We start from the raw sequence: 72,089 nt of genomic DNA, 5'->3' as shown, positions 1-72,089 counted from the left end.
CAACCCCAAGGCCATCGTCTCAGAGGCCATAAAATATTCAATCGGACAGGGTCCCTGACTTGAGCTGCACAGAGGTAGCGCCCCCGATGCACAGCGGCTGGCACAGGCACTCCGCCACAGGATGGTGACTTGCGGTCCACTGATGTTGGGCCACGCAGACTGAGTGGGTCCTCTACGATGTCCAAGGGGAATGTGGTGGAGGGTTGCGGGGGACAGTGGAAGCTGTCCTCCAGGGCATGATGCTGAGGGCAGTAGCTGCCCAGAAGCAGTAAATGGAGGAGTGGAATGCTACAGCCTTGTTTCCACCACCAATTCGGTATCAGCTACATGAGGATGATGACTGCCCCCTAGTTCATAGACTCAGATGCCACCAAAGTTCAACCAGAGAGTGTCCATAAATGCCGGGGAACAGACTTAGTGGCACCAGGCAGAGAGGGGATGCAGTCTGCGATGATGCCTGTACAACAATATCGACTACGCCATTGCTAAATCAAGACTCCGTCCCAAATGTGTGACCTACTCGACCGTAGTGTAGGCTGGAGGCAGAGGTCAGCAGTCGCCCACAACCATGTGTCGTTGGCTCGCTAAGCACAGAGTTAGTGACACTAGGGCAGTTGTCGGTAGTGTTTGATCACCTCCATAATGATGATAATTTTTTCCTCCTGACTGCAATGTGTCATCCTCCTACACCTCTCCTTGCCTGCAATGATATGTACTCTGCTATTGAAAAATCAATGCTCCCAATTGTGTGTCCTACCCGAGCGCTGTGTGGCCTGAGGGCAGTAGTCCGCCTGGGCCCACAGACATGTGTGGTTGTAATGCTATGCACAGACTTGGTGGCACCATATTGAAGTGAGTATAGTGACATAAAATCTGCCATAAATAATGTTCTCTGCCATAGTGTAATCAAGACTCAGTTCCAAATGAGTAACCTACTAGTCCGCTGTGTATGCCAGTAGAGTACGTCAATGAGAAAGGAGTACTGCAGGCCTTGCTCGAGGAGCGTGATGCTAGTAGCAGGTTGCCAGGGTCACGGGCCTCGGGCTTGGAGCTTGCACTGGCACGTGGTGGGCTCTCTTCCACACACGCCAGTGTCGGCAGGTGGGCATTGAGGCCTGGGTGCGCAGGGGCGGTCAAGACTGGTTCGGGGACCAGCGTCCCGGGATGCATGAGACGCACAGGGTTGCAGGCAACACTGCTCACAGAAATGGCATCGGCCTTGTGGCAGGGTGAGAGGCGCCGCCCTGGCAGACACGTTGGGCATTTCAGAAGAGGACCATGCCCAGGGTTGCGCGCCTTTTATTCACACCCCTACGCTGGCTTATCGTATGCCGGGCCAGCCCACTCCGCTCACGCTTACGGGGAGACGTAACAAGCTACATTTCTGTGATCTTCCCCACTGGCTGGGGTGACATGGTTGCATCCGCTGCCCACTACACTCCAAACACCAGCGGCGTATGTCGACATGGATATGTGTGTGGTCTGCATACTGTAGTCTGACCAGCACATCCACGCGACACTTGGCATTGTGTACATTCTTATTCATGGGTCACTTGCCTCCTTCGCACATGCCTGGTCCCCACCTCTTCCCAAATTCTGCTATTGTGTGGCGGAGGTACCACGCCGTTGATGGCTTCTGTGCATGGCTGGCCCAGGTTCCCACAGTGAGTTGTGCTGTTGTGTCCGGTGGGTGTTCATGTTGTTTCGCATGTTGTATGTGAGCTTGTGTTGTGTGCATTCCCAGTGTTGTGAGTTGCATGATAGTGGAGTTGGCGTGTGTAGTGTGTTCATTTGGTATTTGCCAACGAGCAGTGCATTTCCGTGGGTGCCATCCTGGTAGCGCTGGTTGATGATGGACTGTTGTAAGATGAAGGGATCTTGCACACTGCCTGGCTGGTTTGTGTCGACTTTTGTGGGGATTCCCCGGTGGTCCACTATTGCCTGGACATTGATGGAAGACGTTCGCTTTCTGTTGCGGTTATTGTGTGCAGTGTTGCCAGTGTTGCAAGTAGGACATGTATGCAGTCAATTGCCCCATAACACGTGCGGGTAGCCAGCTGTGGCGTAGATGCCGGCTGTTTCTGCGCAGTGTGGGAGAAGTATAGATAGTGTGGTACCAAGCTGATGGTTTCATTCATGACCGTTGTGAGGGATTTGGATTGGGCTGGCTGTGTGACTCCTCCGACTCGGGCGGTTATTGGTTGGAGGGTACCAGAGGCCAACACATGCAGCACGGCCAGCAGCTTTGTCTGAGGTGGGATGTTGGTTGTCCGCTGTGTTGGTACCGTCAGCCTGTGGACAATGGTGGTCAGGATGCAGAGGATGGTTGTCCCTTTGAGCTTGTGGTGGGCAATGACATTCTCTGGTGTTGGGTCTGTGAGGTTGGTGCATTTTCTGAAGGTCGCTGTCTTTGTCTGCCCTGCCTCGGTGTTGGTCCGGCGGGGTTCTGGGGGGTGGCGGTGGGTGTTGTGGCCCTGTTGGGGCTCCCAGCTGCATGGTCAGTGGCTCCATGGCATCTGTCACCCTTCATGTATGGCTCTGGCCTTGGCTCCCTTTTGTGGCGCAGGCTGTCGTCCGACTTTACACCAGGTCAGAGCAGGTGTTCATTTCCTGCTGCCAACGCGCCTTATCGCCTGTTTTGGATTCTGATCGCCGATCTGGCTGGTCATTGAGAATGTTGTGGAGTGGTGTTGTTGCGGATTTTTTCACGGGAACGCCTACTCTGCGTCTCGGTAGCGATAGTTGCCGGGGTCATCTATGGGGATGTTTTTTGCGGCTGCTATTGCCAGTAAACTGGTGATATGGGCTGTTAGCACCGTCTTGTGAATGGGGAGATAAAATTATCGCAACTTTGGCTGCGATAAAGCACTGATAACTCGGCGATAGCTCCTTGAGAATATGCCCCCAAGTCTCCTACTGCCGTTGCTAAAACCTTTCCACTATACCACATCTGGAGGTGCAGGCTTGGTGTTTGCCTCTGCCTATCTCAGTGAATAGGACACCTTATTGGAAGGTCTTTGTCAATAATTTATTTATAGCATTCGCTACCTTAACTCAGCCTGTTTCTAAGCACTTCAAATATTTACTGATAAGATACAAATGCATAAGGAGACTGTAAAGCCTTTGATTCCTTTTTATACTAATTAAATAATCAAGATACTTTCTTTGAACACTGAACTCTCCAAAGGTATTGTTAGCAAGCAGAGAAGGTTTATTCCAGAGTCTGGCAGAGGGAATATATTTCTCACACATATCATAACAGAGTATTGTCTAATCAGTGTCTTTTCTAGAGACTAGGGGCTTAATTTAAAGGAAGGCAGTATGAAATGAAATCTTCATGATATCTTCACTACACACAGTCCATACTATGTACATGCTTTGCTTCCCCTGTGCCCACATTACACCTCACCATCTCTAGCTCCCAACCTACTGGCAACAATGCGGCCCTCACCACAGACCATAATGTTTTACCCCTGGCAAACTGCTTGCAAGCACCAGTAGGAATCTTGCCCTTTCTGCAGGATCACCCTGGATGGTCACCTTTTACTGGATGCTATATTTTTACTGGAAGTAGAATCTGTGCTCTTAGCCCCAACTAACCACTGATAAAGAGACTGTGCTCCCCCTTTTGTCATGGTGAATTCGGCAAATCCCCTTAATTGGAATATGTAACTTACCTAGAAGTCCCTAGTATATGGTACAAAGTGTACCCAGGGCCTGTAAGTTAAATGTCACTAGTGGACTGCAGACACATTGAGCCACCTAGTACAGTGACAGTGCAAACATGACTGCAGGTCTATTATTTGTAGCTTGGCTGTTGCAGTTTTCAAATGCAAATTCGACCTGTCGAAATAACCCCTTTCAACAGCTCAAACCCTTTCTTTTAAATATTTATGAGTTTACATATAACACTTTAGGTCACTTCAAACCGTCCTTCCCTGTCACAGGCAAATTGTAGCTGACACATGGGTAGGGCCCTTTTTATGTACCGTCAGCTAATCAAGTCAAAGAGACCTCCACTATCACAGGCAAATATTAGCTGTCACCTGTGCAGGGCCCTTTCTTTGTCCCCCAGCCAATCGCATTGTTCCAAATCCTGCTTGACAAGACTACTGAGGTTTTACATATAACACTTGGGACACGCTTCAAGGGCTGAGAACAGATTGCCAAACAATTCTTGTATATCCTGTGTCTTTTTTCTGGAAAGCCCAGGTATTTCCACCAGACTTCCATCTCATGGTGTCATATGGTTATTACGTTTCTATATATTGTGTTAAGTTAGCATGTGCTTATTAAAAGTTTAAACGCCATATTTTCTTTCTGCTTCGGTTTGCACACGACACCTAGTTGTTATTACAGCTTTTAACCTAGACGAAAGATGTGATTTATTTGAGAATAATATGTTATTGCACTGGTATCAGTCGTGCCTGGAACACTTGGTACAACTGTCTGCACACTGAGAACTGCACACTCTCCGAATAACCTAACACAAGGTTGCTGCAGGCCTGATCCTCGCACCACGTTAGTCATAACACAAATAATGTTTGTGCCAACATTTGGCTTTAATTGAGTTCAAGATACAGTTACAGAGAATGAGACATTACACTTGATGCTGGACATGCTGAGAGCTGGTAGCTGTTGATGTGATCTCCTCCTACTGAGAATTCGAGGTATGGGTCCGCCCAGCTAAGAGCCCAGATGAGACCTTCTTAGATATAATATAATATGCTAATTAGGGTGCGCGAAATATAGGTGATACAGAATTCTATAGATTTTTGCATGATAATATGTTATCACCATTTGCTTACTATGGATTAGTGACTATGCTGCTGACTCTGCTTTTTATAATATGTATGTTGATATTATACAAGATACTGCGTTTGAGAATGCTGCATTGAAAAATAAACATTTCAAACTTGCACGTGTTTTCATTGCCTCCCAGTTTCGGTTTGGAATGATAATATAACGAAAGAGTGTTCATGTGTTCCACGATACCTGAGGTATTCTAAGTTCATGTTCTGGATTGTCTAAGACATTGGGAAGTATATACTACCGATGCGACACTGTAGCTAGCTAGGTAAGGGGATTTCTGAAACATAGGTGAGTTGTGGGTCACCCTGGCTCACCAAGGTTCTAGATCTCTGTGCACAGTTCTGTGAGAGGACGGAAACCCTGCGACATGGCGCCCATACGTTGGTTGGCCTTATAACATGACACTCGAGTAGTATATCATTCAAACCTTAACGCCTACATTCCCGTTTCCGGAAAACGGCAGTGTCGGAAAAACCTACCTATTTTTGAAATAGGTCCTTTTCAAGCTTGAATCTATCTAAAACGGTTTCTTTGAATTACTACCCAGTTGTGCTACAAAGTATAATTTGTTTTTTCTAGTTCCTGTGCTAACATGGCTCAAGCCGTGGACAATCCCGCAGCATAGTCGCATTGCGGTGCGTGACCATTTGCGGATGTATGATGTTCCTGTGGAAGGCTTGGCTGTGGTTCTGGTGGTGAGTGCGGAACATGCTTACCCGTACGAATTGTTTTATTCGTGGGTGACATTTCCGCCGGTGGACGCTAATTCTGGTGTGTTCCACTCATACACTGCTTCAGATGTACCGGCTGCATACGCTCCGTACAGAGCACTGGAATTTCCTATTGACGCTTGGCAGCATGGAGTTTGGTTTGGTGGCGCCCTACCGCACGCTTTAACCGCTCCGAGGTTAGGTCCTTTGTCCATTCCGGGCACTTCTTGGCCTGCTTTGGCTAGATTTACTCCTCACCCTCAACGTGCCACTTGTAACGTGGCTGATCTGCGGCGGCTTCATGAAGTCGCGGTGGGAGTGATTAGAGCGCTTGTTCATTACATTAGCCGTAATGTTCAGGACGCGGCCCCTAGAGGCGCACAGCTTCGAGCAGAACATGCTGGTCTGAAAATCAACCCGGTCATGGTTAATTCCGTGATGGGTAAGAAGCCCCAAGAAAAGGACGATTTTCCGTTCTGGCTTGCTGAGAAATTCGGCCAGCTGGAAGCTGTGTTTCCCAATACGAGTCCGGGTGATAAACACCGGATTCTTACACTAAGTTTGCCGAAAGATCTGGCTCCTGACCTTGCTGACTGTGAGACCTGGGGAAAAACTTTTGCAGCGGTCTATTCGAGGTGCTATGGCTCCCCGTCTGTGACCAATCTAGGTGGGGTCCTTAAACGTGTTCAGGATGAACACGGACCAGAGGCGGCTGTTGAATTGGGCATGCGCCTGTGTGGCTCCTTTGATGTGGTTTGCGATCTGATCCTTGCGAATGTCAAGGGGGATGCAGTGAACTTTCAAGTTGCTAACGCATTAGCGTTGGTTCCCGAGGCCGACCGACCCCGACAGTTGGCAAAGATTATTGTGACTGCTTACAAAATGGTGGGCCGCAATGCAAAGGGGGTTCAATCTTTTCCTGACAAGGAGAAGAAACAGCCCCAGGGTCAGACATCGGAAACTAGTGGTCAAAAAAAGTCCAAAAAACAAAATTGGCCTAAAAAGCAGAATCAGGGTAAGCAACAACAACAACAAACACGGGTTTCTGCTCCTGCGTCTCCATTGCCTGCGCAGTCGGATCGTGTTTATGATTTGCGCGACCGCGCGATGATTAAATCGCCTGAGAGGTTTCAGGCTTCTGACCAACGCTCTCCTCGTTCCTTTCAGGACTCATCGGCTCCGTCAACCGGTGGTGGAGGGGGCGGCAAGGGCCGGGGTGGCCAGCAAGGACGTGGTCAGCCCCGCCCGCATGCCAGTGGAGATCAGCAGGAAGGCTCTACGCCCAAGAGACCACAGTTTACCACGAAGAAAGTCGCTGCCCTGACCGCGCATCGTTATGCCGAAGATAGTGAGAACGCGGCTTCGGAATCTGACGTGGGCTCTGACCTTGCTAGACAGCGCAGCAGAGATTACCATAGTGTAAGAGGCCCTCCGTCCACTGTTGAAGGTGACAGCGACTGATTCTTATGTTGTGATTGAAACAGCAGATACGCATGTTGCTCCCCCTGAACGACTTTTTGAAATTGTCCTGTTAATTGAAGGTGACATGCAGCGAACTGTAAAAGGGGTATTTTGGGAAAATCTCTCGTCTACGTATGACATTTTGCTTTCGGAGGCTGACTGGCCCCCACCTTTTGTTCTCGCAGCTCCGCGAGGGGAGGAGGTAATCCTACCCAGCTTCGCGCACACTGTGCCGAGGGTGGAGGCGCTGCATTTTGCAGAAGAGTGGGCTCTGGCGCTTGCGCCGGCTGTGTACCGCAATCAATGTGGCTGGGATAAATTATCACCAAGCCATGAGATAACTTTACGGTCACAGCCACAGCCTCAACCTCAATATCCCATACGGCGTGAAGCGAAAGCTTCAGTCGCAGCTATCCTTGAACAATTGGCATATCAAGGTGTAATTGAAACGTGTGTGTCACCGATGAATAACCCCCTTTTTACTGTGAACAAGCCGGACGGCTCATATCGTTTGGTTTTGGATTATAGGCATTTGAACTCGCATTGCCGTAACTGTGCAGTACAGAATACGCACGGCTCTGCGTTAGTGAATAGTCTTGAGCGTAAACGGTTCAAAACCACGCTTGACATTTCCAATGGTTTTTATGCACATAGATTAGACGGTCTAAGTTCCCAATGGACCAGTTTTACATGCGCCGGTGTGCAAAAAATGTTTAAACGACTCCCAATGGGCTACAAGAACAGTCCTGGAGTTTTTTCCGCACGCATTGTCTCTCTTTTGGAGAGCTTCGACCCAGTTGCTTGTTCGTATGTGGATGACATTTATCTCACAGACGACGATCTTTGGGAGCATCTGTGTCGAGTAAATAGCATAATTTGTAACTTTGCTGACATGGGTTACAAGTTTAACTTTGCAAAGTCGCACATTGCAGAGTATACGGTGTTGTTTCTAGGTTACGAGCTTAACCATGAAGGGAAGGGTTTAGCACCCCATTTCCTGGAGAAATGCGCACATTTGTGCTCTCCGACAACACTGAAAAAATTACAATCTCTTCTGGGCTTTCTGAATTTCGGGAGGACATACATTCCGGAATATGCCCAGCGTATCAAGCCTTTGTATGCTTTGATACAACCATCTTTTTCCAAATCATGCTGGCTGCCTGAGCATTCGGCCATTCTGCAGTCATTGCAGGCTGATTTGCTCGCTTCTGAATACTTACAGACTCGTGATAACCAGACCAACCTGGTGATAAGAATTATCCCTGGGGCGGTGGGTTTCACGTACCTGACTTTTAATGAAGGAGACACAGTACCTATTGCTTACAAGTCACACTTGTACACTTCGGCTGAATTGCGTTTTTCCACTGTGGAGAAAGTTTTAACGGCTGTGCAGATGGCAATTCTTAAGGAACGTGCCCTGTCACAAGGAAAGCGCATGTTGGTTGTTACCCCGTGTCCAGCCTTAGAGGCGGTTACGAAAGCCAGTGTACCTAATTCCAAAGCTTTACACCCTCGGTGGATTCAATGGGCTGCGTCCTTGACGTCCCAGGATGTCACGTTTATTTTTTACGCCACTTTACGGTCACAGGAGTATTTACAGTATGAATTTGTTCATCCTGCTCCATTAGCAATGCGGCCGTTGGAGGATTTCCATTGCATCATTTACACTGATGGTTCGGGGCAGGTTGCGCATGGCTCTAAACATGCCTACGTTTCCGCTTGCGCCATTGTGGTCGGTGCCATGGTGAACGATGAGTTCGAGTCCAGTGTCGTGCACACGCAGACGCTTGGTGACTGCACCGCACAATTAGCAGAGCTTCGTGCTCTGATGCTTGCATTGGAGTACGCAGATCCTAGTGTGACGACTTTGATCGTAAGTGATTCTTACTACTGTGTACAGTCTTACAATGAAAACTTGTTCTTTTGGATTCAGAATGATTTTCGTGACTCCAAAGGTAGCACAATAAAACATAAAACGATCTGGGTCCGAGTGGCGGAACTTAAAGAGAAGCTGCCACTCGTGTTTGTAATTCATACTCTCGGTCATCAGCGCGTGGGGGTCCACGCTGTTGGCAACTCGCTTGCTGATGAAGCAGCGAAGTCAGCGGTATCAAAATACTTAGTTGCAGCAGTCACGAGGTCCAAAAGCAAAATAGATGATGACATCTTGGCAGCTATTGCTGCAACGGAAAAGGGAAGTAAATATCCTGCGGGATTCCCTTCTAAATACACATACCACTTAAGTCCCGATAAGGTTCCTTATGTGAAAATCCCTGACGTTGGCGAACGTCTAATTCCCAACTCGGATCGCAGAGCTGCTTTGATTACAGCGGCGCATGAAGGTGTGGCGTCTGCGCATGCGGGCGTCTCGCCCACTGTAACTCAGCTACAACAAAGATTCTGGTGGCGGGGACTGTACAAACAGACGCGTGAATATGTTCTTCAATGTGACATTTGCCAGCAGATTAAGCCTTCGACTGCTGAGCGTCCGCCTCAGACACAGTTGTACATCTCGAATAAACCACTTGGATGTGTTTATTTGGATCACTGCGGTCCATTTTCTTCTGATACTGCGTATAAGTACATCTTAGTAGCAGTTGATTCATGCACACGCTTTGTGTGGGTATGGCCGCATCGGAGCGCTGATTCACGTACTGTCATTAAGGATTTGCGAGTCTTTGTGGGAATTTTTGCCTGTGGTACCTTCCATTCGGATCAGGGTCCGGCGTTTGCCTCTAAGGCGTATAAGGATGCTATGGTTTCGATGGGGGTCCAAGTCAAATTTTCGAGTCCCTACAGACCTGAGGGTAATAGTGTAGTAGAACGAATGAACCGCGACTTAAAGCAATCTTTGACAGCTCGAGTTATAGGCACTGGCAGTAACTGGTTAGCCCACCTCATAGGCGTGCAGCGTGCGCTTAATAATCTCCCTAGAAGGTCTCTGGGTGGGCGGACCCCATACGAAATGCTCTTTGGTATCAAGATGTATGTACCTGACCTTGATGGGCTGGACTACAAGGCCCAGGCCAGGGCCTTTGACGTAGATGAACATTGCAATGTTTTACAGAATCGACAAAAGACCAGAGACAGTCTTGCAAAGGAACATTTGCCCTCCACATCGGATGATGCGCTGCAGATCCCGGTAGTTGGCTGGCTACCCCAAGTTGGAGAACTGGTTCGAGAGAAGATCGATAACAAGAAAGAGTTTGGTCCCTCATATCGAGCACCAGTTCGAGTCCTTGGAGTGAAGGGCACAAGAACAGTCATTTTACCACCACTTCCAGGTCGTAAGGAAAACAGATTTATTTCTATTGACAATGTCAAGACACACAGGGTGGCCGATTCTTCATAGCATGACACCGGCTGTATCCTGTCCTTCCATGGTGAGGCACTCTGTGCTGGCTATTACATCTGGTGCAGAACAGGAGGTGTCCCTCGAGATGCCTGCCATATCCAGTCCTTTATTAAATACTATTCCTGATACTAACATTGATGAGCTAAACTACACTTATCCTGCTGATTTATCGATGCCTGATTTACAGACCCGTTTGGCAGGCCAGTCCAGATTCTCTTTTGACTCTGTTTCGGAAACTTCAAAGAAACCCACAAACATTGCAAGATATGCCACGTTGTTTAAAAAACATTTTTTAATTCCGCCTTGGACATACATTTGGTTGATCCTATTTTCATTCTATCTTTTTATGTCAATTGGTTTTGTGTTCTATTTTTTCCGCCTGATTGATGGTCACTACGTTAAAGAAAGAACAGGAATTCGGTACCTTAATGGAACATTGGCCCCTCTTTCCTCTTCACATTCTGCGCACAGACTGAAACGAAACTTAAATACAGTTAATATTACTGCTTGGCCTGTCCTTGATGGGATTGTGTGGGATGCGGTTAGGTTTCAGATACATGGGCCTACTGAAGTTATTAATGTTCCAAATGTGCTTAGAGTAAACATGGGAGATGTGATTAAACAAAATATACGTTCTGATGATTGGGATATTCAGGCCGTAGAAGCATTATTCTCGGATTTGAAGTATTATGCTGCCTTCGATGCTGAGGATCTGTATACAGATTCTATTAATTATGGTGATTTGTTTTGTTTTCAACACTATGGTAATCATTTTTTACATAAGACAAATTCCAGGAGGGTTGCTGTAAATTATACACAATGGGAACATTGCCCTGCTCCATTCAGTGGCAGTTCCAATGCATTTCTGAAAAAATATACCTATTTTACAGACTTTGATCAGTCTAATCCCGAGTCATTTTATTTTAAAATGACACAAAAGCCCATTTCCAAAGTTAGACTTACCGATACAAAATTGCTGTATTCGAAGTCCTTTTTAGACAGGTTGGCTATAGATGGCTACGAGTTCTGGAAAGGAACAATTGACCTTAAATCGGTTTGGGGTACCAAAGATTGGCAGGTACAAGGCACTGAGGCTTTGCACCGTGCATGTCTCATCCCGAATCACATGTTGTTTTTAAATTCGACCATTTTCCAGACAACATGCTTTGGATTGGCTACTTCTAAAAAATTAAATACACCGACCATCCCAGATTTAAATGAATATACAGGTTGGGGTAATTTCACTGATTCCTCCATTCAAGAGTTGCAAACTCTTTTACACAATTCGTCCTTTAACATTTCCAGTTTGGATTCCAAGGGTTGGCTGGTATGGCAAAAGAGTGCTGATTCTTGCCAGCTCCGTTTTATGGGTTTGGCTGAGGGGTTCACAAAACTCAGGCCCGATCCACGTTTTGAAGAAGACTATACTGTCACGACTTATTCTGTGGGGAAGCTGTGTCAAAATTGGTTACAACATTCCACTTTAGCTGCAGTTAAACTACATCTGTCTCGATTACATGATAATGTGGATTTGAACGATTTTATAAAAGGCCCGGCTAAAGGTAGATCTAAACGATGGCTGTATGCGATTTACAATGAGATTTGGAAAGTTACCCAGGTTGAGGCTGCTAAACGCCTGAGAGCTATTGATCAAGCTAATTTAGAGAAAGTGCTTGCAGTTGTTGATAACAGCATTAACACGCAAATGCAGTTCGGGGGGTTCACTTGGCTGAGTTATGATGAGGAATTCAGGGTCAGGGTTAGCGCTAATCCGGACAATAATTGGGGTGAGGTGCATCAGGAATTGTGGATGCAGTGGATGGCATCCACACACTCGTCGGCATCTACCCACACTGCCAGCGGTTTGCCGGTGGCGTATTGGTCCTTTCCGCCACGTCCCGCCCACAGCGGGGTTGGGGGGAACACTGCTGGTGCCAGTAGCACAGGCCAGACCACCAACCCAGGCAGTTATAACACTGGAGCCTGTTGGAGCTACAACCGGGGCTATTTCTCGCGCTACCAGTGTAAGTTCAAACACGAATGCCCAAAGTGTGGGGGGAAGCACGCCCTTACCCAATGCCTTACACTGGTCACCCCCTCGGAACAGTGGCAAAACACGAAAGGAAGGGGACAGGCTGGACAGAAGGGCGCCTACACCGGTTAAGGTGGAGGCGATGGCCCGTGATCAGGAGGCGGCTTTGAGAATTCAGTGGGGTTTCTCGGAGGGCTTTCGGTTGGCTATCAGGGTTCCAGGGTGAGGAGATGGGCGGATAATTTAAAATCAGCTAAGGAGTTGCTGAGAGTGGTAGCTGCCAAGTTGCAGAAGGAGGTTGAGGAGGGGAGAATAGCTGGCCCATTCAGCGGCTGGCCGGCAGATGACTTAATCATCTCTCCGCTTGGGGTGGTGCCCAAGAAGGAGGAGAGTGAGTTTTGGATGATACATCATCTCTCGTGGCCCGAAGGTCAGTCTGTGAACGATTTCATCGCTGAGGAGGACTCGCTGGTGCTTTACGTGTCAGTGGATGATGCGCTCCGCTTAGTGAGGGTGTGTGGGCCGGGGGTGGAACTGGCGAAATGTGATATCAAGTCAGTTTTCTGACTTCTGCCTATACCCCAGTGGATTTCTCGCTGATTGGGATGCAATCCGGCGGGGGCCATCTACGTGGACAAGGTTTTGAACATGGGATGTGCTATTTCCTGCGCACTGTTCGAACTGGTTAGCACCTTTTTGCAGTGGGCCTTCACACAGACCAGCAGGCATCTGGACGTTACTCACTATCTGGACAACTTCCTCTTTCTGGGGAAGGCACACTCTGGGGATTGTGGCAGGGCCCTGTTGCATTTCCAGGAGATGTTACAGTGCTTTGGAGTTCCCTTGGCCCCCGAAAAGACAGCTGGGTCCAGCTGCAGCCTGACGTTCCTGGGCATTGAGCTGGATTCTATACATTGGATTGCTCGGTTCCCTGCCGCGAAAGTGACTGAGATACAGGCGTGTCTGTTCTGGGCGATCGGGGAGAAGAGGATTGCGTTGAGGGCTGTTTAACAACTGCTGAGTTTCTTGAATTTCGCAGGGTGGTCAGGGCGTGACGGACGTTCTGCAGGCGGCTCGGCATGGTCATGTCGGGGGCAGTTCTTCTGCACCACAGGGTCCGGATGTCCATGGGTGTTCGGGTGGACTGGAGGACATGGCTGATGTTCTTGATGGATTTCAACGGGGTGTCCCTGGATTTTGAGGACGACAGGACGGTTTGGCAATGTCAAATGTACTCCGAAGCAGCCGGGGCAGCCGTTTTTGGGATTTTTTGGGTTGGCAGGTGGTGCGCAGAGAGCTGGCCGGCTCACTGTGTGAAGCAGGGGAGGAGCATTGCATTTCTGGAAATGTTTCCCTTGGTGGTAGCACTGAAAGTGTGGGATCCTGAGTTTCATAACAGATCTGTGTTGTTCCTTGTGGACAACATGACTGTGGTTGAGCTGGTTAACCGTCAGAGGGCAAGGGACCTGAGAACTTTGAGGTTGCGGAGAAGTTTCATGTTGAAATACTTGAGATTGAATGTGGTTTTTAGAGCCAAGCATGTCCCTGGAGCGAATAATGACATTGCGGATGCTTTGTCTCGTTCGCAGTGGCAGCGTTACCGGCGATTGGCTCCATGAGCGGATTAGTGCAAGACCGAGCTGCCGGATGGCATCTGGGCCTTGGGGGAGTGAGGGTGATAGGCCTGGTTGAAAAATCTATTGCTTATACCACAAGGCGGACATACCGGCTAGCTTGGGCAGAATTTGGATCCTTTATGGGATGGCGTGGGGATTTTGCTTTGGGAGATCGCTCAGCGGTGGCACAAGGAGTGTTGCAGTTTGTATTGCATTGCATTGACAGGGGGCAGACAGCTGCTACTATATCAGGAAAATTGGCAGGAGTGTCCTTTTATTGTGGCTTGTTCCTTGGTTTTGATCCTAGGAAGGATGTGATTATCAGTAGGGTACTCAGAGGTTGGGGAGGAGGGGTGTTGTGGGAGGCAATCACGTTTGATTTGTTGGTTCGGCTCGTTGGGGTTTTGCTGTTTTGTTGATATGATTCCTTTGAGGTGCGTGTTTTTCATGTGTGCATGATTTGGATGTTTTTTGGGGCCTTCCGGGTATCTGAGTTGTTGGGCACATGGTCGGTGTGTGGCAGACGGTATGAGGAAATTAGGTTGGATGGCGGGCGTCTGGGGATCTGGTTGGGTCACTCTAATATGGATCAGTTGGGGCGAGGCAAGTGGCTTTGGCTGTGTGAGACCTGTGGGGAGCGTGTGTCCGGTGACTGAATGGAGGATGTTTTTAGTGGCCATGCATGGGGCGAGTGACGACATTTTATGTCACTGTTCTGGGTCGAATGTGACGTCTGGGCAGTAGTTGGCGGTGTTGCGAATGGCTTTGCGACGCTTGGGGATGGAGCCGGCTGGTTTCGGGACTCACTCTTTCCTCATTGGGGCTACGACCGCGGTGGCCCGGTTGGGGTGGTTTTGGGATAGGATTTGGCAGATTGGGCGGTGGAGGTCTAGGTGCTGTGAGCCCTATGTGCGGAAGTGAGGAGTGTGGGGGCATGGGTTAGGAGAGTTGGGATTTTGTGTTGGTTTCTAGGCTTTGTTCTAACATATTTCTCTTTCGTAGGTTGCGTGGGTAGACCGGGGGCCAAGACGGTCACTTGGATCGTGGGGCATTCCTTCGTTCACTGGGCATCAAAGTATGCAGACCAACAGGTGTACAGCTGTAACCTGGGACTCAAAGGACAACAGCATGAGGTGCATTGATGGGGAAAGGGGGGATGCGATGGGGGGCACTATTGCCCTGGCTTGCAAATATGGTCCCCCAGAATGGATGCCTGAATTTATTGATCATACACTTGAGGGAAAATGATTTGGTTTGGCTGTCGGATTTGGCACTCTTACAGCTGATGCTTAGGGACTTGGAAGTGCTAAAACACAGGCTAGCAGGGCCTTGCATTGCCTGGACTGAGTTTGTCCCCAGGAAAGTATGGAGGGGTGTGATTAAACATGGGGCTGTGGAGAAGGCCCGACGGAAGCTCAACAGAGCGACAAGACTTTTCTGTGGGGACAAGGACATTAAGGTTATCACTCATGCTGGACTGCGACTTGAGGAACCGTTACTGTTCAGGAATGATGGAGTGCATCTTTCAAGATTGGGGAATGCCTATTATATGATAGAGATGAGAGATGCGGTCAGTAAGCTGTGGAATGAGTCGATTTGTTGTCGCAGTGATGTGTGAGTGGGTGGCTGAAATATGCACTGTACGGGCCCGGGGGGCAGGTAACCGCCCTACAGGGGTTCCCTGGTTGGCGATACTTTGGATGGGTGGGGGAGTCAATAGCGGGCAATCCCATCCCTCGGGGGGGGGGAGATTGAATGATGTGGGGAGCTGGAGGTATGACTGGAATGCCAGGTGATACCGGGGAGGATGCTATGAGATTTGTGGATTGTTGAGGAACGGAATAGGCATGGAGTGGTTGGAGATGTGAGTTCAGAGTGGGTGAAGAGAGTGAAGGGATGAAGGGATGAAGAAGTGATGTGGGGTTTTGTTATTGATGTTAATGTTATTGGTTTATTGTTTACTGTTGTGCAGCCTGGTCCTAATAAATGGCCTTTTACTCTTAAAACATCAGCGTGGTCTGTTTAGTGCGCGATGCTGGGCCCTGGGGAAAGCAGAGTTGCAGACTAGTCTTCCCCCGGGGTCGTTCGCACAGGGGAAGACCAGGCAGAGTCAAAGGGTGGAGTTAGAGGTGGGTATAAGAGCGCAGCGGAGGAAGGCAACTTCTTCTTCCTGCGCTCGGCACCAATCGGGAGAGTTCGTTTGAAAGGCCACCCACCAACCCTGCAGTTACTAGGGTTCGGAGATAGGGTTGGCATATCGTGCCAGTTTAGGATGGGCTGTGGGGTAGGCAGTACTTTGAAGGGGTGGGGGAGTCAATAGCGGGCGATCCCATCCCTCGGGGGGGGGGGGAGATTGAATGATGTGGGGAGCTGGAGGTATGACTGGAATGCCAGGTGATACCGGGGAGAATGCTATGAAATTTGTGGAAATGGTTGGGGAACGGAATGGGCATGGAGTGGTTGGACTTGTGAGTTCAGAGTAGGTGAAGAGAGTGAAGGGATGAAGAAGTGATGTGAGGTTTTGTTATTGATGTTGATGTTATTGGTTTCTTGTTTACTGTTGTGCAGCCTGGTCCTAATAAATGGTCTTTTACGCTTAAAACATCAGCGTGGTCTGTTTAATGCACGATGAGGGGTCGCTGGTATGATGGCGGCGGGGGTAAGTAGTCACTCACCACCATTCTCACTGTAGGTCACAGCTTTTCTTTACTTCATAGGCTTCTTCGTATTCTGCTGTAATGGGTTATAGGGAGGGCTTTCTTCAACTCCGGAGCACTAGTATCCGAGACTGGGGTGTTCTGCTGCTCGGAGGTTCTATTCCTTACTCCCCGGTGAGTCCAGCATGCCGCTGTCACCGTCCGGGGTCTGTCCCGTCACGGAGCTCCGGGATTAGGCGGCCATCACTGTACATGGCCAGACCACGGCCCTCTTCATGCTAGTTCATATTTTCTTATTCAAATGCATTCTATTTCCCTGCTTCTCAATTTTTCCTCCTTCTTGTTTGCCACTCTTTCTTACTCTATGCTCTTTCATTCTTCTCTGTCTTTCTTTGTTTATTTCTTAATTTTCAATTCTTTTATGTATCTTTTCTTTATTTCTGTCTTTATCTCTTTCTATTTTACTTCTCCCTGTTATGTGTGACAGCGCTTTCAAATGATAAGATTGCCTGTAACATGTAAGACTCCGCTGATTACATGAATGTATTTAAATTGGGTTGTCTGCTGTTCATGTAGTTTGCTTAGACAAACTGGCATTTGGAGCTATATTTTAGTGTAAAATGCAAATGAGTGCTAGGATCCATTTCGAGCTCAAAAGTTGTGTAGAAAAACAAAAGCATCATGAACAGCCTCATGTGCTCTGCTGTTACTATTGTTCCAGTGCATTTGTGGTCAATTTTTTTAATTGTGGCAAAAGCATGCATGGTAAGTTTTGCACCCCAAACACATAATTACACAATGTGGCTTAACGGCATAATTTGGAGAATTTTGTGTAAGAAGAGTAACACAAAATTACCAAAACTATGCTAATTATGCTGGAGTAATACAAATATGTCCTGGGGTACATAATCATTCAAAATGAGAGAATATGTTATAGGCACAGGTCCCAGAAAATGCGGATTAATTCTCTGAATAGTAGAGCTAAGAAATGTGTGCTTGATCGCCATGTTTTCAGTTTAAAAATTCCATGCTTCCTGACACCATTCAAATTAATAAAATAGAAAAAGAAAAATTCCTCTACTAAGGTGCGCACAATTTTGTCTGCCATGGAAGATGAACTTTTAAAGATCCGTCTTGGAAGGAAGAAGGAAAGTAGCATTAGCTTGTATAGCTTCCATGCGCCTCTGTAACTGCCTCTGCAAAGGGGGCATTGTTCGCACGTTTGTAGCGAAGCAGGATCCATGTAAGAGAGACCATCAGACACCTTTAGTAATAAAGGTATAGAATCTTCTGGTGGGGAAGATGGAATTATTCACATGAGTTACTGAAGGGACATGATGAATTGCGACCGCAAGGAAACTATACATGGCTTGGATTAATAGTCTCTAAGGTTGGATTGCTAAACACATTACAGACACACTGGGTAGGGAATAGATTAAAAGGTTATGAAAGTGTGATCAAGTATGACTGGGACCTTTTTGTCCTTCACTGTAATTTGCATATTATGTGCTGAGTTGTTTATTATGATCTTGATCATTCTGATACGTTTGTTATGTAGACAGGTCCTAACTAAATTATATGGAAGGAGGGGCACTCCTACTTCTCTACGTAGAATAAGTAATCACATTTTATATTTCTAGAACAAGGCCTGCTGCCTAGGCGTACACAATGTCCCTATTGTGTATAACTAACATTAAAAACTGGTCTTAAACAAACAAGTAAAAATAACTTGCTTATGATTGATTACAGTTACTTCTGTTGTCAATGTTAATTTAATGATTTTGTTTACATTCGTGTAAGATTAAGAAATTTCGCCATCTGAGGGTGGATTAGCAATAGTGCGCATAGGCCAAGTGGTTTCACTTGTGAGTTTTCAATGTAGACAGGTCCTGCCTAATAACCATATAATTGTAAAATACCAATCATTGTGCGTGGGTATTGATTTGGGGAGCGAGGGTGGGGCACTATTTGATCGTTACCTGCAAGTAAGAGATTATCTGACAGGATTGTCGAATTACTAACATTCTCCACCCTACCAAACTTAATTCTATAGGAGAGGAGTGAAAGACACTACCAGGGCACCCTTCCTTTTAGGAATGAGGGGATTGGCTGGCTGTGATTCTAATCATATTGGATGAACACGGCATCCCCTTCATTTTTTTCTTTTCCCCTTCTTTTACCTTTCAGTACCTGCTTTCTTTTGTCTATGTGTCCTTGTTTCATTTCTTTAATGTCGTTTTAGTTTTTGGGAATTTTATTTCACTCTGTTTCTATTTGTTATGTCTTCTTCTCTCTTCCCCCTTTTCCTTACATTCTTCCTTTCTTGCTGCCTTAAATCCTACTACATGAAATCCAGGCAGTCTATGCCCTTCTTGGAGTCACCTGCAGAGACAGCAGAGGACAGTGATGGGGTAGGGGACAGGGCAGAGCACTAGCAATTACATCCTTAATAGCTGAAGACTATGACGAGGAAGACAGAAGAGGTGATCAAGGCCCTATTACTAACCTACTTTAGTAATCTAAATCAAAAAGACCCTTTTACTGTCATTAGATTTCATATGTGAGGTCCTTGTTGGCCTCACCATTTAATGTACTGCTTAGTAGCAATTCACAGTTGTTGAGCGATTCTGACGTTTTTTAAAGGAACTCAAAGGGGGAGCTCAGTAAAAACATGCTGAAAGTTGAGATCGGAGTCTGTGCTGTCTGTCTCTGGTTGATCACTCACTTGAATGAGGAAGGACTGTTACAAGGAAGTCTTGGACTCAGAGTAATGAAGATAGTCAGTAAATATTCAGGTCATCACTAGGGAGTAGGACGATTTTTTTAGATTTTGGGAATCCCTTGGCTGCACAGTAGAGGCCGCAAAATGTAAAAATAACACTCAACATGTGAGGCAGAATAGGGATGACTGGCAGGTCTTCTGAGAGACAGCTGCTCAAGAAGGCATGCAGTCATCTGCAGTCATTGTGGCATCTGTCTGACAAATAACAGGCACCACTCCCTTTCCTATGGAAGAACTGAGGCATATTGGGGAATTGAAGACCGTGATGTAGAATAGCAGTTAATAAATGCAATTGTCGGCCTTATAGCGCTTTCTGATTGTCAGGCTATAGGCCTTGCTAGAATTTTGGTTTTTGGTTGGCAGAGGTTTGCACTCAGTCCGAGCAGAAACCACAATCTTAGTCAGGGTAACTGTAGTACCCACTAAAAGTCTACCTGTGCTCACCCTCTGGTAGCTTGGCACAGAGCAGTCAGGCTGAACTAAAGAAACAACTTGTTAAGTATTTGTGCACACATACAGTAACACAATTAAAGAACAACAAAAGTACTTAACTCCACACCAGACAAATAGCCAATATTTTTCTGAGAAAAACAAGACCAAAATGATAAAAATCCAACATACACAAGTCATGCTACGGTTTTTTGCAAGATGAAATCAAAATGCAGTGCTTAGAAATCAATAGCACCAACCGGGGCTATCTGGTCTTGCTTGACCGGGGCAAATCTAAAAGATCAGTCCAAGCTTGATGGAGTACGGGCCAGATATAGGAGTTACACAGACTGACTGACAGATTCTTGGATGCGTCAAAGCTCGAGAACAATGCATTGAACAAAGGAGGGGATGCGTTACAGTCAAAGGCGATGCATCATTTCCGGAGTTGGGGCAATGTCTTGGATGCGTGGATGTCAATAAGCGATGTGCATCGCCCGATGGGTCGATGTCGAACCACTGAGTTGCATCGAGGTCTGTGGACAATGCATTGCAGACGTTGTTGATGCAGTGCCCGAGGTCTGGGCAGCAGCGGTGATGGGGAAGTGCTACACCGGCAAAGATGGGGCTGCATTGAAAGTCACGGTCGTTGCGTCACAGTCGGCGAGTGTTGTCCGCACCTCCTGTGCAGGCAGCGGCAATTCATCAAGATCGCAGGGCAATGCACCTGTTTCAATTGATGCTTTGGGTCGATGCATTGGGTTATTAGTTTTGCAGCACCAAACACTCACTTCTTACCTGCACGGGCCGCGGATGCTGAGACAAGTATGAAGGGCTACTCATGTGGGTGGCACAGTCAGTGATGCAGGCATACTTGTAGTTCAAAAGGCAACAAAAACGAAGTTCAGCACACAGTCAAAACAGGTCAGAAAGGATAAATGTCAGGTGAAACCACACCAAAAGATGTCATGTCTAACAGGCCTTGTAGCGCTTTCTGATTGCCCGGCTTTAGGCCTTGTAGCTCTTTCCAATTGACAAGCTTTAGGCCTTCTAGCGCTTTCTGATTATCAAGCTATAGGCTTTGTAGAGCTTTCTGATTGTCAGGCTATAGTCCTTTGAGCTCTTTCTCCTCGTTGTCAGGCTAAAGGCCTTGTGGTGCTTTCTGAAGTCCAGGCTATAGGCCTGGTAGCGCTTTCTGATTTCAAGCTACATGTTGTAATAATCTCACACAAACATAATCAATTCTGCTGATTCCCAACTGGACAGCTTTCCTCTATGGGAAACAGTCTCAACAGGACTGTGAAGACTTGTAGCCTGGGGCTCCTCAAACTTTTTTCATTACACAAGCCTAATTTGATATAAAATCCGAATTAATGGAATTTGTGGTTTTCTTGCACTTTCGCTGCTCGCATAATTTTTGTTTTCTGGACTATTTGCAGAACAGGCTTCACGGAAACGGTGAAAAGTAATGCGAGTGTAACGCCTATCAGGACAAAACCTTGAATTTGTTGATATTGAGTCTTAGAATGAATAGGGGGCTATGACAGTCTTTTCCAACGATAATGAATCACAACAAAGCTGGCAGGGATGTGGAAGGGAGAAGGGAACATCTACCTCATGGCTAATGAATCCTAAAGGGTCTTGGATGATGCTGGTAGACAAGCCTTTGCGGCTAAAGAGACCCATCAGTAATGGCAGGGCTATGGCAGTCTTTTCGTTCAGGATAGGACCCAACACGACTGTCATGGGCTGGGGTGATGGCGATGGGGAAGGGCAAGCAAAGAACCTTTCACCTGGGGTTAGGGAGTCCCGCCGCAGTTGGGCCATTCGTGGTGCCTTTGCTGATTCCCAACATGAGAAGGCCCTCTTTCCCTTGGAGGTAATGAGTCCAAGTGGAACTACCAGGATAGCAGGGAGTGAAGAGGGTGTCTCCAGGATAATAAGTAGCAATTGGCCTCAGAGTAAGGCGGACGTTTTATCTTAAAAATGTCTAAATAATTATTTAGTGGTGGGTGGGAGGCAAGCCTTTCTTGCTTGGCCAATCAACCCCATTGGCAGCGAAGCTTGTGTCAGGCTTGTCGTTGTTTCTAGTGAGTTCGAACAGGGACGGAACACAAGTCCCAGTAGCGCAGGAGGCGGGGGTCTCCCATCCCTTCAGAGTCCCTCTAAACCATTCAGGGGGCTCCCATATAGGCCAAGGTCAAAGAACACCTATGAGTTATGGGAGGCTCAGGGCCACTCCTTACATTCTTCAGGGGTCCCATCATTTTCTGTTATGCCACTGAGTCCCAGTAGGACATGAAAGATGCTACTAGCATTTTCTTAGAGGATAATCAGTCTGAACGGCATAAGGAGACTTGTTTCAGGCTTTCTTTTGTGGCTAATCCCACAAGGATTGACCAGCGACTACTTGAGCAAGAGGCAGAGCCTTCGCCCCTGGACCAATGGGTCCATACTGCCCTTGAGGGGTGGCCCAGTCTTTACCTCTGAGCTGATGAACTGCAGCAGGAACAGGAGAGTAGGAATTAGTCTTTCATCCATTGCTGATGAATCCGAATCGTTTGCTGCCTCCCAACCCTCTCTACCTTCCACATATCACAATGTCTCCATCTCTGGCTTCTGTTAAAGAAACACAGATATTTGCTAACCAAACATGTTCCTCCCATTTCTTCGCTTTGAGATAATTTCATCATGCACATGTCGACATATTCAGCCTTTCATCCCGTCGCCATCCACTGCCCTTCGACTGAAATTTTAATATTTAATGCAAGACAGGCCCGATTTGGGATCATTAAAGCAATCCGTGGGGCTTTTTTTCATCTATTAAATGTAAAAAACATGCCATGCAATGTTACTTATGGGCCCGAAAAATACAGTATAATCTAAAGTAAATATTAGTCTTTCACTTAAATAAATATGAACTGCTGCCTCGGCCTATAAAGCAGGGAGACTTAAAGCTCGGGGCTGAGCTGAGATCCCTTGAAAGGTCAGCAGGGTTCATGGGCTGGGATGTGAGGGATTTGTGTGCCTCTGGGTAACTGGTCTGGCAGGGCCCCAAACAAGCAGGGAGGAGAGGGAGGAAAGGTAAAAGTAAGAGAAAAACCCGAACGAGGCATCAAGGCAGACCAAGGAGCAGTAAAATAGAGAGGAAGGTAGGTGAGAGAAGGCCATGGGAAGTAAATGTACTAGAGATGCAAGGGAGAAGAAAGAATAAGGAAGGAAAGAAGATAAAGAGAGACAACCAGAAAATGAAAAGCGGTAGAAAAATTGAGAAAAAAAGTATTAGAGAAGAAAGAAAAATACAATAAATAAGGAAACACAGAAGGAAACAAAGCGATGAATATAATTCAATAGAACAAATAGAAAGTGGTCGGGGAGAAAATATATGAAGATGAAATTAAGAATTGGAGAAAAGAAAGATAAAGCTGAAACCACGGGAGAGAGGAAGAAGTAATTTAGAAAACAAAAAAAAGATACATTATAAATCAGATGGAAAACTAGGAAAAAAACTGAAACGGTTTCACTGAAAGGGAGCATGAGTTGAGAGGAAGAACAAAGAGAGCAAAAACGGAGAAAGCGGAAATTAAGAAAAGTCAGTGTAGGGCTGAAGAGAGAAACAGAAGTATATAGAAAGAGACAGAAACAACGAAGAAAAAAAAGAACATATGGTGCAAGAAATACATTCAAAAACAGTAAACCAACAGGAATGATAGAAAGACAACTGAAAAGAAGCAAATAAGCCAGAAAGAGGGAAACCTGAGTGGGATTCAAAGAAACAGAAATTGCCTGAGGCACCAAAGACTATGTCAACAACATACAAAAATCATAACACCTTGTTCGAAAGGTTCATTCGAAGGCATTTTGGTTCATTTACAATTACAGACTGAAAACGATACATAAATACGGAAAGAACAGAGTGCTGGGAAATTGTTAGCAAAGAGTGCGTTTTAATGTACAACAGACCAGTGACATCGGTCAAAACTGGACAGGATTTACGGACAGTAAAACGTGGAGAGTGTGCAGGCTCCTCACCAGGCAGATTTTAGGGTAAGTTATGTTAAATCATGCTTTTGTTAAAGCACACTACAGCAATAACACAAGCACAAATCCTATAATGTAGCCGACCTCTGACCTGCGGAACCGGGTTCCAGTCTCGGCAACGCCGCTCAACATCCTGTGATTTTGGGCAAACCACTTAATCTCCCTGTGCCTAACATAAATGAATGTGTCCATCTGCAATGAAACTGGTGTTCATGTAAAGTGCTCTGATAACCTGTGTCTCGGGTCTAGTTCGCGCTATATAAAACTCTAAAAAAATAAAATATATAAAATATTTTTTTATTTCACAGGGTGTTTGTGGGTGTTTGCGGAAGGGGGTTAAAGGTTTGTCCCTAATTTTGTTTAAAGCAATAAGAAGTGGTGTATTTTAAGGCCCATCGTTTCATTGGGTTGGCCGTGAGATAGTTTTAGAGAACCAAATAAATACTTCTGAGAAGGGTTTTGGTGAAAGCTACTCTTCTGGTACGAATTTTCCAGATAAGAGGTCAAATTATAGGCAAATGCTCCACTGCGAAAACACGTGAAATAACATCATAAAAAGGTTACGACTTAAAGATCATTTAAAAGTAGAGTTTGGTGAATCTATAACGAGGAATTTCTAGGAACAATGGAGCCGATTTACAAAATGGCGTCACGCATGATAACCATAAGCTGCTCTTAAATATGTTCTCTAGTTACGCCTCATCCTGCAATTCACAAACTCATAAACGACATTGGGATGTAACTTAAGAATGTTTTAATCTTGAAACATAAGTGGATGTTATTCACAGCAGGTACTGAAGCCAATGACAAAAGATGAAAAGTTGTGTTGTTTATGCCATGCAGAAGAAACGTCAGTGACGCAACTTGTAATCATGAAATCGAAAAAGAAATAAACAAGTAAACCGTTTCTTTTATACCAGAATATTTTAACAAAGCCCGCTTTCTCTTCCTCAACATAGCCTGTGAAATTGGGGTGTTTACAATTACTTCACACAGACTTACTCCACTAATATAGACTCTTAACATCGGACTAGATAAGGTGACCTGATATTTGTGGCACAACTTTTGTAAATTCCTTTACAGTTAAGAGCTTGGGAGTATGTCCCAGTATTCATACAAAATCATCTATCACCTCTCATCACCATAAACAGCGGATTGTACATTTGAATAGCTTCACCATGACAGACAACTCCTCCCCACCTCGGCGGGTCTTGGGCTCAAAATTCCACGGACCTGATAATTCTCGCCTCGGTGCCTATTCTAATCATGGAGTCCCACTCTGCAACTCTGGAAAATAGCTTGCTTAATCTCCACAACAGCACCCACAACGCTAAGGATGCCTGGCCTCCACCTTGGGGGTGCCCAGGAGTGGACGCCTCACAGGGAAAGAAAGGACGGGTTACACAGCGGTATTCGTACAAGCTCCTTGAGACCCTTGCGGGTGAGTAGTGCGCTATACAAGTATCAATTTTACAATTACATTGTTATGCCTTGTCTATACCTGACAAAGCAAATTCAGTAAAGTTTTGCAGCACATCTTACACATACATGCAGTGAATGGTGCATGGTTACTATATCGAAGGCTGTACATTTGTACTCATTATATCATAGCCACTGCATCTGGAGTTACTACATGACAGTTACGTTTTTTAACAATTAGATCGTGAGTCACTACATCAACGGGGATATTATATTGCGTGTAATAATAAATAATGCATGCTGTTAGAAATGGGATTTTTAGTCGGCCAGGGCATGTGCCAAAGTCGGGCAGAAACCACCACTCTAGTCAGAATAAGGGAGTTACACTCCTAAAATAACCCCTGCTCACCCCCTCGGTAGCTTGACACGAGCAGTCAGGCTTATCTTTGAGGCAGTGTGTAAAGCATTTGCACACAGCCAACAGTAGTGCAGTGTAAGCACTACAAAAATACACCATACCAGTTTAGAAAAATATCCAATATTTTTATATACTTATGACAAGGCCAAAAACGATGAAAATCCACAATGCAGTACTTAAAAATCTTCAGTTATCAAAATATGCTTGAAAAACAGTTCCTTGATGTCGATAGCTCCATCCGGGTCTATGGCGGCATCATGAACAAACAAATCCAAACAGTTCTAGCTGACCGCAGCGTTGCAGACCAGCTGCGTTGTCAGGAAGACACGCAAACAGTACCTTTTAGAAATGCAGGGCGTCGGCGACCTCTCGTTGAGCTTCCGAAAGCATGGCATCCGCAGGCGTTGGTTTCGGAGGTCGCTGCAGGAGTCGTCGGGCCCTTGAAGGCACACGCTTTGCAGATCGAACTCCTCTCTGATGAAGTCAGGAGCACTGGCGCGGCAGGCGTAGAGTGCTGTGTTGCGAAGTGCAGTAGTGCGGTGTGCGGTGCCCTTAGGTCGCAGTGCGAGCAGCGGCTGGGTGGCGGCATCTGATGGCATCATTGGTGAGACCAGGGTCGCAGTGTGAAGTGAATGCGGTGCTCGCTGCGGTGCTGGCAGGTCGCAGTGCAAGCAGCGGCATCGTTGATGCTGAAGTGCTGTCGTCGGCTGGTGAACTGGAGTCGATGGCGCCGGTGTCGATAGGCTAGGGCTTCGTTGCGGGATGAGGGCGGTGCGTCGTGTAACTTTACGAGCGGTGCCCTCGAACCACAGTGCAAGCAGCGGTGTAGGTACATCAACGGGGATATTATATTGCGTGTAATAATAAATAATGCATGCTGTTAGAAATGGGATTTTTAGTCGGCCAGGGCATGTGCCAAAGTCGGGCAGAAACCACCACTCTAGTCAGAATAAGGGAGTTACACTCCTAAAATAACCCCTGCTCACCCCCTCAGTAGCTTGACACGAGCAGTCAGGCTTATCTTTGAGGCAGTGTGTAAAGCATTTGCACACAGCCAACAGTAGTGCAGTGTAAGCACTACAAAAATACACCATACCAGTTTAGAAAAATATCCAATATTTTTATATACTTATGACAAGGCCAAAAACGATGAAAATCCACAATGCAGTACTTAAAAATCTTCAGTTATCAAAATATGCTTGAAAAACAGTTCCTTGATGTCGATAGCTCCATCCGGGTCTATGGCGGCATCATGAACAAACAAATCCAAACAGTTCTAGCTGACCGCAGCGTTGCAGACCAGCTGCGTTGTCAGGAAGACACGCAAACAGTACCTTTTAGAAATGCAGGGCGTCGGCGACCTCTCGTTGAGCTTCCGAAAGCATGGCATCCGCAGGCGTTGGTTTCGGAGGTCGCTGCAGGAGTCGTCGGGCCCTTGAAGGCACACGCTTTGCAGATCGAACTCCTCTCTGATGAAGTCAGGAGCACTGGCGCGGCAGGCGTAGAGTGCTGTGTTGCGAAGTGCAGTAGTGCGGTGTGCGGTGCCCTTAGGTCGCAGTGCGAGCAGCGGCTGGGTGGCGGCATCCGATGGCATCATTGGTGAGACCAGGGTCGCAGTGTGAAGTGAATGCGGTGCTCGCTGCGGTGCTGGCAGGTCGCAGTGCAAGCAGCGGCATCGTTGATGCTGAAGTGCTGTCGTCGGCTGGCGAACTGGAGTCGATGGCGCCGGTGTCGATAGGCTAGGGCTTCGTTGCGGGATGAGGGCGGTGCGTCGTGTAACTTTACGAGCGGTGCCCTCGAACCACAGTGCAAGCAGCGGTGTAGGTTTCGGTGTGGAGCGTCGTCGTCGGGGATACCAAGGCATCATCATGAAGCGAGGCATTGCGGAGTGCTGTGCCCACAGATCGTGGTGCGAGCAGCGGCTCGGTGGCGGTGTCAGCAGGCGTCGCCGGTGAGATCAGGGTCACGGTGCAGCGGTGCCCTCTGCTGTGCCTTCAGGTCACTGAGTCGGCGGTGGCGTCGTAGACGTCGTCAAGTTGCTTTTCTCCTATTGCAGCACAAAACACACAGTCCCCAGTACTGAGGGCAGAAGAGCTTGAAGTCTTTGCTGTTCCTGAGACTTCGTGAACAGGGGCCAAGCTTTACCTAAAACCCTTGGAGAAACTCACAAAGTAGATTCCAGAAAGTTCAATCCAGTCCTTTCACTGCCCAAGACAGAAGCAGCCACTGTAGGCCCACACAGCAAAGCACGCAGCAAAGTGGTAGGTCCTTCTTACAGCTTCTCCTTGGCAGTCTTCTAAAGTTCAGGGGTCTGGGCCCCAATATTTGTATCCCAAAATCATTTGATCTCTTAGACAGAGAGTGTCTGTGCCCAGCCAGAGCCAGTTCTGCCTTCTCTGGTGTGACTTCCTGGCAGGAGGCGGAGACAGCATTGTCAGAGGCAATTTCAGGCCCGTTGAGGTGCGAGGAAATCTCCTCCCCCTTCCCCCATTGCAGCCCAGGTCTATTCAGCCCTTCCCTGACCCACCTAGACTATCTGGAGCAGCTCCTGCTCCCCAGCCTTCTGTCATTCCAAACCCAGACAGGCAATCACAGCAGAGGCACACGTGATGACTTGGCAAGAAAATACCTACTTTCTAAAAGTGGTAATTTCAAACACAGAATGTAAAAATCACCTTCACTAAAAGATACATCTTTAGATTCTGAGTTCAGGCATACTAAACTTTATTTTCCTACCTAGTACCCAGGGCCAGTTTTGTTTGTAAGAAGTTAAAAACAAACTTCCCATTCTGTCCTATGGGGAACAGGTAGCCTTGCAATAGTGAAAAACAAAATTAGCAGTAATTCACCATCAGGACATGCCACACACACCACGGCATGTCCTACCTTTCACATACACTGCACCCTGCCCACAGGGGTACCTTCGGCCAACCTTAGGGGCAGGGCCGGCTCTAGGGTCATGGTGGCCCTGGGCAGGGAGCGTAGGCAGGGGGCCCGTATGAGGGGGTCCGGGCGGGGCGGAGCGTGCAGGCCAGTAAAGTGGGGAGGGGGTCAGGGAGTTTAGAAGTGGAACAGAGCCAGAGGCCGCCAAATCCCTGCCAGGGGCCACCACGCAAATATGTATCCATCCTCAGAGGATTAATATATTAAGGATATATATTGGGGTGGTGGCCCCTGGGGTTTGGTGGCCCTGTGCAGGTGCACAGCTTGCACATGCCTAGAGCCGGCCCTGTTAGGGGTCACTGACATGTAAGAAAAGGGAAGGTTAGGGCCTGGCAAGTGGGTGCACTTGCCAAGTCGACATGGCAGCACTAGACTGTGCACAGGCTCTGCAATGGCAGGCAAAAGTCACATTTACGAGCTGTTAGGTGGGTGGCACAATGCAGCGCTGCAGCCCAACAGCATTTGATCTACAGGCCCTGGCACAAGCAGTGCACTTTACTAGGAACTGACACATAAATCAAAGCTTCAATCATGGAAACACCAATCCATAACACAATTTACTACAGGAGCACTTGCACTTTACCACTGATCAGCAGTGCGATAAGTGCGCAGAAACGCTATGCCAGCAAAAACAGAGTAAAAAACCGGGAGGTCAGAAAGAAAAAACTCGGGGCAAACACGCCAAAAGATGCAAAGTCTAACACATACTGATTGTTAAAACATATATAATATATAACATTAAACATTCTAAACAAGAATTTTTGTAGGATTAAAGAAGGCAGGAGAAATTATATTTGTGTATGAAAATAGAACAAGTGTAAAGAAGAAGAAAATATGATTTATTCTCACACACAGACACACACACACATACACTCACACAAATATTCACTGCAAACACAATGTTAAAAACTGATTTTACGGTTCTTGCTCGATTGCACAAACTAATGAAATTTGACAGTTATGGTTACCATCGCGTACAACACACACCATAGATAGCGTTGCCTGCCAGGTTGTACTCTTGATTGCTCTGTTCTTTGTTTCTGTACCGTTGGCAAATTGGTGTTTTGTGAATGGAGGGTAGCAGAGTTAAGGCAGCATTGTGTGCACTGACACACATAACTAGCAAATTCCATTGGTTTTGACCATTTGAATCTGAACCATAGCTAAGTTTTCACCTGTGAATTCTAAGGAGAATTTCAATTTGTTTTTTTAAGGGCAGTTCATTTATACCCCCTGCTGCGCACAGCCTTTGCCCCTATGTGAGCTAGGAGGTACTATCAATCAGGCCTAGTGATGCTCACTAGCTCACACAACACAGGATAGAGCTATTGGTAATCACATTAGGCCATGCCCTCAGGGTTATGAAGGTCCAGTGGCGAAGTGGACACAGGCATATATCTAACTCTGACCGAGATCAGTGGGCTTTCAGAGGTATCAGTCTGTTCCCTAGTTGACTAGTCCACCTCTCGCCTTGTGGGGAGCTGACGTGGTCAATGATTAGATCCTGATTATGTTTCTAATTATGCCATGGGTCTGATGATGCCACAGCTCCAAATATGCAGAGACTCTTATTGTAGGAACAGAGTTCTATTTAAGGGCACTGCATATTGCATGGCTGGTATTGTGCCTGAGTTCTAATTGTGCCCAGCAACAGACTATGCCAAGGCTCCCAATATGCCAGCACTCTGAATATGCACAGTTCTATTTATTTCTTTGTTTAAGGAACTGCTTCTATTGTCGCCTCCATAGTTGTGGTAACTGTGATGAATGAGATGAGAAAAGTTAATGGTAGTTATGTGTAAGCACTATGAATGTATTATTAATAGCAAAGTAGTCGCTAGGGAAGCCAATAAAACATTTATCTCTACATTACAAAAGTGTTTTTCAAGCATAAGCTCCATCATATAAAACATTGCTGAATCTTCTGGCATGTATTCCCTGGAAACATGTGCAAATAAGAAGGTTCTCTGTTCTTTAGGTTGAATGACTATGCATATCTTGGAGAAAGAAATAAAAATTCTAAACCAAAAATACAGTTTGTAACCCTTCGGCAAAACCCAGTCAACTTCTTGCTATGGTCCCTTTCCAAGATGGCTCCAGTATTTTGTAGCTATTGTCCCGCTTTTTGTGGAGTCCCATAGGTTGTAGAGGATTATACCACTGATGAACTCCACGGTGTGCAGGATCCATGCCCTGGCGGCCTGTGGGTAGAACTGCAAGAAAATGCAAAGGCCTTTTGCAACTAGCACCAAGTTCTATGGAAAACTCTGCAACTTCGCTTTGCTACTTAGTTGTGAGTTCTGTGACTTTTGGGCCAATTTGTGTCACACATAACTTTTATAACTATTAATAATAGTGTTCTGAGTAACATGTATTTCACATAATTCAGTAAGGGTTAATTTCACTGTTAGCGGACTGCCAAGTTGTTGCAGACACAGTAACTTTGCCTACCAATCCACCGTAAACTCAATTTATTTAGTCTTTTCCGTTGTGTTGGAGGATGTTTAACTAAAAGTTTATTAAAAGTGGTCCCACTGACATGGTGGAAAACCTATTTGTAAAAAAAAAATGGCAAGCCATCTACCGGGTGATGGCCGTGCCTTGGCATTGTGAGGCAATGGATTTGCTCTGTTAGAGGTTTGTTATTGGGGAAAAGAAAAAATCAGCATCCCTTTCATGTTCCTGTCTGGTACTGCCTTGCCATGCAAACCTTATGGTGAGCTTCCCAAGCCTGGTCAGCTAGCCGTTGTGCATGGGTAACAGTTTCTCTTATGGCAGTGGTGACTCTTTCCCAGCTGGGAGAATCAAATGATCAATTTTTGAATAAATGATCATATGATCCCTAATATGTAAATGAGATCCCTACTTTACTTTTCCTCTACAATGCCGTTGCCCATCCAAATATATGCTATATGTAAAGTTGCAGATTAAAATTCTGCACAGAGACGCAAAAATTCTGGGTCTGCGTGTTATACTCTGGTGCAAATACTTGTTATAGCTGGGTTTATGTGTGGGAAACCAGTCACACAGCATCCCTGCACCAAATACACAGGGACTTATAATTGAGGCCTCTGGGCTTCATTATGAATTTGGCGGTGTGGTAGCGGGGTCGCCCGCACCGCCAAACCCATGTACAAACCGCCTGCCAGATTAGGAGTTTTATCCTGTCTGGCAGGTGGTTCTTTAGCGTTTCCAGGGTGGTGCCTATGAAATAGGCACTTCAATGGGAACATCAAAGGCAGTACCTGCACGGCATAGACTGCTGCTGTGCAGGTCCTGGTGTGCATGCACACAGGGGGAAACATGTTGTGCCCCTCTGTGTGCATCCACATGGCATGAGGCGCAGGGGGGCTCCTATAGGGCCCCCTTTGTTTCCTCACTGCCACACTTTTCATAGGGGTCGTAATAGCGGCCCGTCAAGCATATTGCCCTGGCGGTTGCGTTGGTCCCAGGACGGCCTGACCGTCCTGGTTGTAATGGGGTCATCAGAAGACCGCTAAAACTGTGCCCTGTGAGTCTGGTGGTCTGTGAAATGCCTGACTCGTAATAAAGCCATTAGGGCCCGATTACAAGTTTCGGCGGTGCAGGAGCTGGCGGTACGCCACCGTCGCGCCCCGCACCGCCGAGACTCGCTGCCGCAGGTGGTGTGTTGGTACCACAGTGGTGCCTCTTTCAAAGGTGGAGGTGCCTTTGAAAAAGGCGCTGCAATAGGTTCCTGCACGACATGGACTCGGAAGTACATGCCGTGCAGGAACTAGTGTGCATGCACACAGGGGGGCACATGTTATGCCCCCCTGTGTGCATCCACATGCGGAGGAGGCATTTCCTTTCTTTACTCTCTGCCACGGTGTACATATAGAAGGAACCTCCATGACACCGCCGGCGGAGGGGAAACTCTTAATATGCTTGACAGGACTGCGGTGGTCCCGCCAAGCATATTGCAGCCTCTGACTGCCGCAACACCGCCAGAGAAGTGGTATATTTTATATTTTCTTTGTTTCATGAGGGTTAGGCCTTGCCTACTGTCAGCATGCAATGCCGGACGAATACTCATTTATTGCCCATCTGTTGATATCCTAATTACTGAAAAGTGATAACATGCTGAGTGAAAGCCCATACATTTAATACATTATAGAGTGGAATATGGAAAGTTTTCAGTGCTTTTTTAAGGGGCCAGATAAACTTACAACACAAACAGTTTTTGCTAACCTCACAAAATTATTATGTCTCACTTCTCTTGCAAGAGACTCTTAAATATAAATTACTTCTGCCTTTTCACATTTTGAAACTGGTTTCAATGTACTAAATCATAATTAATGTTCCTCTTTGTTGATAGATTATTTCCCTTTCTTGGTTACAATAAATTATGTGCAGACATGTTTAGAAAAGTATGAATTAATGGCGGTCAGACTCAGACATACTGCCCACATTCAATTTAAAAACTGTAATTCAACAATGTTTTATTCAGGTTAGGCCAGATGGATTTGATAGGTGATGCCTCTGGTATGTGGCAACATTTAAATATATGTGATCCGTTCGCCCCAGGAAGCTTTAAGTTCAATTTAATTTTTTTACCAGAGGTTCTTTTGAGGACATTTTGCAGTCTGGGCAAATAATCTCACTTACAAAGATGTTTTACCTCCGTCTCAGCTACTTATCAAATGTAATATGCTCTTAATATTCAAAAAGTAACGCCCATTCCTTGTTTGTAAAGACCAAGGGGCATATTATCAACACGTAGCGATAGTTATCGCTAAACACGCTTAGCGTGTTTTCTTCTATCGCCGGCTATCGCTGGATTTTATCTCCATGAGAGCGCTGTATTCACAACGCTTTGAGCATTGGCGATATTAAATCCAGCAATAGCGGCAAAATGCAGGAATATCGCAGGAAATCCATGGATGAAACATCAGCGATAAGGAAATCCTTGCTGATAGGCCATGGTGGACTTAGCCCATCAATCCACCTCCCATGGAAGAGATGGCAAAGCCAATTTTTTTGCAGGAGTTAAATTCTGCGGTTAAGGGAGCTTAGCGCGCCTTTTCTTCTCTCATTGAGGGTCTGGGGCAGCCTTGTTAATATGGCGATGCAGAGTTAGCGAGTGTTTTCCATTTAGTCTTGCTAAAATACGCCCACTTTGCAAGTCATTAGCGATAATCATCGCTGACATGCAAAGTGGAGAAAAAAGGGCTGCTAAGTCAAGGAAACAGGCATGAGCCTGTCCTTGATAATAGAGCGATATATAAATCGCCACCTTTCGGACGAAAACGGCCGCTAAAGAGGCGAAATTGGGCTTGAATAATATGCCCCCAAATTTCACAGCCACCTCTGAAGGACTACGTAATGTTATCAAAGAGGCAGAAACATAGATTTTCCCAGCCATGTTCGAGTCCCTTCATTTTTCATTTATTACGGGCTCTACAGTGATGTATGATGAAAGGTGAACTATGATAAAATGTAGAGCTCCCGGTGTATGCAAGATGGATAAGTAGAAGCTGCACAAGCAAAAATTACTATTCGCTCTTGGAGTTACAAGTAGAAATAATTGTGCACTTATTTATTAAAAAGCAGGGTGAGGGTGGCAGCTCTTGGGAAATCACAGGGTAATCAGGTTACTTAGATCCATTTGGGACAAGCCTTTTATCTTTGATGTCCTGGGGCCACAATAGTATTAAACCCAAAGCGACGCATTAAGTACATCCTTTTAGCCCTTTACCATCATGCCTGGAGAGCAGAGTTTTTCTTTTTTTTTTGAAAAACCTTTATTTTCAGTTCTGGAAAACACATTTCAATGCCTACAACCCAGGGGCTGGCAGATGTAAGCATAACCGCGGCAAGCCACTAACAGAATATGTTCCCCCTTGACCTCTAAAACTTTAGCGGTATATATCCAATACTTTGATTCTATTATTTTTATACATGAGGGCAAACAACAAAAAAAGATTTTTATAACTTTCTCATTTTATTATTTTTTCTTTTTTAGTTATATTTCTTAGTACAAAGATTTTTCATTTGTCGTTTTATCACATCACTTAATATACTTTATCAAAAAAACACATAGTATAAAACACATCATTTTCTAATCTCATCAGTAAAAGACTATTTACTACAGGGGAAACGGTATACAAAACAATCAACACTCTCACATGTACATACATCCCTTATTTAACATGCATACTACATTCATTCTTGATTCTGCGTCTGAGGGATCGCAGGTGGAAATGCAAATTAATACGCAAGGTCGACGCGTTTCGGCAGTGTGGACCGCCTTCCTCAGGACCTGTCTTGCAGAATACTCAAACACAAACAATAGTTTTATGGCTCCTGCATAGTTGAATATCTGTAACGATAAATGACATACATTGTTTTATTTATTCTAATACTTTTTTCATTATTCTCAGTTTATGTTGCCCTATGTACAACCAAAAAGACATAATTCATTTGCATATTAAAGTTACTTAGATTCTCTTGTGGTTGGACCTGAACTAAGCAGTAGGAACACATGCATGCGACTCTCATGTGTGACACAAAACCCATACCTTGTGAGTTTTCCTCGGGTTAGGTTAGCCTGAGGACTCTAGTATTAATGTTAGAGAAGACTTTTGAGAAAAGGATTCACTATCCTATCCACAGTTTATGTTCAAGTGACAAAATTTTACCAAATCTAGGATGATATCAATAGATAGGTATAATAATATCCTTCTGCATATATTAACTGTTTTAAAACTTGTTCGCATTTGAGACATTTTTTATAATATGACAGATCTCATACTATGTACCTGTTATTCTGGGAAAAGGATTCCTGTCAAGTTGCAAATATTGACTTCTGGATTTATTTAAGTAGTGCTTCCTGTATAAAATTAGGAACAGAAGCTATCATTGTTCTGTGATCTCAAAAAAGGAGAAAAGTTTCTAAGGTAAATGTTAGGCAAAAACTTACCTATTTTATCAGATATAGTTATCTTCTAATTGTTGGTACCAAGACTTGTTTATTATGGATCAAGTGTTAAAACTGCAAGGACCACAAAAAAAGAAGAACAACCCCTTACTCTCTCGTGTTTGGTGTGGTTAGAAATGTATTAATTATTAATACGGTCCCTATGTTACTGACCTAAGTGTCACAATGACTGGGACTTGAAACATGAAATCACACTCCTTGTGTTTATGGACGTCAATAGCCGCTGAGTTGTTGTACTTCAGACCGATATATGTCTGCAGAGAAGTTAACAAAAACATGGATTTAATCTTATGCGCTTTTTCGTTGTAGATGTTTGAAAAAATCTAGAGGGTATGACGGATTTTACCTTATTTGAAAGTCTAGCGCGTTTCTCCTAGAACCCGATCAATGGCTGCAGAGCGTTCAAGCGATGTGAGGCAGAGCTCCTCCTTGCACAATTCAGAGTACCATTACTTTAGTTGCTCTGGAGAAACAATAGAAAATAGCATCCTCGTAAGGACTAGTGTCTCGTACTTGCTTGACATTTATCAAGTGCTCTGGTGGGTCATTAGGTGTATATATATACGCACAGATATAAAAATCTCAATCCCACTGCTAAGTTTTACTACACACTGTGAGATGGGACAACTATAGCACCACTCAGCAATGGCCGCCGTGCTTCTTCATGTGTGTTCATATCTGTAGGCACACCTTATGTTCATATACACCCGATAACAAAATGAAGTTACCATCTCCTTTTATACTTTCGAATATTGGCACCAAATCTGTTCAGAAATATACATATGCCATAATTTAAATTCACCCCGTAAATAGTGAAAGAAGATTGTGTTCATTCCACTCAAAATAATACTCATATTCCCCACTTAGAAATGGCCGCCGCGGCGTCTCCGTTTAGGGACGCTAACCCGTCCTCCGGGAAGTCCAAATATCATTGGGCATTAGCTTAGACCACGTGATTTGTTACATGGCGCGCAAATGACGCATATAAAAAACCGTAAACACACCTTGATGTTAGGCATCCTGCGAGTACGAGTGAATACATCTTTGGACCGGACAAAAGGAGAAATTAAGTAAGTACTGTACAGCGTAGATTTTAACTCATAGCCCAGTTTAGACGGCACCTAATGACCCACCAGAGCACTTGATAAATGTCAAGCAAGTACGAGACACTAGTCCTTACGAGGATGCTATTTTCTATTGTTTCTCCAGAGCAACTAAAGTAATGGTACTCTGAATTGTGCAAGGAGGAGCTCTGCCTCACATCGCTTGAACGCTCTGCAGCCATTGATCGGGTTCTAGGAGAAACGCGCTAGACTTTCAAATAAGGTAAAATCCGTCATACCCTCTAGATTTTTTCAAACATCTACAACGAAAAAGCGCATAAGATTAAATCCATGTTTTTGTTAACTTCTCTGCAGACATATATCGGTCTGAAGTACAACAACTCAGCGGCTATTGACGTCCATAAACACAAGGAGTGTGATTTCATGTTTCAAGTCCCAGTCATTGTGACACTTAGGTCAGTAACATAGGGACCGTATTAATAATTAATACATTTCTAACCACACCAAACACGAGAGAGTAAGGGGTTGTTCTTCTTTTTTTGTGGTCCTTGCAGTTTTAACACTTGATCCATAATAAACAAGTCTTGGTACCAACAATTAGAAGATAACTATATCTGATAAAATAGGTAAGTTTTTGCCTAACATTTACCTTAGAAACTTTTCTCCTTTTTTGAGATCACAGAACAATGATAGCTTCTGTTCCTAATTTTATACAGGAAGCACTACTTAAATAAATCCAGAAGTCAATATTTGCAACTTGACAGGAATCCTTTTCCCAGAATAACAGGTACATAGTATGAGATCTGTCATATTATAAAAAATGTCTCAAATGCGAACAAGTTTTAAAACAGTTAATATATGCAGAAGGATATTATTATACCTATCTATTGATATCATCCTAGATTTGGTAAAATTTTGTCACTTGAACATAAACTGTGGATAGGATAGTGAATCCTTTTCTCAAAAGTCTTCTCTAACATTAATACTAGAGTCCTCAGGCTAACCTAACCCGAGGAAAACTCACAAGGTATGGGTTTTGTGTCACACATGAGAGTCGCATGCATGTGTTCCTACTGCTTAGTTCAGGTCCAACCACAAGAGAATCTAAGTAACTTTAATATGCAAATGAATTATGTCTTTTTGGTTGTACATAGGGCAACATAAACTGAGAATAATGAAAAAAGTATTAGAATAAATAAAACAATGTATGTCATTTATCGTTACAGATATTCAACTATGCAGGAGCCATAAAACTATTGTTTGTGTTTGAGTATTCTGCAAGACAGGTCCTGAGGAAGGCGGTCCACACTGCCGAAACGCGTCGACCTTGCGTATTAATTTGCATTTCCACCTGCGATCCCTCAGACGCAGAATCAAGAATGAATGTAGTATGCATGTTAAATAAGGGATGTATGTACATGTGAGAGTGTTGATTGTTTTGTATACCGTTTCCCCTGTAGTAAATAGTCTTTTACTGATGAGATTAGAAAATGATGTGTTTTATACTATGTGTTTTTTTGATAAAGTATATTAAGTGATGTGATAAAACGACAAATGAAAAATCTTTGTACTAAGAAATATAACTAAAAAAGAAAAAATAATAAAATGAGAAAGTTATAAAAATCTTTTTTTGTTGTTTGCCCTCATGTATGAAAATAATAGAATCAAAGTATTGGATATATACCGCTAAAGTTTTAGAGGTCAAGGGGGAACATATTCTGTTAGTGTTTTGCTTTTCCCCTCTTTCCCTGACCTTAAAGTAACAAATAGAGGGGGTCCCAATCTCATGTTAATAACCGCGGCAAGCAACACAGCCCTTCAGCCGACAACCCTGAGGTCCGGCGGCGTAGCAAAATAAGATATGCGCAGAACTAGCAATCTACATAAGGATACCATAACAACCTGGTGTTTTGTTTTTTAGACTAAAACAAGGAAAGCAGAGTCAAGAAACAGTCAGAAGCACTACTTCTCCCAGCGAATCACACACATATCAGACATAATTACATGTTCACAGTGCAGGTCCTCCCATATAGCCATCTCGGGACATGGCCAATTCATCTGTAGGAGAATCACATAGCTCCCCTCGATAAATATTCCAGTGCCCCCATTTTTTGTCCCACAGTTTGGGGCATCCACGAATCTTGTATACTGTCTTTTCAGCGCAGAGTTTTTCAATGCTTACTCTGGAAGGTGGTTTGGGTCACAAACTCAGGACTCAGCACAGTACAACATCAATGAATAAATCATTGACCAGCCAATGCTCAGCCTTTAAGAAGAAAAACACTTTATTCTAAACACAACTAAAAAGTAGTGATAGAAAATTAACAAGAAGTACAGCCACATAAGCATAAACAACATTTATACCATAACTAGCCCTATCCCTCAGGGCTTGGACAATGGTTCACACTCCCTATAACCTACTGCTCCCTCCTGTTTTTGGCAAAAATATGTTTTTGGGACAAAGCAATATCTTGACTACACAAGAATATTGAGCTGACTTCAAAATATCGGGATTTATCACAACACTCATAATGAAGGCCATAATTTACAAGCATCCTACCTGATCCATGGAAGGAGAGAAGAACAGAGGAGAGGTCCTAGGCATACCTTATAACAGGCAGGGGAGAAGGCATCTCTCCTTCTGAAGGTGACAGGCGAAAATGGGCCAGTCCCATCCATTACAAATATGGCTTCCACAACTGCCAGCCCCTCTCAGCCCGGTAAGAGTGAAGCAGTGACTCTCACATGGAGGGGTGGACTTTGGGTGCCCTTTGTGATCTCAGAGTCTCTCTTTGGGGTCTCAAATATAACATGGGAGCCCAAGGGTGAGCATGTGTCATTGTTAGTCACTGAAGCAAAAAATCAAATACATGCAGAGACTTGCCACAAGTAGAACAAGGTTAGATTGAGTCCCTCTCTCCAGAGCCATGGAGGGGGGATTTCCATCCTAACACTGAGGCTGGCCTCCAGTTTAGAGGCGGCAGACCCGAGAGCAGAGGACGGCCCGGGACCAGGGTTCGATTCCCGGCGCGGCAGGTTTCTGGACCAGGGTCAGCGGACTCGATAATTCTCTCGCCTCGGTGCCCACTCTGATCAGCAATCACACTCGGCAACTCTGGGCATTAGCTTGCCTCATCTTCACTAACGGCCCCACCAGACCGCCGGGGATGCCTGGTCTCACCCTGGAGATACCCATTAAGGGACCATCTCTCAGGGAAGCCAGGAAGGGTTTCGCAGCGGTCGAAGCGCCTTGGGACGCTACGGGTAAGTAGTGCGCTATATAAATGCCAATACATTTACATTTACATTTACATGCAATGGAATGATTTCTTCAGAAAGTTGCGATTTTTGGATGCAGGCAATTACCATGCAGGAGTGCAGGAACCCAAAGCTCAGACCCTTGAGGTATGAATATGTGAGATAAAGAGACCCTCTGATCCAGCCACCCTGGCACAATCATGAGCCCCAACCAGTGTTGACTGATGTCAAAACAATGAACACAAGGGAATCTCTGGGTGTGAGTACATGACACCTCACCCCACTTCATGAGATCTGTTAGATGAAGGATAACTATCCCTTTTAACATTTCCTTTCATAATTTGCTCCACAGGATGTGCTGTGGGCACAAGGCATGCAGCACCCTATTCTTGTTTTCTGTGTGTGAATACACAGTATGAATCAGTGCTGGGGCCAGGAAAATCTAAACGTAGTGAACCTCCACTGAATGGGACCTTTTGCCCATACTATTTAGCAACAATACAATAAAGTCTTGTGCAAATAATTAGGAAAGAGGGTTGTTGCCCAATTAACCAAGACAGAAAGAAATCTTTTCTAAAACATGGTACCTTTGACACATAAAGATTAGCAAATTTGCAAAAGAAACTGAAGGTTCCGAAGAATAAAATAGATGTCAGAAGATTATCCTGAGGAGGTGAACATGCGGAAGCACAAATCCCAAGCCTGAGGCATGAAAAATACTCAGGAGAAACTTCAATACCAAATTAAACACCTTAGGAATAGAGTTAGTTCTTGGGTTCCAGCTACTCGACCTCCTCTATATCTATATTCACAGATAATTGAATCACAAAAGAAAGAGAAGGAAGGCGATCAGGATCTGTTGACTATGTTCCCCGTACCCGTCGATGAGGATGGGGAGCGGTTGTTAATACATCCGGAAACAGAGCAGCACCTGCTGAACCGCCTTCTGCAGGAGCACAAGGAGGTAACTTGCAAGCAAGCGCTGCAATAAGACTGACTGACAGCAGAACATTTTCACGGAGGAGTGGCAGTGACTAGAGAGGAAGCCGATTCCACTACCCTGGATCGATCCAGGATGCATTTGTGACCAATTGCTGGATGTAGAGACCCTTGAGAACTCAGCCCACCATTCCCCGAGAAAGGTTAAGGCAAATCACAGAGCAGTTGTCCAGAAGGCACTTTCTGTCTCCCATTTAAGTGATGCTGACACTCTTTCGCTCCTGTTCTTCTCCCCTTGAGAGATTTCTCCGCAACTGGAGGTATACTTATGGTTGATATTCCTTAGACCCCCTTTGACTTGTTAGGAATCAAGAAGCAGTTCCCTAACATTAGGAGAAGCCCTAACCAGTTTCAGGAGGAACTGCTGGAACCCCCCATTAAAAATGGGCAGTATGTTCAAATTCTTTTGAATGCTTTATAATTACCTAAGCAGGTGGCAGTAGTAAAGTGTGCAGCGCAACAGCATCCTAATGATGACGTCTCACAGGGTCATGCCCTGGCCAATCCTGCAGCTAAATATGCCGCCATGTTTGTTGATGTTGTTGTGTATGCTATGAGCCCTGCTCAGTGCTTCCCTCGAACCCTATTGGGAATGCCGAGTCGCTTGCCTTCATGATCAGACTGTCCCCGGGTCAGGCCCTGAAGGGGCTGTTGATCTATAGACCTCCAGGTCCTGTGGGTTCTTTCGTTGAGGATCTACAGACAGCTGTTTCTGAGTTGGCGTTATCCACTCAGCACTGCATTGTGGCTGGTGACTTCAATTTCCATCTGGATGTGGCCGATGACCCTGATGCGGCCAAATTGATGGATGTCACTTCTCCGCTTGGTCTCATTCCCTACGTATCAGGGCCAACACATGAGAAGGGGCATACCCTGGATCAGGTGTTTTCATCTGTTCCTCTCGTGGAGGTTGCTACCCTGCAGATGCTCTGGACCGACCACTGGTTGATCAGCTTTGTGGTGCTGGAATGCGCGCGTCCGGATCACAGAGCGCCTACCTTGCTTAAACCGGCCTCGAGAGCGTTACATAGAGTAACTCCTGACTTGCTCGAGCAGGCACTGCTGAAACACCCCTGTCCTCTCTCGGGTGACCTGGATAGTGACATAGAGACCTTGCAGTGTTGGCTGACCGATCGGTTGGAAGATCTCGCTCCCAAGGTTGTCCCTCGGTCCACGGTGGCCCGGCATTCTGCCCCGTGGTTTACGGAGGCGCTCCGTGTGGCTCGTAGGCAGTGCAAGGTGGCTGAGAGGGCCTGGCGCCTTGCGTACGATGGGGAGGCTAAACTTGCCTACAAGGCGGTGTTGAAGGCTTACCATCGGGACATTCTCGGTGCCAAGAGGGTTTATCTGGCTAGGAGGATAGAGGCATCTGCGAACTCCTGCAAGGAGATCTTTACTATTGTGAAGGAGTTTACGATCCCCAGCTCCCATCCGCCCCCTCCAGCTTCGGCGGACGCTTGGGCCTGCGATCTCGCTGGTTTCTTCACAAATAAGATCAAGGCCATTCAGGCCACCTTCGTGGAGGAACCGGATGGAGGGAGTGGTGTGAAGCTGGACTCTGGACTGCCACAGACTTCGGTGGCAGTGCTGTCCGACTTCCCCACTGTTACCAGCGAGGCCTCTCTTAGGTTGTTGGCCAACCTCAAATCTGGCTCGCCACTTGATCCCTGCCCCGCCAAATTTTTGGCCGGGATGGCGGCAGTGGTGAACCCTTTAGTCAACCCTATCCTCAATGCCTCCCTGAGGGAGGGGCGGGTCCCTAGCTCTTGGAAAAGAGCGATGGTGATCCCCCTCCTAAAAAAAACCGGGCCTTGACACCGAAGTCCTGGCGAACTACAGGCCTATCTCGCTGTTACCTGCACTAGCGAAGCTTACGGAAAAACATGCTCACGGCGCTCTTTCTAGTTTTTTGGAAGCCAATAATCTGCTCCATCCATCTCAATCGGGCTTCCGACCTAATTTTAGTACGGAAACAGCTCTGATTGAGGTGACCGAGATCATCAGGGAGACTCTCGATGCCGGCGGCAGGGCCATGCTGGTCATGTTAGATCTCTCGGCGGCTTTCGACACCGTCCCCCACAAGACGCTTCTAACCAGGCTTTATGACATCGGCCTGAGGGGGACGGTGCTGAGGTGGTTTACTTCTTTCCTGGAAGGCCGCCGCCAGACGGTCTGGGTCTCCCAGAGCTCCGCCGAGATGCCGCCATTGGGAGTGGGGGTTCCACAGGGTTCTGTGTTGAGCCCCACATTATTTAACATCTTTATGTCCCCTCTGGCGGCCTTGGTAGAGGCGTATGGGGCCCAGATCGTCTCTTATGCCGACGACACGCAACTCCTCTTCACATGCGGTGTGAGAAGTTGGCCTGATATGTAGTGTTTCCAATTCTGGAACCACTGGGTATCAGTCCAAACAAACCCCAAAGATGTCTGGTCGTAAGTCAACCTTGTTAGACAAGCTATCCTAGTGGTAGCATGGACTAAGCAGCCTAAAGGCTAAACTTAAGAGGTCGTGTTAAGCGAGCTGTTTTACCACATACAATCCTGTAATCAAATGAAAGGACACCACACAAGTATATATTGTAAAAATATATGTATTTATTTCTAAATTACTCCCCAGTACTCTTTATGAGGAAAGGGGCACAAGCGTTAAATCAAAAGCACTGTTAAACATATAAAGTTGGCACAATTATGGCTGAGGGCGGGGGGCCACTCAGACCATATACTAAAAAAATGGTATAAGTAACACTTATCGAGCAATGGTTAGGCCTAGGGCCTAGAGATTCGCTGGGAGCAGTCAGGACAAGCAATGAAGAAGTCGGGAGTAGCCCACAGGATACGGGTGCAGCACGGAAAGTGCGGCGCGCACCAATGTAAAGTCAATGGTGCGTAAAAGTTAGTTAAAGTGAATTAAATGATACTTCCGCTGAACCTAGAAACACAAAACTTCAGACACAGACCCTAGAGGTGTGTGCCAGTGTAAGGACACCGGCGTTGCAAAGTTACCTCACCCACAGGCCGTGGGTGCACAGGGTCGAAGTGGCGTCGGGTTCTGTCACGCAGGTTCTTGGTGCTTGGAGCTGTTGCAGCTGCAGGCGCTGTGAAGCAGAAGTGTCCGGTGCGATCCAAGGGTGGATCGAAGTAGAAAAGTACCTGAAAGCAGAGGGGACAGAGTCTGGGTCACTCAGCAGTGACCAGGGTGGAACCAGGACGGAACCAGGCAATGTCGGGCGCAATCAGGCGGTTGTCGATAGGCTTCTCTCCGCTGTCACGTGGGCTCTGGGGCATCTGCGACGTCCAGGAGCAGGTCACGATCTGTCCCACGTAGGCTCTCGCCGTCAGCACCGTCGGCTTGAAGATTGTAGCAAACAGCACTTGGCAAAAGCAATCCACGCGGAACCGGGAGATTGCTTATCACTCGAACCAGGAGGGTCAGAGTGGGTGCTCCTTTTCACAGGAGCTGGTGCAGATCTGGAGCAACCAGAAAAGCAAGTCGGTTTTCAAGTTTCGTCGGCACAGGGGCCACAAGCCAGCTGGCAAGTGACCGGGCCAACGCGTCGAGCACACACAGGCAGAAGGGCCCCACGCAGCACTCGTCGAGTGTGGAGGGGTGAGCTTTGGTGCAAGTGGAGCTCGGGGCTGGGGCTTCTCAAACCCCGGTGTACAGCTTCGAGGGTCACTCGTGGGCTGCACGGTCAGCGTCTCGTGGCCTTTTCAAGATGGCGTGTCCCACGCTTCCGGTCGCCTCCACGGGTCTCAGCTCTGCAGGGACTGTGGATCGGGCAGGTAGAAGGCAGGCAAGCTTGATCTCGTCGATCTCTGTCGCTCGAGTTCCGGCGGGAACTGCAACAAAGCAAGGGTCGAGGGCTGGATGGTGCCTGTTTGCACAGGGTGGTCACTCCTTGACCACAAGGGAGATTCTTCAGTCTTCTCACGTCGTGTAGAAAGTCGAAGGGTCCAGATTTCGTTTCTTATGTTTCTTCAGGATGATCTGACGTCCGTTGGGACTGCTCCCCCTCTTATTCGAATCTAGGGGGTTGGACATCCTGCTAGGTCCCCTCCTATGGGTGGGACCCAGGAAGGGGGTGGTTACACCCCTCTCCTTTGATCCTGGCCGCGCTGGGACAGGGGCTGGGAGGCCCCAGAACCGGTTTGGCCGGATCCTGCAAGGGGCAGCCTTGTGCTCCCCAGGCAGTGTCTGGTTTCTTTGAAACCTCCCTACTCCAATCCACTATCTCCTGTCTGGGGTGGTTTGACACCGCCCTGTGACAGGAAACTCTTTGTCCAGGCCTCCTCTGCCGGGTTTCGGTCAGCAGCAGGAGGCCAGACCCGTGTCTGTGGCAGGGGCATCCATTTTGTGGATCTGAGGCTCATTTTAAATCAACCGCGTTTCAGCAAAGTAACATGTCTTCTCCCTCTAGAAGGGTGGAATGCTACCCCCGTCGCCAGAACTGGCGAGGGGGTAGTATTCCAATTCGTATGACACCTTACACGACATGTTTTGATAAAGCCAAACCAAAGTTGCTATATAACCGCGAGGATTATAAGGCGCTTAAGAGTATATGGTATGGCATTATCCCGGATCAGCTTAGGGAGTGGTTCCCGACAGCTGCAGACAGGCTCAGCTCATGCCAGAGCTCCATCTCACATAAAACCACGCACTCTGCCTCCAGGATTGATGAGGCCTTCCATAGGAGTGGCTCACAGGTTATATATGTGTCCAGATATAGGTTTAGATATAGGTATACTATATCTAAGCAAGGGGTGATTACACCCACTTGCCCCAGCTGAGTGTTCAGCCAGTTGTGTCAATTTAGATAGCCAGCCAGGGGGGGCAAAAGATATGCTGCAGCCCCTGGTAGGCCTTGGATGCACCTATGCCCTGGGCACCTATAGTGCACTGTACAGGGGCTGATAAGGTGACCCAAGCCAATCTAGTTATGCACCTAGGGTACATGGAATCCATTTTACAGAGAGAGCAGATAGCCTGGGGCCCTGATTAGCAGGGAACCAGGCCAACTAAGTCGAAAACCAGCTAAACACAGGGCAAAAATCTGGGGTAACCATAGTCAGGTAGCCACCTTCCTACATAACCCCCCCCCAAACGAAAGGAGATAAGGCTATCCTTGGCCAGGTAAGCCTTTATTGCCTGAGTGGCCATATAAGGAAGTACCTGCACTAGCATGGGTACCCCCTGTCTCATGGTCCACTAAGCAGTCCCTCACCCTAGGGGTATTAGAGGGTCTCCACCATAGGGAATCACTACCTTGGGTGTGTTTATGCAAAGTTAAAGGCTGGTTTGGATATGGAGTACTGAAGTGAGGCTCCACTATTTTTGGGCTCAACTTCCTCCAATTATCTTCCACCATGTGTGCCTTTCTTTCTTCAACTGAGTTGCACTGAGCTCTCAGGGTCAACCTCTGGCTACCTAAAGCTGGAGGCTGGGTCCCTCTGTTTGGCTTGCTGGAGGGACAGTTCAGGTTTGGGCCCTTTGGGTCCCAGGTTTGGCTGTGCCCAACAGAATCCATCTGTGGGAGGTCCCTAACTGTTTTTAAGGGGGCTCCCTCAGGAGTTTTTAAAGTTTTCACCTTACTAGGCCTACTAGTTTTGGTGCCCCTAATCTGTTGATGGGGGTGCTTTATTTGACAGGGGGCCCTCTGGGTCTCACTGTCCTTCTTGTCCTCTGCAGCCCTGGGCTGACTGAGGCAAGGTAGAGAGGGGCAGGTTACCTGCTCCAGACTGGATCCCACCTGAGAAGGGTCCACTGCCATCAGAGGCTCTGTCAGGCCAGGCCTAACAACCTCTGGGGCAGTTCCTTCATCAGGGGTAAGATCAGTTCCCTGAGGAGGCTGATCCTGTCCTACTGTCTGGTGAGGGGGAGATTTCTCTTCCTCCTCCATGCTCTCAGTTTGGGTGGAGTGATCCATCATTTCAGGCTTCACAACACACATATCTGTTTGAGTTTGGGCTGTGGCCATCACAGCCCCACCAACCTTTTCAGGAGGAGACTCAGTTTGGGTTTCTGCTGTTATCATAACAGCTTTGCTATTCTGCTTTGGAAGAGCTTCTGTTAAAGATGGGGCAGAGAGTTGCTCAGCCCTACCAACCTTTTCAGGAAGGACATCTTGAATTGGGGCTATAGCCAGTACAGCCCCACTAACCTTTCCATTGGAATTTACCATTCTAGAATGGATTTCCTGTTCAACCTCAGCCCAGGCTGAGATTTCCAAATCATTACCCAGTAGACAGTCTACAGGCAAGTTTGGTGACACTGCCACTCTCTTTGGGCCAGTGACACCTCCCCAGCTGAGGCTTACTACTGCCATGGGATGATTTGTTTGGATGCCATCAATGTTTGTTACCTGGTATGTGGCACCTGGTAAAAGTTGCTTAGAGGGGACTATACAGTCAGCCACCATGGTGATGCTAGCCCCTGTGTCTCTAAAAGCTTCAACTTTCAAACCATTGATGATGGGTTCCTGTCTATATTTGCTCAAGGTATTTGGGCAAACAGAGAAGTTGGCAAACCCCATGCCAGTCTCATAGACAAGATCATTTGGGGATGGAGACCTGGATAGGCCAGGGTCCCCTTGGGCTCCAAAAGTAAACCCACCCAGATTCCTGGGTGTGCTCCCACTTCCTGGGGGATTACTGCTGACAGTAACAGGAGGTGTTGGAGCTGGCTTTGGAGGTATGTTTTCTTTATTGCCATTTTTGGGACAACAGCTGTCTGTTTTGTAATGCCCAACCTGTTTACAGGCATGGCAATAAGGCTTTTTCTCTGTTGAAGAAGTGTCTTGGGACCCACCCCCCTTCTTGGAGTTTTGGGGCCCTGGGGAAGTGTTTTCTTTACCTTTATCCCCACCCTTATCTTGAGGCTTGGTAGACTCCTTCTTCTGGTTATTGTCCTGATTCTTAGGCCTAATCCTGGTTCTGACCCACTTATCTGCCCTCTTTCCCAATTCTTGGGGAGAGGTCAAATCTGAGTCCACCAGGTGCTGGTGTAAGAGCTGGTTCTGACAATTACTAAGGATCTGCTCCCTCATAATCAAATTATACAATCCTGTGAAGTCATGTACTTTGCTGCCATTCAGCCAACCCTCCAGAGCCTTAGTTGCACAATCAACAAAATCAGTCCAGTCCTGAGTCTGTGTCTTCTGGGTATCTCTGAACTTTAACCTGTACTGTTCAGTGGTTAAGCCAAACCCATCTATCAGAACACTCTTCAGGACTTTGTAATTGCTGGCATCCTCATGTCTGACAGTGAGGAGCCTATCCCTCCCTTTCTCTGAAAAGGAGTACCATAAGATTGCTGCCCACTGTTCCTCAGGAACCTGCTGTACCATGCAGGCTCTCTCCAGAGCAGTCATCCATTTGTGGATGTCATCCCCTTCCTGATAGGGGGGCACAATCTTTGTCAGGTTTCTACTATCATAGGACCTGGGTTTCTCTTTAGGAATTTTGCTGCCACCAGTGGCATCTAAGCCACTTATTTTTTTCTCCCTTGCCAAGGTAAGTTTAGCTTGTTCCAAGGTAAGCTTAGCTTGAGCCAGGGCTACCTCTTCCCTCTCTATCTGGATGTTGTCCCTATAGGATCAACTTCTACAGGAGCAGAACCTGAGGCTCTGATTAGCAGGGAACCAGGCCAACTAAGTCGAAAACCAGCTAAACACAGGGCAAAAATCTGGGGTAACCATAGTCAGGTAGCCACCTTCCTACATAACCCCCCCCCAAACGAAAGGAGATAAGGCTATCCTTGGCCAGGTAAGCCTTTATTGCCTGAGTGGCCATATAAGGAAGTACCTGCACTAGCATGGGTACCCCCTGTCTCATGGTCCACTAAGCAGTCCCTCACCCTAGGGGTATTAGAGGGTCTCCACCATAGGGAATCACTACCTTGGGTGTGTTTATGCAAAGTTAAAGGCTGGTTTGGATATGGAGTACTGAAGTGAGGCTCCACTATTTTTGGGCTCAACTTCCTCCAATTATCTTCCACCATGTGTGCCTTTCTTTCTTCAACTGAGTTGCACTGAGCTCTCAGGGTCAACCTCTGGCTACCTAAAGCTGGAGGCTGGGTCCCTCTGTTTGGCTTGCTGGAGGGACAGTTCAGGTTTGGGCCCTTTGGGTCCCAGGTTTGGCTGTGCCCAACAGAATCCATCTGTGGGAGGTCCCTAACTGTTTTTAAGGGGGCTCCCTCAGGAGTTTTTAAAGTTTTCACCTTACTAGGCCTACTAGTTTTGGTGCCCCTAATCTGTTGATGGGGGTGCTTTATTTGACAGGGGGCCCTCTGGGTCTCACTGTCCTTCTTGTCCTCTGCAGCCCTGGGCTGACTGAGGCAAGGTAGAGAGGGGCAGGTTACCTGCTCCAGACTGGATCCCACCTGAGAAGGGTCCACTGCCATCAGAGGCTCTGTCAGGCCAGGCCTAACAACCTCTGGGGCAGTTCCTTCATCAGGGGTAAGATCAGTTCCCTGAGGAGGCTGATCCTGTCCTACTGTCTGGTGAGGGGGAGATTTCTCTTCCTCCTCCATGCTCTCAGTTTGGGTGGAGTGATCCATCATTTCAGGCTTCACAACACACATATCTGTTTGAGTTTGGGCTGTGGCCATCACAGCCCCACCAACCTTTTCAGGAGGAGACTCAGTTTGGGTTTCTGCTGTTATCATAACAGCTTTGCTATTCTGCTTTGGAAGAGCTTCTGTTAAAGATGGGGCAGAGAGTTGCTCAGCCCTACCAACCTTTTCAGGAAGGACATCTTGAATTGGGGCTATAGCCAGTACAGCCCCACTAACCTTTCCATTGGAATTTACCATTCTAGAATGGATTTCCTGTTCAACCTCAGCCCAGGCTGAGATTTCCAAATCATTACCCAGTAGACAGTCTACAGGCAAGTTTGGTGACACTGCCACTCTCTTTGGGCCAGTGACACCTCCCCAGCTGAGGCTTACTACTGCCATGGGATGATTTGTTTGGATGCCATCAATGTTTGTTACCTGGTATGTGGCACCTGGTAAAAGTTGCTTAGAGGGGACTATACAGTCAGCCACCATGGTGATGCTAGCCCCTGTGTCTCTAAAAGCTTCAACTTTCAAACCATTGATGATGGGTTCCTGTCTATATTTGCTCAAGGTATTTGGGCAAACAGAGAAGTTGGCAAACCCCATGCCAGTCTCATAGACAAGATCATTTGGGGATGGAGACCTGGATAGGCCAGGGTCCCCTTGGGCTCCAAAAGTAAACCCACCCAGATTCCTGGGTGTGCTCCCACTTCCTGGGGGATTACTGCTGACAGTAACAGGAGGTGTTGGAGCTGGCTTTGGAGGTATGTTTTCTTTATTGCCATTTTTGGGACAACAGCTGTCTGTTTTGTAATGCCCAACCTGTTTACAGGCATGGCAATAAGGCTTTTTCTCTGTTGAAGAAGTGTCTTGGGACCCACCCCCCTTCTTGGAGTTTTGGGGCCCTGGGGAAGTGTTTTCTTTACCTTTATCCCCACCCTTATCTTGAGGCTTGGTAGACTCCTTCTTCTGGTTATTGTCCTGATTCTTAGGCCTAATCCTGGTTCTGACCCACTTATCTGCCCTCTTTCCCAATTCTTGGGGAGAGGTCAAATCTGAGTCCACCAGGTGCTGGTGTAAGAGCTGGTTCTGACAATTACTAAGGATCTGCTCCCTCATAATCAAATTATACAATCCTGTGAAGTCATGTACTTTGCTGCCATTCAGCCAACCCTCCAGAGCCTTAGTTGCACAATCAACAAAATCAGTCCAGTCCTGAGTCTGTGTCTTCTGGGTATCTCTGAACTTTAACCTGTACTGTTCAGTGGTTAAGCCAAACCCATCTATCAGAACACTCTTCAGGACTTTGTAATTGCTGGCATCCTCATGTCTGACAGTGAGGAGCCTATCCCTCCCTTTCTCTGAAAAGGAGTACCATAAGATTGCTGCCCACTGTTCCTCAGGAACCTGCTGTACCATGCAGGCTCTCTCCAGAGCAGTCATCCATTTGTGGATGTCATCCCCTTCCTGATAGGGGGGCACAATCTTTGTCAGGTTTCTACTATCATAGGACCTGGGTTTCTCTTTAGGAATTTTGCTGCCACCAGTGGCATCTAAGCCACTTATTTTTTTCTCCCTTGCCAAGGTAAGTTTAGCTTGTTCCAAGGTAAGCTTAGCTTGAGCCAGGGCTACCTCTTCCCTCTCTATCTGGAGTTGGACAGCCCTCATTCTGGCCCTATGCTCTTTTCTCTGGGAGGAAGTCATCCCTCTTTGAGATTCTCTTGAGGCACTAGAAAGGTGAGAGTCCCCTGATAGAGACCTCTCCCTCCTATTACCTGGGAGAATTAGGTTATGAGATCTGGGGTGGTGTTGGCCCCCCCCATTCCCATGTAGGTCCAAGTTGGCCTGGTTAAGGCTGGCAACCTGTACCTGGTTTCCCCTCTGATCCTGATCTTCAGGCTCATCTAAGTCTGAGCCTTCCTCTTCCTCTTCCTCCTCCACTACATCATCATCTGGAAGATTCTCATTCTCAGGGGAGTTGTTCCCTTCACCTGATTCTAAGGGAGCCTGACTCACCTTATCTAGGTCATCCTTTTCTAGGAGAGCTATTAGGGAAGGAATGGTAGGGCCTCTGCCCTTTTTTAGCCCCCTGGCTGTGCACAAGGCACTCAGGTCTTTGTGGCTAAGGTTGTCATATCTGGATGTTGTCCCTATAGGATCAACTTCTACAGGAGCAGAACCTGAGGCTCTACCTGTATCAGACATGACTGCTAGTGAGGTGTAAGTGGTGCACTTACCTACACTAAGTGGTTTCCTACTGTACCTTGCTAGTGAGTTGTAGTCAGGGTGTGCTACTCCCTTTAATCTACAACTACTAAGTTCAGTAGAACTTAATATGCTAAGCTTTTGATTTATATGTACCTAGAGGTACTTGATGTGATCTTTCAATTTGATAAAGATTGCAATGGTAAAACAAACAGCAAGCTCAAATCCGCACCGCTGCACACCAATGTGAGAAGTTGGCCTGATATGTAGTGTTTCCAATTCTGGAACCACTGGGTATCAGTCCAAACAAACCCCAAAGATGTCTGGTCGTAAGTCAACCTTGTTAGACAAGCTATCCTAGTGGTAGCATGGACTAAGCAGCCTAAAGGCTAAACTTAAGAGGTCGTGTTAAGCGAGCTGTTTTACCACATACAATCCTGTAATCAAATGAAAGGACACCACACAAGTATATATTGTAAAAATATATGTATTTATTTCTAAATTACTCCCCAGTACTCTTTATGAGGAAAGGGGCACAAGCGTTAAATCAAAAGCACTGTTAAACATATAAAGTTGGCACAATTATGGCTGAGGGCGGGGGGCCACTCAGACCATATACTAAAAAAATGGTATAAGTAACACTTATCGAGCAATGGTTAGGCCTAGGGCCTAGAGATTCGCTGGGAGCAGTCAGGACAAGCAATGAAGAAGTCGGGAGTAGCCCACAGGATACGGGTGCAGCACGGAAAGTGCGGCGCGCACCAATGTAAAGTCAATGGTGCGTAAAAGTTAGTTAAAGTGAATTAAATGATACTTCCGCTGAACCTAGAAACACAAAACTTCAGACACAGACCCTAGAGGTGTGTGCCAGTGTAAGGACACCGGCGTTGCAAAGTTACCTCACCCACAGGCCGTGGGTGCACAGGGTCGAAGTGGCGTCGGGTTCTGTCACGCAGGTTCTTGGTGCTTGGAGCTGTTGCAGCTGCAGGCGCTGTGAAGCAGAAGTGTCCGGTGCGATCCAAGGGTGGATCGAAGTAGAAAAGTACCTGAAAGCAGAGGGGACAGAGTCTGGGTCACTCAGCAGTGACCAGGGTGGAACCAGGACGGAACCAGGCAATGTCGGGCGCAATCAGGCGGTTGTCGATAGGCTTCTCTCCGCTGTCACGTGGGCTCTGGGGCATCTGCGACGTCCAGGAGCAGGTCACGATCTGTCCCACGTAGGCTCTCGCCGTCAGCACCGTCGGCTTGAAGATTGTAGCAAACAGCACTTGGCAAAAGCAATCCACGCGGAACCGGGAGATTGCTTATCACTCGAACCAGGAGGGTCAGAGTGGGTGCTCCTTTTCACAGGAGCTGGTGCAGATCTGGAGCAACCAGAAAAGCAAGTCGGTTTTCAAGTTTCGTCGGCACAGGGGCCACAAGCCAGCTGGCAAGTGACCGGGCCAACGCGTCGAGCACACACAGGCAGAAGGGCCCCACGCAGCACTCGTCGAGTGTGGAGGGGTGAGCTTTGGTGCAAGTGGAGCTCGGGGCTGGGGCTTCTCAAACCCCGGTGTACAGCTTCGAGGGTCACTCGTGGGCTGCACGGTCAGCGTCTCGTGGCCTTTTCAAGATGGCGTGTCCCACGCTTCCGGTCGCCTCCACGGGTCTCAGCTCTGCAGGGACTGTGGATCGGGCAGGTAGAAGGCAGGCAAGCTTGATCTCGTCGATCTCTGTCGCTCGAGTTCCGGCGGGAACTGCAACAAAGCAAGGGTCGAGGGCTGGATGGTGCCTGTTTGCACAGGGTGGTCACTCCTTGACCACAAGGGAGATTCTTCAGTCTTCTCACGTCGTGTAGAAAGTCGAAGGGTCCAGATTTCGTTTCTTATGTTTCTTCAGGATGATCTGACGTCCGTTGGGACTGCTCCCCCTCTTATTCGAATCTAGGGGGTTGGACATCCTGCTAGGTCCCCTCCTATGGGTGGGACCCAGGAAGGGGGTGGTTACACCCCTCTCCTTTGATCCTGGCCGCGCTGGGACAGGGGCTGGGAGGCCCCAGAACCGGTTTGGCCGGATCCTGCAAGGGGCAGCCTTGTGCTCCCCAGGCAGTGTCTGGTTTCTTTGAAACCTCCCTACTCCAATCCACTATCTCCTGTCTGGGGTGGTTTGACACCGCCCTGTGACAGGAAACTCTTTGTCCAGGCCTCCTCTGCCGGGTTTCGGTCAGCAGCAGGAGGCCAGACCCGTGTCTGTGGCAGGGGCATCCATTTTGTGGATCTGAGGCTCATTTTAAATCAACCGCGTTTCAGCAAAGTAACATGTCTTCTCCCTCTAGAAGGGTGGAATGCTACCCCCGTCGCCAGAACTGGCGAGGGGGTAGTATTCCAATTCGTATGACACCTTACACGACATGTTTTGATAAAGCCAAACCAAAGTTGCTATATAACCGCGAGGATTATAAGGCGCTTAAGAGTATATGGTATGGCATTATCCCGGATCAGCTTAGGGAGTGGTTCCCGACAGCTGCAGACAGGCTCAGCTCATGCCAGAGCTCCATCTCACATAAAACCACGCACTCTGCCTCCAGGATTGATGAGGCCTTCCATAGGAGTGGCTCACAGGTTATATATGTGTCCAGATATAGGTTTAGATATAGGTATACTATATCTAAGCAAGGGGTGATTACACCCACTTGCCCCAGCTGAGTGTTCAGCCAGTTGTGTCAATTTAGATAGCCAGCCAGGGGGGGCAAAAGATATGCTGCAGCCCCTGGTAGGCCTTGGATGCACCTATGCCCTGGGCACCTATAGTGCACTGTACAGGGGCTGATAAGGTGACCCAAGCCAATCTAGTTATGCACCTAGGGTACATGGAATCCATTTTACAGAGAGAGCAGATAGCCTGGGGCCCTGATTAGCAGGGAACCAGGCCAACTAAGTCGAAAACCAGCTAAACACAGGGCAAAAATCTGGGGTAACCATAGTCAGGTAGCCACCTTCCTACATGCGGGAAAGACCAAGAGTTTGTGGGAGAGAGAATCCGGGACTGCCTTGCGCTGGTCTTCGACTGGTTCCAGCGGAACGGTCTGAGGGCCAACTCGGGAAAGTCTGAGATTCTTTTTTTTGGTTGCGTTGCCGATCCTGAGTGGCAGCATTGGTGGCCGTCCGACATGAGTCCTCCTGTACAGTCCTCAGTGGTGGCCAAAAACCTGGGCGTCAAGCTCGACAATCAGCTGTCGCTCCGCACTCACATCCTTGGCCTGGCCGGCACCTGCTACGGACTATTGAAAATGCTCCGCAAATTTTTGCCTTTGTTATCTGAGGAGCATAGGAGGATTACAGTGCAGGGTCTAGTCGGTTCGAGGCTAGATTATGCCAATGCTCTTTTTCTTGGCCTTCCCGATTATCTGGTCCAGCGCCTTCAGGTGGTGCAGAACTCTGCTGCCCGGGCGATCTTTGGTCTAGGGAGACGAGCTCGAGCGTCTGGGTTGCTCCAGTCGCTCCATTGGCTCCCCATTAGGAAGAGGATCCAGTTCAAATCCCTGACCCTGATGCACAAGGCTCTGCACGGTTCAGGAGCGGGATACCTGCAGAGGAGACTGACTTTTTATCGTCCGGCTCGTTCCCTCCGTTCGGAAGCTCTTTGCAGAGCAGTGGTCCCACGGGTGAGGAAGGCTCGTGCGGGAGGGCGGTCTTTTGGCTGCAGAGCCCCCCAGCTTTGGAATCAGCTTCCATTTTCTCTGCGGAGTACTGTTAATTTACTCCAGTTTAGGAGGGGCCTGAAGACCTGGCTTTTTAACTCTTAGTTTGTTTTTACTGCTCATCGTCTCTTCTGTTCCGTTCTGTTGCTTGTTTTTAGCTGTGTTGTGTTATTTCAATATGAGTTGAGGGTGGAAAGCGTCGGGACACTCCCTGTGAGTAGCTGCACGCTATATAAAAGCTCCATAACATAACATAACATAACACTTATTACCTGCACCCACACCAAACGATTGTCTCAATTATAGGAGCAGGCTTCCAAAAATGAAAAATTGATCTTGATCAAGCAGACATGTCACAGAGACCTTAAGGGTCATGGTGAGACAGCAATGGGCATGTGGCCGCACCAACATGTCTAATTCTCAATCTCACTGGGTTGTATTATGGAGCTGCATGTTGTGTGCTGCTGTAACCCTTGGTATGCGCTCTTTCTTTCTTCCATAGCCAAGAATTATTCCCTGTTCTGTACTGTTTACATGTCAAATATTGTTGGAAAATGTATTAAGACTGCCTCTGCAGCTCCAGCTTCCCTTTGGGGTCCCTTTGTTCACCCATTTCATCCAGATGACAAGCTGTGCAAACTATTCTTATGTTCTGAACGGGAGTCTGTACATATTCTTATGAGTCTGTACATTTTCAGGGTGGATTAAGGCATAATCCTGTGCCTCTGCAGGTGCTATCACAGTCATCAAGCGATTACTCAAGGACTTTGTCCTTCAATTCAGGATACTGTGTTGAATCGCAAGTGATCATGGGACACATTTTGTGTCAGCAGTAGTCCAGGTGGTTTTCAAGGCTTTAGGCCTAAATGTACATTTCCACTGTGCATATCACCTATAGTCAGCATGTAAGGTAGAAAGAAGTAATGGTACTCTCAAGAATGAGATAGCCAGAATTTTCTCCAAAACCCAGGTAAAATGGCCAGATGCCATACCACTAGCATTATGGTCCCTTAGGGCTATCCCAGCACAGAAAAAGACATTTAGTCCATATGACATCATCATGGGCTCACACTTGATGTTGCCTTAAAATTCCCTGGCCTCAGATAATAACATAGAACTATAGCTAAAAGATAATCCACTCTTGCAATATTGCAGAACGCTTTTACAGTGTCTTTTCAGTTTCCATTCACAGGTTCAAGCAACCTTACCTGATTATCTGACCAAGGCCTGCCACTCCTGCAGCCTGGAGCTTGGGGGTATATTCGCATTCACCAGAGGAGGGCTTCCACACAGCCTCGCCTTTGTGGAATCCTACTCATCACCAACACAGCAGTTAACTGTTGTAGTCTGGCGACGTGGATCCACTTATCCTCCTGTAATCGAGAGGCTCCTCCTCGAGATGATAGTACCTCTGCACCTACTTCTGGATTTTTTGACTAGCCCTGGGCTGGGACCCTCTGCCTGAGCATTTCCTGGTGCCACCCTGCTGCTCGCTGGTGGGTGAAGCTCCCAAGCTGTACATCCTTTGCCTGCTTCATCACCACAACCTGATGCTGCCCTGGCAGCCACTCATCATTACCACCTACATCTGAGGTAAGCAGCCCTCTCCTGCAGACCCGGTCCCTCTATGTTCTGGCTGTTATCTGTGCTGCTGCCTTAAGTCTTCTGTTGGTGGTAGGCTGCATTCTCGCTGCTGAATGGAGTTAGCCCAAGTGCTAAGACTGCTAAGCCCATCCATAGACAGAGATGCCGCTCTGCCTATGGGAACAAATCCTACATGCTGATGCTGGAAACGTACACACAAACGACTGATCTTTCTTCCTGATCGAGTTGCAAACTTCCCCGTTTGTATAGGAGGTAGTCTTCCTTTGATCGGAGTGCCCACAAGTTTTAATGATACATGCCTTTACCACTTCTACTACAGACACTGACTGGCTGAAGGTGCTGGCATATCCCCGACTTCTTTTCCTGGCCTTGAGAAGTTTAATAAGCCTTTTAATATGAACTTGCCAGGTGTGACTCATCTTGCTCTTGCAACCAGGATTTATCTATGAACCATAAAGCAAAAGTCTCCAGTGTTTTAATTGCAAACAGAAAGTGTGACTATGCTGTGAAGGACATTCCCTTTGAACTGACCCATATAAATATGGCTTCCCTCTTAGACTGTTGTTTAACAAACATCACTAGTGGGGCGCTATGCTTATTTCATTTGTGGAACTCAAGCATACCTATGGCTGACTTTGCACTTGACTAGAACATGCTTTCCTGGGTATGACATTCCTGATTTGAGACTTCTTACTGACCACTCATTAGAGCAAATGTGGGGTACACGAGCCGGAACAACTACTAGATTCTTTTTTACCCTAATTCCGATGTATGGCACGACTGTGTCCCTCCTGTCCCTGGATGAAACAAGAAGAAAAGCAGAGATAATGGAAGCTATTGCCAGTTCTACATCATTAGCTTTAGTGTCAGTGGCTGACCAATTAGATGTTCATGCTAAGGTGCTAATTCAGAATAGGATGGCTTTAGATGACCTCCTGGCGGTCAAAGGAAGGGGGGGTAGGGAGTGGTCTGTGCCATCTAGGGTTCAGCATGTAGCAGATAGACTACTTCACAGCGCTACGAACCTACCCAAATTACAAAGCACATCATATTTCAATCGAGCTGGCATTCAGAAGTGGTAGGTCAGCTTATTAAGGACCTGGGGAATGAAAATATTTGAAGTAATTGTGCCAATCCTTTCAACTGTGGTTATCTTATATGTGTCGGTAAAGTTAGCAATGTGCATCAACCTCCGTTCCTGGGATATTAAAGACATTGCCTTTGCTTTCCCGCGAGCTACTCTTAAGGCTGATGAGGATAGTGATAGTGAAAATGTAAAAGCAAAAGTATTGAGACATTTAGCAATTAAATTGTTGTAAGAAGTTTTCCTCACAGCAAAAAGGGGGGGGGCAGTGAAAACATACTTATGTGCTTTTATTGCTTTAAGATTGTTTCAACACTTGTTTCTTGTGCAAATGTAGCATCCTGCACCGGTATCTTATGTAACCGTATTTTTATATCAGGCTGCAGTGATCGTTAGTCTTTACATCCATGCTAGTTCGAGCACTCTAACAGGCTCCGAGGCGGTTTTATTTGTTATTGTACATTTACCCATTTTGCAGCAGTAGTGTGATCTCATTTTCAAAGTTGGCACAAGAAGCATTTTAGAAAAGTAATGAATATTATCACCTCTCCAAGGACATCTTGCATCTTCATCGTGTAAACAATCTCCCTGCCACCTGCCTCTTTAGATAAGTTTAATTAAAGTAGCAAGTTTCGTGCAGGTGGTCAATAGGAGTGGAGTGGGGGTGGTGTGGGGCGGGGGTGGTGAGGTGCCAGATGACAGTGCAGGCTGTGGGCTTGCAGAAGAGAGGATGCCACGTCCCCCCCCTGCTATACGAGAGGTCAGGTGGGGGCAGAGTTGGGCCTGGGACCTGGCTGTGCTTGCAGCATGGGCCTCATGCTATTTTGATGGGTTAGTGAGTTGTTTCACGGTAGCAAGTAAATAATAAAAACATTAAAAACAGAAACATGTTTGAGTTAACCCTCTTGGATTTATCTACATTACATAAACACAGCCAGAAAGGCAGCATAGTAAGTGATGTGTGCGATTAACTTTAGAAGTGTGTTTTGAGCAACAATTATTCATACTTCATTCCTTCCTGGGAAGTATTATCCCCTTGATGTTACACTTTTTTAATGGTAAAAAGAACCATTTTAAAACTGAATCGGTTCAATGTTTTGAAACTGGTTTACACCAACCTAACCACCCCCCAAGGGCCTTTATCTTGAACTGGACCCGCTGCCAGAGTGAGCCAAGGAAATGGAAGTGGCTTGTTTTTCCTCTTATATGTTCCTTGCATGGCCCTCAAGTGTAGGCCACTTGGAAACCAAATCTGGGCATCTTCTGTTAGTGACAGAAGCACTTTTTAAATTACCAGCTGAATGCAATGATAGTTGTCTGACTGTCTTCCAGACTGTTTGGCTGACATCTGCTGCCTGCCATGACTTTTGCCGGCACTGGCTGCCTTCCATAGTATTTGGCTGACACCTGCTGCTTGCTATGGTATTTGATTTGCACCTGCTGACTGTCGTATTTGACTGACATTTTTTGCCTTCCATAGTAATTGGATAACACCTGCTGTCTGTCATTGTATTTGACTGACACCTGCTGCCTGCCTTGGTATTTGACTGACACCTGTTGCCTGCCATGGTTTTTTGATTGGCAGGATACAATGACATGCAGCACCGATCGGGGACTACATTGCCCAGGAGCCCGTGCGTGTCCAGCTCAGAGCGAAGCCACGCCCACCCGCCCTCCGGTGTTCAAAACACCTCGCCGGACCCGCTGGCGCGGGTCCCGCAGCGCCAGGAGAGAAGGACGCCAGGAGGCAGCTCCCGCTCCCGGAGGAGCATAGCACTACCGCCAGAGCACCGCACGGGGACTACATTGCCCAGGAGCCCGTGCGTGTCCAGCTCGGATCGAAGCCACGCCCACCCGCCCTCCGGTGTTCAAAACACCTCGCCGGACCCGCTGGCGCGGGTCCCGCAGCGCCAGGAGAGAAGGACGCCAGGAGGCAGCTCCCGCTCCCGGAGGAGCATAGCACTACCGCCAGAGCACCGCACGGAGACTACATTGCCCAGGAGCCCGTGCGTGTCCAGCTCGGAGCGAAGCCACGCCCACCCGCCCTCCGGTGTTCAAAACAACGTCAGGTTGACGCCGCGCGGGATCAACGCCGGACGAAGCCCGGACAAAGGGCGGGCAGTCTGTGGCAGTCAGGGGCTGTCAGGGGCTGTCAGAGGCTGGGCTGGGCCACGTCTCTTTTCATCCAGCCCTGGGCCCTGGTGGGTTGCGTGTCATCTCCTAAAGGTGTACCTCCTACCATGTCAACCCGTTCTGGTAAATTACTTAGGAGTGAGGGCGAAAGGGGAGGTGCTGTTGGGAGCCCAGTGATTGGAACTATGGACCGTTTCATAACCAGAGTGGCGGCGGTCATTGAAAAGGAGATCGCCATGTCCGAATGCCGTCTCTCCGAGGTCTATCTCCCTTCTAGACACTCCTCACTGGGGGCTGTAGCCCAGGCCTTGTCACCGGCCCGTGAGCGGGTCCAATCTGTTCCCCCTGATGTCCCGGATGGCCCTGTAGATCCTCCCCAGATGGTAGAAATTGGGAAACATATAGATAGGTTGGAACATCTGGCTGCGCTTCTACCTAGTGGCGTAGTGGAAGAGGGTGGCGCAAGTACATCACATTCACCTGCACCCCCAAACATAGGTAAAACTCAAACATTATCACCAACTCCACTGGTTCCCAACAAAGTAAACCTAGCTGGGGCGCCATCTGTGTATGATGACTCGAGTGGGCAGAGTAAAAGGGCCAAAAATAAAAGGGCAGCTAGCTCTAGTAAGGGTAGGCTGGTGAGACAAGCCGCGCTTTACAAGCGACCGAGGAAGCCTCTTGGGCTGGGTGGGAAGGACGTAAAGGGGTCGGACCCAGTTGATAAGGGGGTGGTGGAGGGGGGTTCTGTGGACACACCCACGGGTAATAATAATTGTTCGTCCCCTAGTAGTAGTGTTGTTAATGTCTCCGCATTAATTGACCCCAAGATCATTGACAGCATTATGGAGAGGGTAAACAGTCTCTTGATGCCCCTGTTGACCCAGGTTAAGGGTTTGGGGGCTAGAATAGACAAACTAGAGCAATCTACCCTCGACGGCTTTTTCTCACTTAAATCTACAATTAAACAGCATAAAAGAGTGAGTGAGAACCAGGCCATGGGAATAAAGGGGAGTGTGCCCCCAGTAGCTTCCTTGCCACTACAAACGGATTCTAATCCTCCAACTAGGGCAAATAAGGTAGACACTAGCAAAGCGCAAGCACCAGTACCTGTAATTCCTCCCCCGCCAAAAGTAGGGCCCCAACACAAGGGAACGGTAACATCCTCTGAGGTTGCCAAAAGTACACCAAAACTAACACCCCAATTGCAGCCCCCGATAAGTAGAGGGGCAGTAAAGGTTAGCCAAACCTCTGGTACACAAGACAAAGGAAAGGGAGCAGCGACAGAGATGGTCGCCAAAACTGCCCCTCAACCTGTAGTCCCAGTTGCTACCACAGTGGCCCCCCGCAAATTTCCACGGCGGAGCCCCCCCATAAATCTCCCACCAGATTGTCACCCTTTTGTTGCCATACTAGTAAACGTTCCCCCACTGAAGGAAGACCAGTTGGAGGATCACCAGGCCCTCAAGAATAAGTGTATCCACTGGCTAAAGTTAAACAAGCCAATCACGAGTGGTGTGGATGGGCTAATTCTAAGTGTTCGCAGAGTAGGGTGGGTAGGCCGAGGAAAAAAAACACAGGAGGGGGATTGTATAATAATAAACTTTCAAGATCCCAGAGTGGTGAGCTCCATCTGTGGCCCTATAAAAAACATGGATGCGGTAGGGGTCAAAGTAGTGGATCTAACCTTTTTTTACCCCAGGCCAATCGTTATGTCGCCCTGGGTGGGCCCTAGCACATTTGGCTTAGGCCAAAACTGGGACCCATGTTGGGTTGGGGGTCTTAGGTACAACGGGTTGAACCCCCTGTGGGGGCCAGGGAGATGTTGACTGGAGGGGGGTGATCCGAGGGAAATAGCCGTTTCTGATATGGTAACTGGCAATAAAATAGGGTTAATGACAGCACCACCACCCGAATAGTTTCACCGTTAAGTACAGGCGACAGTGGGTTGGTACACTCTCTGCCCATTGCTTTGGACTGTAATTTGCCTGTTCCCCCTGTGAGGCCTGCGGACAGTAGTGTTCTCGCGGCCAGCGACACATCAGCTGTGACGGACCGTGTTTTCAAGGTTTTCAGCTGGAATGTCGCAGGGATCGCGAGAAAGTTGGCCCTCCCAGACTGGAATGCCTTGGTTGATGAGCACGCTATATGCATCTTTCAGGAGACCTGGAGTTTGGAGCCGGTACATAGGGTGGGATTCTCCTCCTACTTCGTGCCTGAACTAATCTCGGAATCAGGGAGGGGTAGCCCTTCGGGTGGCCTGCTCATATGGGTGGCAGCTTCCCTAGACTGTAGAATAGAGGAGTCTCAGACAGGCTGTCCAGACATTCAAAATATTATTCTAAGAGATTCCAGGGGCCGAATAATATTGAATATTTATAACGTGTACGCCAGAGGGACTAAGGGCGGGAGGAAGTCCACTGTAGAATCTCTTCTGGAGAGCCTTCTGAGCACAACTTCACACAAGATGTGTACCCTGGTCGCGGGAGACATGAACTGTACGTTCGAGCCTTTGGGCTCGGATGTTGCCTTAGACCAGGATGAGGAGGACGCCAAGATAGGGATCCCAGCCCTGGAAATTCCACCCATTAGGAGATGGTCAGAGGTGGCGTTGCAGTTATACACCCTGAGTATCGAACTAAATCTAAGGGCAGTGAATGGGAGGACAAATTCAGATAGGGGGGGGGGCTCATACTTATAATAGACCAGGACACACTTCTAGAATTGACTATATCTTATTAGATATATGTCTGTGGAGCCAGGTGAGGGACATGGTTGTGGTCCCGACAGTCGAAAGCGATCACAACCCACTTTCCTTGACCATGGCCCAGTGGGCAAAATTGGTCCTCTCGGAGGAAAAGGTTGGAGAAATATCAACCCTTTTAGATCACGCACTGTTAAACCTGGGGTCCCTCCCGGAAGGGGTGGGTAGGGATTGCGGGGTCTTTGTCTCCCTAACAGAGGCTCTAACAAATGTGTTTACCATCCCCCCAAGTAAGGTAGGGAAGAAAGGAGGTGTAAAGCAAGGTAACGGATGGTACACACAAATATGTAGGGTACACAAATCAAGACTTGTAGAGGCAGTGAAACTCAAATCCCACTCTGATATATTGGAAGCAAGGAAGGCTTATAATAGATCTCTTAAATTTGCTAAGAAGGAGTGGGAAGAGAAATTTTGGGAGGACCTACTTCTTGTCAGCAAAAGTAAAGACTCAAGGGGTTTTTGGAACCTTGTAGGCTCCCGGAACAGGCCCGACGAAGCTATGAGACCCTGTAATATTCCCCCACAAAGCTGGGTAAAACACTTCAGGGCTTTATACCTCCCGGCGGATGGGGCACTAAATGTCAGGGTGCTCCCCCCACTAGTATCTGAACCTCACGGCTACAATCTCTTTACAGCTCTAGAGATTGAAAAGGTAATTGGGTGGGTAGCCCCCCGGAAGGCAGCAGGCCCAGATGGCTTACCAGGGGATCTCATGCGGGCATATCCAGTGGCATGGGGAAGGGTTATTGCAGCACTCCTAAATGATATCATGAAGGGGGGGCCAGTGCCCGATTCCTGGAAAGGGGCGGTGGTGGTCCCAATTTATAAAAAAGGATTTAGAGAAATTCCGGGGAACTATCGTTCCATAAGTCTTATTGACTCCACCCAAAAGATAGCAGGCAAAGCTATACTTGGTAGGATTCTTCATTGGGTGGAGGAAAATAAAATACTATCAGACTTCCAGGCAGGGTTCCGGGCAGGAACAGGGACGATAGAGCAGGTGTTTAGGCTAGCACTCCTTGGCTGGAAGGTGGTGGAGCTAGGCAAGGGCAGTCTATACTTGGCTTTTATAGATCTGAGGACTGCCTTTGACCTAGTTCCTCGGGAGGAGTTATGGAGGGTGCTTTATGGGTTGGGACTGCCTCCTTACATCTTGTCCCTCCTTATTAGCCTTCACGCCCATACCTTTGCTCAGGTTCGCTGGAGGAGAAACGGAGAGTTAACTGAGAAAATCCCAGTGTCTAGGGGTGTGAGACAGGGATGCGTCCTAGCGCCCGCCCTCTTTTCACTATACGTTAATGGGGTGGTGGAATATCTCCAGCAAGAACCAGCCGACGCTCCTTGTCTCGGGGGAGTGCGGATTCCAACCCTACTTTTTGCGGACGATACGCTCTTGATTTCCAAGACTCCGCATGGCCTCCAGAAGTTGCTAACCCGTTTCCAGAACTTTTGCGCTTCAAGGGGCTTGGTAATCAACGTGGATAAAACCAAGTTTTTAATGCTAAACCCTCCAAGGAAACTGGGCCGCCCACCTATTCTCAACTCTGTTCCCTTGGAGAAAGTATCCGAATTTGATTACCTTGGAATACGGATTACGGATAGCATAAACTGGTCACCTCACATTGCCAAGATGGTCTTGAACCACAAGAGAGTAGGAGGTGCCCTGCTGAGGGAATTCCGGGCATCACCGAGGAGGTCGCTTGCCCCAGCAATTGACATTTACAAGGCTAAGGGAGTAATATCAGCCTTGTATGGGGCAGAGCTGTGGGGGCATTGCTGCCTAGATTCCCTGGCAACAGCAGAGAGCAAGCTTTTGAAATCTTTAATCGCCCTCCCTCCGAGCACTCCAACAGTGCCTGTGCTGTTGGACACAGGCTGTAAGAATATCAAAGACGAAGCCCGGCTTCGTCCGCTCCTTCTATGGGCACGTATCTGGAGGGGTGAAGAGCTAAAACCATATGCGGAAGGGTTGGCTGAGATAATGAGCCTGGGCGGTTGGGCGAAGATTAAGTGGTTGAGAGATACCAAAAAGCTTTTGGAGGAACTTGGGCTGGGGGACTGTTGGTCATCAAGAACGGCTCCACCAAAAGATGTTCTGAAAAGATTATACTGGAACTGGGTTGCGGATCAGCTAGTTATAAATTCTAGTCATTGTAAATCTACAGTTGCCTTTTTAACAATAAAAGATGTAGTAGTTTACGAACCTTACCTGGACCTAATTACCCTTCCAGCTGATCGAGCACTGTATTTCAAATTCAGAGTGGGCTCCCTTCCAGTTGGGGCCCTGGTGTCAAAGTGGAAATCAGGTGCCCACACGTCACCCTTTTGTGCCCGTTGTACCACTAGGACAGAGTCTATACCGCATATCCTGTTCGAATGTCCGGACTATGCTAAACCCAGGAGTTTTTGGCTCAAACCCCTTTGTTGCAATATGGGTACGCGTAGTTATCTGGTAGCCCTTCGCATCCTAATGACGGACACTTCCCCCCCCCATTGTTTGTGGTGTAGCCAAATTTTTAAAGCATTTCTGGCTGATTCGTTGCAAGAGATTGTCAATAGCGGTTTAATTCGTTTTTAGCTAATTTATTCTGGCATCATATGGCTTTTTATCTTTCTTAAATGTACATTCAATATTGCTTCTTAAAAATGTTTTTTCTAGTTTTGTAAATGCTGTATTCTGTGTACGCTTTCAAGATATCTTGCATATCGAATAAAAGCTTCAACCAACCAACTACTACATTCCATTGTAATTGGATGACACCTTCTGTCTGTCATTGTATTTGACTGATATTTACTACATTCCATTGTAATTGGATGACACCTGTTGTCTGTCATTGTATTTGGACGACACCTATTGTCTGCAATACCATCTGGTTGACAATTCCCACCTTAGTATTACCTAATGATACAGGCTGCGTTCCAGGATATTTTTGCTGACATCTGCTGCCTGCATTGGCATTTGACTGACACCTGCTGCTCGCCATGGTATTTGATTGACACCTGCTGCCTGTCATTGTATTTGACTGGCATTTACTGCCTTACATTGTAATTGGATGCTACCTGCTGTCTGTAATTGTACTTGACTGACAATTTCCTGCCTGTCATTGTGTTTGACTGACATTTACTGCCTGTTATTGTATTTGACTGACATTTACTGCCTTCCATTATAATTGGATGACACCTGCTGCCCACCATGGTATTTGACTGACACCTGCTGCCCATCATTGTATTTGACTGACATTTACTGCCTGCCATTGTAATTGGATGCATCTGCTGTCTGTCATTGTATTTTGTGGAGAAGTGTGGCTCAGTGGTTAGAGGCGGCAGACCCGGATGCTTGGATCGACCGTGGACCAGGGTACGATTCCCCGCCTCAGCGGGTCTCGGGCTCAAAAATTCCACGGCCTCGACAATTCTCGCTCCGGTGCCTACTCGACTCACGGGGTCTCACTCTGCAACTCTGGGCAATAGCTTGCTTAACCCTTTCCATGCTCATGACGAGCTCAGCTCGTCATGATGCACGGGTGAGCTGTGCTGATGACGAGCTGAGCTCGTCATGAAACAATGGGAAAGCAAAGGATCCAGCATGAGAGGGGAAAACGGCCCCTCGCGGCGGGATACCTGGCTTTCACCTTGTGGACCCTGACGGGGAATACCAGGACGGGTTCCCTAAGCAAGCACCAGGATGCCCTTTGGGTCACAGGTTGCGCTATATAAGTACACCTACATTTACATTTACATTTGTCACACCTCCTGTCTGCAATAGCAACTGGTTGACAAGTCCCACCTTACTATTACCTACTGACACCTGCTCCCTTCCAGGATATTTTGTCTGACACCTGCTGCCTGCCACAGTGTTTGCCTGACACTTGCTGTCTGTCATTGTATTTGTCTGACACCTGCTGTCTGTCATTGTATTTGACTGATATTTACTACATTCCATTGTATTTGTCTGACACCTGCTGTCTGTCATTGTATTTGACTTATATTTACTACATTCCATTGTAATTGGATGACACCTGTTGTCTGTCATTGTATTTGGCCGACACCTATTGTCTGACTGACATTTACTGCCTGTCTTTGTATTTGACTGACATTTACTGCCTGTCATTGTATTTGAATGCCATTTACTGCCTTCCATCGTAATTGGATGACACCTACTGCCTGCCATGGTATTTGACTGACACCTGCTGTCTGTCATTTTATTTGACTGACACCTGCTGCCTGCCATGGTATTTGATTGACACCTGCTATCAGTCATTGTATTTGGCCGACACCTCCAGTCCGCAATAGCATCTGGCTGACAATTCCTACCTTACTATTACCTACTGACACCCACTGCCTTCCAGGATATGTTGGCTGACACCTGCGGCCTGCCACAGTGTTTGCCTGACAGCTCTTGGCTGCCGGGTTATTTGGCTGACACCACCTGACTGCAGCAGTATGCGGCTGACTCCTGCTGCCTCCCAAGATCTCCCCTATCAATTACTGACGCTTGCTGCCTTCTCCGGATTTTGGTTCAGTCGTATCTGCTGCCTCGCATGTTGCTTTGCTGACACCTGGTCCGTCCTGTGGTATGACCCTGATCCCTGCTGCCTTACATCTGTTTTCTTTTTCTGAGCAACATATTGTATACAGGTTCCAAGTCGATTTGGCAAGGTACACATTTGCATCAAGGACCAGAGGCGTTAATTCCAGCTGCAGCTCAAGCCTCTGGACACTGTGTAGCGCCTATTCAACGTGCCTGCCCTGCCCTCTGTTGCATATTCACAGGCGAATCTCCTTTACTAATGCTGGACGAATGTGTATACTGCACAGGATAGGAAGTACAGGCGCACTGTTGGCGTAAAAACTAGCATGTGTGTGCAATATACTGAGATGTTTCGGGATTGCCCTGTCATTTTTGCTTAACAGAACTGCATATTAGCATTTTGGGTGTAATTTTAAGATGAAAAATATTAGTAGAGGGTACAGGTGAGTTTTCTGTGGAAATGTTTGAAATGTTCTGCTTTTTGTAAACCATAATATGATCTTTTGAGACACTAAGAGACCGTTGTTTTAGGATGATGTGCGATTCACTGAACAGCTAGTCCTACATGATGGAGTGGATGTCGGCCTAAGATGGGAAGAGATAGCTGGGTCTATCGGGGTGTAGTTTATCCGGGCGGGCAGCAGCTTGCATTAAGGCCCTCGCAGTCTCAAAAAGTGCCAGAGAGTGCACACGCTATGACCCTTATCTGGTTATGATTTTTGCTGCCATTGCCATTCTGAGAAGAACCCATAAAATGTGTCACAAATAGTCATGTGATCATCTGATGGTCAGTCAGCACCAACCGTGTCCTAGTCAAAACCTCTGTCTTCCTTACTAAGAGGCTTGGAAGCGGTTGACTTGGGATGCAGTTTATAACACTAGAAGCATAGGTGTTTGCCTCACTATATCACCCAACCTAGTGCAACAAGCATTAGTCTATTTCTAACTTTACACCCACATCTTCAGGGCCATAAAAGATGGAAACCTTTTTGACCTTGAGTGGCCCATGGTTTCAAGTATCCCCAGACCATCTGTGACACCTCTACCCATTACTAGCTTGGATGTGAATGAATTTTAGGGGTTGCACACGTCGGGGCACAAATAAAACTGTTATTGCTACTTACAAAACTTTCAGATGTGTATCACTGTATCAGTATCAGTGGTTATCAGTGATGTCTCATAGAACATGTCAAGAGTGATGTAATAAGTTAGATCATAAGCAGCGCATGTCAGAACGCAAGCATAGTTTGCTCTGCTAAATATACACAAATAAACAGGTGAATTGCTGTGGTTTTTTAAGTTCAAAACGTTATTGTTGTTACTGACAGTTTCATCAAACTATTACATTACTTCAACCTTTGTCTTTTTCAGTGAATTTCTAAAGTAAAAAAAAAAACAGATCTTTGTATCATACCAAACTATAATGTTACTTTAACCTTTGTTTTTTCAGTGAATTTCCAGGGATTATGGTTTACATAGTGGCAGGTAGCTGGCACATTACTTTTCTATCTAATTTTGTACAGCTTTGATTCAGCTAATGCATGTAAGTATTTACAAAATGCATGTGCTCCTAATGCACTGTAGCTGTGTAGAGGTATTGAACATGTTCTAAATTATTTTATTCAAGAGTAACTCTGTGTGTAGGTGACAGCTGATGTGGGTTTCCTTATGCTTCACACAATTTTAGTAGATACTAACTTTTGCGAACTGCCTTGAGTTATTAGAGAAAATCTGGTCAGGGTCATCATTTATACTTAACATAGAAGACTGTGTGTACCAGGACCTAAAATATGCACTGGTGCTAATTTTGTTATAACACTGTTATAACAGTGTGAAGGGTGAAGCTAGTATGTTCTTTAGCATCTTCAGATTGTGGTTATTGTTTTAGCAAATCGATTTTTTTTTGTTTTACAACTATTGCATAGAGTATACACTGTTTTAGTAGAGTTTTTTATACTGTGTGGTGCATTTCACTATCTGCAAACAGTGTGATACAGAATAAACTCTCTCTATAGAGAAAAAAGTGTTTACAGTACCTATTTTTCGACCATATCAACTTCATTTCTCAGAGTAGGTCCAGTGAGTGGTACTGTGGTACACCAATACACATAGTCCTACCCTCTCTCTTGCCGATTCCTGACATATTAGGCCACCGTTTGGTTATGTCGCTTAGCAACGCGACCGGGGGCACACAAAACCCTAAAACACTTCTCCTTTAAACATGCACCGAACACCAAAACAAGGGTCGATGTGGTTCGTACCCCATGACGGCTAATAGAATTGAGGGGGAGGCTGAGCTTATAACAACTTTATAATCCCAGGAGACGTGATAAAAGCTCCTTACATAAGCCTTCTTCATAATCCCTAACCCTTTCCAACATGGCGCGCTATTACGGCGCGACGGCACGTAGACATCATCACTCTTGTCTTTCCCATACGTATCACTGATCCCGGTTGGCTGCGTCGCCGTACGACGGATCCTCGGACACGCCCCCAACAAACGGGCTCGTGGGTCCGTACTTAATGGCGGCATGATCCCCTGAGCGCTGCCAGCTGTTCTGCGTGCACAGCCACGCCGAAGTGTGGGGGTAGGTTCCTAGAGGTAACGGCCTCGCGCTAACCGGGTAAGCTGATGCGTGCGACGTACAAGTTTGTGTACCGGCCCTCGGACCTTCTAGCGAGGTCGTCTGTGTCTCGGTCTGCCGCCACTCAGGGGTGCCTGGAGACTGCCCTCACCCGGGTGAGTGGCGCGGGTGCGACCCGCGTAGTGCCTCCGGGTCACCTGCCACCACGGGGCCTCTTTGGGATTTTACCAAGCAAACTACCAATAAAATCCCCCAGGGGTACCTGCCTACCACACCCGGAGGTACCATCACGAGTGGGCTGTACCGAAATACATCCCAAGGGTCTACAGTGGTAAGGCCTTGGGTCCCGGCCGGTTCTCGCGGCGTCTCCGCCGGAGCCGCTACTTGATCCGAGAGGTATGTCTAATGGGCACCGAAGGGTGGTGGGGCGAGACCCCAGACGGGTTGTTGGTCGGATCCTTTCCGCCCTCTCCCCCTTTTCTGGGCAACTTAACCCCGCCCTTATTTCATCTCTCCCCCCACTCTACAGGTACTTACCCAGAAGCAGAGGTCCCACAAGAACAGTCTGTGGGGACCATTCCCAGGGCTTGAGGGTAAGATCCTAGTTTTCAACGTTACACACTCGGGATCCCCCTCAGTCCTTTCTCCCTGTTCTTTCGGCATACGTGGTCCCTCATTTTTGCATAACTAACTAACTGAGCCTGTCATATGAAACAGAAGCAGACTATTAGTTAGTCATAAAATGTCGATACACTTGTTTTTATAAAAATACGATTGGCATCTTTTGTCTCTCTCTCACGTTCCAACCACATGACCCCGCTGAGCAATAATCCACGCTGGGTTTAAGGGTCTTTATTGTATCCGGCGTTGACTTGCAACAATCTGCATGTACGGCTCTGTAGATAACACTTATTTGTTTATTTTCCCTCTAGGGCTGATTTCCACGCAGGACTCCGGCCTGCTTTGGTTACTGAATCCTCAGGTTGTATACTACATACTTTATAGCCCTTTTCGGGCACATTATGAGTTTATGAGCACAATTAGGTCCTGAAGAATTGCCGATAGGGCATGAAACATGTTGACCATAGGCGAGGGTTGAACGAGGCCAAACTACATTGTCTTTTAGTCCCGGTACCCCTCCCTTCACTATTTTAACAAGGCAGTTAGCCACATGAATAAAGTTGTCTTAGTGGACTAAACTAACCTTTTTTAACACACCTGTACACGCTCACTACTTCACCTTCTTAGGCCCCTCACACGCACTCAACAACGGCCAGGAACAAACGAACTCCAAAAAAGTGTAGCACTTTGTGCTACCCGTCAGGCATTGCAGCGACGGCTTGACGTTGGAGCAGGAAGCCGATGATGAGACAAGACAACCATCTTGCTGAATGAAAATAGTCATCCAGCTAATGAGTTGTGTGAGGCATCCTAAGTTCCGACAAGGGATCCCCTCGGTTCCCTGGCGATTGATTATACATTCATTCAGAGACAGAGAGAGACTACCCTGCCATACTAACATCATTCCTTGGGGAACTTTGCACATCACTTGGTTATAAGTTCTTAGAACAGGTACACTGGACCCCTATAAATATTGTCCTTTTTAGGTCCCTCCTTGTTGTTTCTTAGGTCCAGTGAGTGTCAAGGGTTTAATCAAGATAAAAGCTGTCCATAGTAGGGCATTTGTTTTTTAACTGGCATTCGCTATTTTGGCTTTCCGTCAACAATTGTATGGATATCCAACACTACAGTCAATGAGTGTTTCTCGTATATCTGTGGTATATTGCTAATATGATCTATGCTTCCTGTATGCCATAGGCTCAATGTTGAATGTAATGCTTGTTTTCAACAATCTCAGCAATTGTGTAGCTCTGTGAGGCACAGGGGAGAACAATCCGTCCCCAATGCCTCACAACCATGATCTAGTACTGTGAAGTCCAAAGTAGGGGCCCTTTTCTCTCTCTCTCTCTGCTAGACCTCACAGCTGAGGGAGAG

This window comes from Lissotriton vulgaris, chromosome 5 (genome assembly GCF_964263255.1).
Source record: "Lissotriton vulgaris chromosome 5, aLisVul1.2, whole genome shotgun sequence".
In the NCBI taxonomy this organism is placed as follows: domain Eukaryota; kingdom Metazoa; phylum Chordata; class Amphibia; order Caudata; family Salamandridae; genus Lissotriton; species Lissotriton vulgaris.
This window is presented reverse-complemented; position numbering follows the sequence as displayed.